General features: G+C 43.7%; 1 protein-coding gene and 2 long non-coding RNA genes across 4 annotated transcripts; 1 reads left to right on the top strand and 2 right to left on the bottom strand.

The window, feature by feature from the left end:
- The first annotated feature begins 1,304 nt into the window (after positions 1–1,304).
- On the top strand, positions 1,305–1,940 carry LOC139062143 (uncharacterized). Its single transcript, XR_011515731.1, has 2 exons — positions 1,305–1,442; positions 1,791–1,940. It is a non-coding gene; the product is annotated as an uncharacterized lncRNA (long non-coding RNA).
- Positions 1,941–2,139: 199 nt separating this feature from the next.
- Positions 2,140–3,135, bottom strand: LOC139062142 (uncharacterized). Its single transcript, XR_011515730.1, has 3 exons — positions 3,020–3,135; positions 2,699–2,879; positions 2,140–2,363 (listed from the first exon to the last, which is right to left on the bottom strand). It is a non-coding gene; the product is annotated as an uncharacterized lncRNA (long non-coding RNA).
- Positions 3,136–19,442: 16,307 nt separating this feature from the next.
- LOC107373744 (alpha-synuclein) lies at positions 19,443–48,855 on the bottom strand. Of its 2 annotated transcripts, none has more exons than XM_054738585.2 (5): positions 48,615–48,854; positions 35,418–35,459; positions 31,154–31,281; positions 21,228–21,284; positions 19,443–19,828 (listed from the first exon to the last, which is right to left on the bottom strand). In XM_054738585.2, exons 1-4 carry the CDS (start codon positions 48,733–48,735, stop codon positions 21,228–21,230), a joined length of 348 nt encoding a protein of 115 aa, XP_054594560.1. In that variant the 5' UTR covers positions 48,736–48,854; the 3' UTR covers positions 19,443–19,828. The 2 variants fall into 2 exon arrangements, with proteins under 2 accessions (XP_054594560.1, XP_015797384.1); XM_015941898.3 differs by having other exon boundaries at positions 19,665–19,828; positions 21,232–21,284; positions 48,615–48,855.
- Between the last annotated feature and the right edge of the window lie 12,093 nt (positions 48,856–60,948).

The raw sequence follows: 60,948 nt of genomic DNA, 5'->3' as shown, positions 1-60,948 counted from the left end.
CGAGCAGCGTTGTATGCGGAAAAATAACAACAAAGGTGATAAATATAGGTGATTAATGTCAAAACCCTCACAGGTGCATAGCAACAAGAGCCCTGCTTACTGCTGCAATTATTAAAGGGGTAGAAGCAAGTTCTGCCCTCACTAGACGATGAAGCTGGGTTCTAGCTTGGCAGATAGCTTAACAGGTCCACGATAAACATCCAGGAGTCAGCAGGGACGTTTTAGATATTTACTGTAGAAGGCACTGTAAAACTGCAATACAGAAAAACAATAAATGAATAATGTTACATTTGTGATGTATTTATATGTATTTTATGTTAATAAACACTTAATAATAAACGTTCATGTACTTTATGTGTATTTCATAAAGATATAATAAAACAATCAAGTTTTTTCCCAAACCTAGCGGTTAGCTCAACGCTAAAAATATATGTAAAATCCCATAGACGTGATAACGCATTAGCATCGCGACCGTTTTTACTGGAGATAAAAACTTCCACACACAAGATTCTCAACTGTTACATAAAACTATGATAAATATGCTCAACGGAACAAACATATAAGACTTACAGGCATGTGCTCTTTCAGGATTAGCAAGAAAAGATGAACCAATATGCAGAAAATATAAGTTAGCTTAACGGTCATCTCCAGTTGAGAATAACTATGGCAAGTCTACCGGTACAAATTACGCACACACACAGAGCTGAATTTACATGTCTGCCTTAAAGAGCAAGTCACCCCCAAATCACATTTTTTTTGCTGATAAACTATATAAAGGAGTGTCTAATCATGCTGCAGACACGTGTAGTCAATAATTTGGCGGTTCAGTGCATCTTGGTTAAAATTCAAATATTCTGCCTAAAACTGTCAGTGTTGCGCCGTCGTCAGGGAAAAATTCTGCACTGTATTTGAATTTAAATCTGCCACCACTATTGGCTAAGAGGTATGCTATGATGTCATCTGGTATATTATGATGTCATAATTCCATTGTGAGCCTGTGTGTGTTTGTATTTGTTAGCGGCTCCGCCCTCTCGGTCTGCCAAGCAACAGCATTTGTTGCATTTTTCAAACATGAAGTGGGAGTGGAGTTAGAATCTGGTAGGGGGTGACTTGCTCTTTAAAGAGCGGGTCAATTGAGCCTCGGAGTCCTTCTCCACCCACGTATCAATTTTAAAAAATGCAACATTAGTAGGCGTTGCCTGGAGGACCGAGAGGGCGGAGCCGCGGCAGTGACGAAGACGATGGCTAACTAGACGAAGCTAGCTCCCTTCACTCTGAGCAGTTGATAGAAGTGGAGGACGTTTCTCCCCCTCCTTACAGACACTCGAGAAGAAAGGGACCAAGTCTATTTGGAGGAGACAAGCGGACCTGAGTCTTATTGTTTTGAGCTTGTGAGTTGCCTGAAACTCCCAGAACCGACCCAACAGAATCACCTCTGAAAGGTAAGTAGCCGTTAGCCATAGCATTGGATTAGCTGCAGGGTTTGTCTCCACGGCCCCAAAAAGCTAGTATTCAGCATGTTTTAGAGGTTTATCTGCTTCAGCACACCTGGTTTTAATCAGCAACAAATAGCTGAGCTGCTTAACAGCTAATCTAACCTGTTAAAGCAGGAAAATCCACTGAAACATGCTGGATAGCTCTCCGGTAGCCCTGGGCTCAAGGTACAGTCTGCTGCATATAAAGTTATGAAAATACCCCATGAGAAAATTATTCTGTAATGTGTTCAGCCCACTAAAACTGCCCTGATTTCTTTATTTATTTACTAATAACAGCTGCTCTCTCGGTTCTAGGTCCTCTGGTGTCTGCAGCTGGTCTCTGGTGTCTGCAGCTGGTCTCCTCTGCTGGTGTCCTCAGGATCAGGAACTTCCAGAAGAATGTGCCTTTCAATGACTCTTTCCCCCTTATTTGTTATATTAATTAAATAAATCTCAATTTATATATTTCCTGTTTTTGTTCATGTCCATAAATACTTAAACATGCTTGAAATTAGAACGAGCTTTTAACAGTGAGGTGCTAGTTTAATTAATCACAATAGCTAGTTAAACATGCAACAAAAATGTGATATTCAATGTAATTTATAAATATCCATTAAAATATCAAAACTGGAATCTAAATGAGATATTTGGCAGCACAAAAAACTTGTCAAACACAATATTTATTATAATAATTGTAGGCAGACAGGAGACAGAGCTGATGGAGGTTCTCAGTCATCGAAGGAAGGCTGAAGGCTTTCCAGGAACAGGAGATGTGGTGTTGTCTCTTCTCTCTCTATTCTGCCAGATGAGCTGATAGGTTACAGGTGTGTGAGGACATCCTCATGCTGTCATAACCAGATGACAGGAGTTATCAGGTGATCAGCCAGGCTAATGAGATGCAGAAAGAAAACAAATTCAGGACAGTGTACAATATGTGGTGTTGCTCACCTTATGTGCTCTTATAGAATATTAATGTGTGCATGCCTCATGGTGTAGAGTCCATATTTTGCTGAATGTCCTGCAATAATGCAGGTTATTAGTTAATTTACTTTTGATAGCAAAAACAAAATATTTAATGTAAAAGTTATTTTCCAGGAGAATCAGCTCACACGTCACCACCAAGTGTCACGGGCAGAATCAGTAGCCTCCGTCATGATGTAATCACATACTTATTTAATTGTTAATATCTTAAAAATTCTGAAATGTTTTAATTTTTTTTTTACCTTGAACAGTTCACTGAGCTTGCACTGTCACTGAGGTGGAAGCTGGAATCAACAGCAGACACCTCACACCTTGGTCTTTTCAGGGGGTCTGGACGCTCTGGGACCTTCTGGAAGATGAATTTTCATCATGGTCCCCGTGGGTCACCAGACACACTGCGGCTGTGAACTCCATTCTGGCTGGCTATGTAAAAACAAAGAAGCAGCACATTTATAAATGTTTAAAAGAGCATAAAATCACGTGTAAAAATAATCTGTAAAACAAATTAAAACTAGAAGGTGATAATAAAATGTTTGCATAGAAGATTATTAAAAATAATTCACCTTTGCTACAGGGAAGGTTTCACATCAGCCTGGACAAGTACATTCATGCAGCTAAATCAGTCTGACAGCCAGTGTCTTGGGTAGATTTAGCCTGAAAAAAAAAAATAGAAGCACATTGTTGTTGGGAGTTTATAAAGTCAGATAATATACAAAAAAATCTCCTATATAGGCGCTTTATAACATTCCTAGTGTGTGATCGTTGTTATAACGTAAAAGTCAGTCACATATGATGTGGAGAGCCTGAAATGCGACCTCCTGAACAGAATTCCTCACAGAACTGGGTCACAAGCTGGATTTCACGCTGTAATGCTGTCAACTAGTGCAGCGTTAGTTATAGACACTGTTGCAGAATTGCCGACTGACTAGCTAAAGGAAGTGAACCACGTCTCTCAGACTTTGCATTTAGGTAGGGAATTGTCTTTAGAAGATGTTAAAACGTTTATTTAGCTGACTCACCTCAGACTGGAGCCCGCAGTGGTGGGGGAGCAGAGTCGGTGGGCTGCATCTAAATCGCGGAAGAGCCATGGTGGGCACAGCCTCCCTCTTCAAACGGAGACGTGCAGAATCGCGGGTAAAATGCCCACAGAGTCACCGCAACCATACTACACTACACCTACTCACCAATACTAAGACGATATGGAACACTAAACCCGAAATACTTTCCCAATTACACTAACAGCCAAACACTAACTAAACTATAATACACAACAGCCAAGCTAACACTAAATAAGTATTTATAACACTAAAAGATATGCTAAAGACTAGGATATGCTAATGCTATATGCTAATGCTGAACTACCGCTGACCTCCTACACTCGCTTGCAAATCCAACTCCCACTCGCCACAGGGCGTGGCCGAGACGCTCGTTGCTTTTATAACTTTGGCACGGAGCTGCTACGTAGTACTCTACTGGTTTACGTAGTACTTTACTCTTTAGCCATTGGCTAAAATTTATTCAAAATGACTCAAATTCTATGTTTTCAGCTGAAGGTGGCGCATTACTGTGGTTTTTAGACAGAATTTTTAATTTTTAAAGAAAATGCACCAAAATGCTAAAATAAAGAATGCACACATTTAAAACACTATTAGACACTCATTTATACAGTTCATCAGCAAAAAAAAGTTAATTTAGACGTTACTTGCTCTTTAAAGAGGCAGCACAGCAAGTGTAATGAATTATAAGTGCAATTAATTAAAGGTATAGCAATCGATCTTTTACTTCTGGGTGGATCACATAAACCAATGGTCCGCACTACTGTCAATCATTCTGGCGAAGCTTTACCGTGAGTTCGTCGTACGTGCCCGCCCCCGGGTCACTTTTCTCCTTGCGCATGCGCACTCTTTTTTCTCAACGGGTTCTTTTGAAAATGGCTGAGAGTCGCAAGAGAAAAGGTGTCTTCAAAGTCTACGAGAAGAGAAAGGCCTCTGAAGTGAGAAATAAGACCAGAGTGTTTTTAGGAGACTCCTTTCAACGTTGGCGTTCGCTGAAAGAGACGGTTGGGCTGTCCACAGATGCTGTGGTTGTCTGTTTTTCTGCTCGACAGGTAAGCTAAAGTTCGGCATGCTATTTGGAGGAATGCATTTGAGATTACTGCTAGAAGAACTGTATGAAAATAAAACCTGTTTTATATTTGTGTGCGCACATCAGCTTCTGAAATATTCTACTGGCCAAACAAAGCGCGTTCTCTGCTGACGTGATTCCAACATGGCAGCGCCCTGTCTGCATGTGAAAAAATAAACAAATGGCGAGAGAGCTGTAAATAGGGGAAATGCTTCTACTTGTTTTATTGTTGATGCGTCGCCGCGATCGTCATTTCAAGTTTCGGAAAGTATGTGTACGTGGCTGCAAAGACGGAGCGGTCTAGGATTTTATGCCTATCTACCCAAAGAGGTGCGCTTTGCTGACACAGAATCCTTCCGACCGTTCCGCCGTCTGTATCCTGAATCCTTCGAGAGTGTAGTGGAAACAGTCGGCTCATCAATCCGCAAAGCACCATTTAGTTTATGTTTTTTTTTACATGCGGACAGGGGGCTGCTGCATCTGAATCTGAACACATCTTTGAGCGGAGACATTACAGACAATGTCCTGATGCATGAATCAAACAATAAAGTAAAACACGTAAGGGAATGTCATATTTAGTATAGCATACATTTATTAGAGGTAGTTTCAAATGTAGAGCTGGAAGACCTTCAGAAGAATATACTTTAAAGAATATCTGTGGACATCCATATGAAATATTTGTTATATTTGGATTTTGTATAAACAAAGAACTAATATGTTTAAAATTCTACATTTGTTACAGCTATGATAACATCACCTCCACACCGCTGACTCACACTCAGTGGTCAAGACCAAAGCCTCCAGATGTATCAACAATTCAGGATTCACTGTCGGATCGGTAAGTTCCCAGCAAACAAACTGAGTTGTGCATATGCGTAAGAATGTTGCATAGAAAAAGGCATACCAATTACCATGTGTTAGCTATGTATTTATTTGTGTGTGTGTGCGTGCGTGCGTGCGTGCGTGTGTGTGTGTGTGTGTGTGTGTGTGTGTGTGTATTACAAAGAAGCTGATAGACACAGCCTGGATATCTGGCACGGTGCAAAGAACCTCTGTAAAAATGGTTCAAGCTATATGTGTGCTGTTCCTGCTCTTCTTTTATTCTGGTAAGATACGGATTATTTCATTCCTATACTCTTTATTTATTCAGGCTGGACAGGAGAAGGACTGTGCCCTGCTTCTGATTTGGAACAGAGACGTTTGCAATCACTTTTGGTACTGCTGTAAGGACGCCACATCTTTTTAAGATTTCATTGTAAGTTTTATTTCTTAGATATAATTTATAAGAAATTGTGGAAATGGTATTTTTCTAATAATTTCATAGTGAACATGATTCACTAACTTTATAAATTGTATTACAGGATCTATGGACTGGAATTCTGCATCATGTGATGGATGAAAGTCAGTGGTACTTCGGGGCCTGTCGACATGGTCCATTGGAGGAAGATAGGGATAAAGAGTGGATTCCAAAGAGCTCTGCAGCACTAACAAGACTCCAGAAGATAGCTTTTGATGAACGCTGGTTGAAAAACATACCAAAGTATCTGTCGTTCAGGTATAAATATATGTATTTGTATTCTAAATCACTGTCTACACCAGCCAAAAGCTCTTTTTATCAGATTCTAGTATATTTGTCCTTTCTACCTTGTTTTTAATAGATTTACCTCAGACCTGGAGTCCTTTCATAACCACATTTTTATGTATGCCTCCAAGCGTTTCTCCTTCACACCACCAGTGTACTCCGCTCGGACCAAGTTGGCAGGGCTGGATTATAACTACCACCTACACCGAGGAGAACTAACCAAAGCAGATGGCTCACATCAGTACGTTTCTTATCACAGTCTACCAGCGATACTAAAGTCATTTTGTTTTCACTGTAAGGAAGATTTTAAACATTACTTGTGGCATAAATGTAGTACAGAATGTGATTCCTCCAGCTACATCTTTTTTTTTTACGTGCTGGAGGTGTTGGTGGAGCCGGGGTTCCTTCCCGGCGCCGTGGACCAACGCCGGGGGAGCACACAACGCCGGGGGAGCACATAGCAGGATCGGTCCGGCTGCGTCTCCCAGTCCAACCTCTCATCTGGCTCTGGGAGGGTGGAGAGGAACGCCGAGGCTCGATGGCGGCGTGGCGGAGTTGGAGGAGGAGAAGCCGGCTGGTGGCTCAGGGTGAGACATCGGAGCAGGTGCTCCAAGGGGAGAACCTCCCCGCTGGATCCTTCGGGAGGTCGGTTCATTCTGTCACGGTGAGTTGAGCGGTTTGTGAGGATCCAAATGCTGGGGAGGAAGCAGGCAGGCAGGCAATCTGGACATGCAAAAGGTCTTTTAATAGTAACTGCACGCAGGACATGGAAACAATGAACCGACAAAACACACAGAACTGAGAGGGTTTAAATACATGAGGGCTGGGAGCTTGGGTGATTGGAAAAGAGAGGCAGGTGGGAGCAATTAACAGCATGACTGAACAGAATGGGGAGACAAGACAGGGTGTGACAAAATGCTGTGGGTGACGAGGAGAGACGACTTGATGTTTACAACTGTACCTACATCTAAAGGGTATGTGCTTCCATTTCAGCTGTACATAATGTGCCATATCAAACATTTTCTGGTGGATGTATGCCTTTCATAAAACATTGATTTTACACGTAAGAGCTAATAAAAAAAATCATAACCGTTTGTTTATATTTCCGCATAAATTATTTTAATACATTTTTGCTGAGGTAAATTGTTTATGTATTTATAAATGTAAATAAAGTTGTGTTTGAATACCTAACAAACCCTGGAAGACTTTTTTATTAAAACCTGGAAATATTACATATTTGAAGTGTCAGAATACAACCGTGTAATTAATCAGGTTATGAGTGTGCAAGTAAAGCTCTGGAGGTCTCTTTTTTTGAGGTAAATTACAAAAATATTTATTAGGCATCTACAAATGTTTTACACTCTTGATGGAAGAAAGCCTACATACTGTCCATTTGGATCTGGGAAACCATCTCTAATTTTCCACACACAACATGAAGGTATAACAATTCTAACACCTGGTCCCAGAAGGCCACACTGCCAGACAATAAAGTTCCTGTATGCTGCATAGCGGAACTGCCTATGGCTTTCTCCTGGATCCCGGATGTCAGCCTCCGCTCTAAGGTCATTCCAGATTCGTCTGGCCAGTCTCCATGCACCTTCATTCAAGATGTACAAGTCCATGTGTGGCAACAGTGATGTAAAGTTCTGTGGTTGTTGTTGACAGCATTTTTGTTCCAGCGGTGTTGCCATATTTCTGCACTGTAGACAGACACACCAGCTGGGTGACTGTGGAGGACAAGGTCCAGGTTGAGGGTGATCAGGGGTGAGAATCATCAGGTCAAAGGTGAGACTAGGTTCCCGTGTGAGACATCTTTGTAGAAGCTGTTGGCACTCTTCTAGCGTCACCAGACTCACACCAGCTGGGATTCAGACTCTGCTAGTCTGAAAGATAAACAATAACTCTCTTTCCCAAGGTCCCATCTGTTTGCCTCCAGAAGAAAGAAGATCCAGCTCGAACCAGTTGCTAAATTCAAGAATGATTTAATAAATCGATAAACTTCTTTGATGACCTATAATCTAGATAATCATTAAATAAACATTTGTTTTTTACTACTTACAATAATCATAGTATAATGAAATGCTTCAATAATCTGTGCACACTGAATGGATGTTAAATTGTGTGTCTAGAGCCTGCATTGTGTTCAACATGTTTTGACGACAAGGTCCTCACACCTGCTCACACAATAACAAGTACGGTTAAGTTAAATCCATGACACATAACTAACCTTTTACCCAGATCAGAGCCTCTGAATCAAAGAAGGCATGTTTCTGAGATTCTTGGTAATATCCTCAAACTTGTCAACTTTTGGTTGGCTACAACAACCGTAATATAAAATCCTGAAAACTAGAGATCACTTTGAGTAATTTGCCAGTTCTAGAGAAAGCTTCAGACCGGCCATCTGTAGCCAAACCTCTTAAACCATCAAAGATTTTGACACGTCAAAACTTTTTTGCACCTACAAAGCTGAGACAGCAAACAGTTCCTACAGAATAAAGCTGATATTGTTTAAACTTCTTAAGAGTCCCAGACGCTCGGTTCCATCCATCTGTCGTGACCCGAGACATCTCTGGACTGAAAGGATCGGTACCACGGTATTCTACAGCCCTCTGGTGCCAGCGGTCATCTGACCCCTCTGACTTTCGGATCCACCAAGAGGGTCTCTGAATACGGGTAATGTAGACACACAAATAGCATCTGATGTGGGGTTTTGATAACCAACCTCATAGTTTAACGCAGACCAAATTATTTTACATCGGGAACTCTGCTCTACGAGATTCGGAAGTTCTGACCAACAACACATCCACACATAGGTTCCAGACATCACCTTTAGCTCCATCCACTCACAGTAAATAATAGTTAACCAATTTGTCATGCTTTAAATTGTTTATAAAATAAATTCTTCCTTTTATAAACCTGACTCTTTTCTGAATCAAGATGAAGTGTGTATAATTACTTAATAAAGCAAAAATCCTAGAATCTTCTGATTAAGCCCTATAATCTTCTGATAATTACAATAAAGATCAAGCAAGGCTATATTGTATATTTATACAGAATATCAAATAATACATTTGCCTCCACTACACACTTGACTTTCTTTGACAATGAATGTGCTACTACTAGTTTACCCGTTTAATTATAGAATCACTAGGATAAATATAATACAATTTATCTCTCACCAAATAGAATATTTACTAAGAAATCACTATGTAACCATAGAAACCCTACAGGGTATATTGGTTTAATGTGTTGGTGTGTCTGCTCTGTCTTCTCGATCCCCAGTGAGTCGTGGAGGATGGCTGCTTATACTGAGCCAGGATCCTCTGGAGGTTTCTTCCTGTTAAAAGGGAATTTTCCTCTCCACTGTCACTAAATGCTTGCTTAGTATGAGGATTGCTGTAAAGTCACTGACACTAGTCAGTGACTTTATGGCAATTTGCTGGGTTCCTTATATAGGAAACTTTTTACTGATTGGCTTAATGAACTGACCTGTATATGAATGTTTACTATGTGAAGTGCCTTGAGGTTTACTAATATTATTGATGTTTTATTTATTGCTGCAATATTTTGTTGTTTACCTGTGATGAGAATTGCGGCATCAACAAGTCATCTACATAAATGTTTTTGTTCTGCTCAGCAACTGAGGTTCATTCACTGTGCTGATTGAAATCACCTGGTTTCGTTGCTGAGCTGAAGAAAAACATGGCATGGAGATGACTTGTTGGTGACACAATTCCCCATCGCTGTTATTTACCAGTATTATCTTTTTATTAGTGGACATCTGATTGTGTAAAAAAGTTAGACGTAGAAAAGCTACCCCCCCCCCCCCCCCCCCCCTTGTATTGCTGTGTTATGTTTTCCTACTTTTAAAATGGGAAACGTATTTCAACAACGAAACCAACAGGAATACTGACGTAACACCGGTGCACAAAGGTGTTTCAGTTAGCAACAGACGGGGATGGGAGGGGGGATGGGCAAACAGCGAGAGAAACATGGAGGGACCAGACTGATGGAAATTTGTGGGTGGTAACCTCTTCATTACAAAATGTGTGTAGGTGTTAAAACACCCACATCCCTCAAGGGTGCGCCGCCCAGTCCACACAGTCACAAAGTCCTCCGACAGCATTTATTGAGCACACACACAAAGTTGAAGCACACACATCACATTCCTGAGACTATTACGTAGACCATCAGACGGGAAGCTGCTAGCATAGGGAGGTCTCAGCTCCAGGTGCACACCGAATCAACAAGCAGTTTCTTGACAGTTTCTCATGGGAGTTTTACTGATAATTCAGACCTGCTTGGTCTGACCAGAACAGCTTGATCTGGAAAGCAAGGTCACTGTCCTCCCTGTGGAGACTCAACAGGATGAAACCTGTGTTTAATCATTCTTAATGAGCACCAGATGTTTTAGCAGTCAGGAAATTAAGCTATAATATCAAATTTTACTTAATTACAACGGCGCCGCCAGTCTGACCAGCCGATCCAGTACCTCGGAGGTCAGTGACATCCAGTGTCTGTGTCGTCTCTGCAGCAGGACCACTTCACCATGTGATGGGAAAAACCCCTACCCTAAGGGGAGCTGACGGTTGCAGTGACACACCACCTGAGTCTCCGCACCCAGCGGTGGGGTCACCACCTGCCATGGGGGGTGGGGGGTTGATGGTGGCGCTGAGACTCCGGCTGAAGCCCAGTATCTTGCGGTGGGGACCCCACCTGCCAAAAAACGGGCTGATGACATCATTGCCCCTACTGCACCACAGCTGGCGCTGGTGACCTCTAGCCCTGAGGTTGGTGACTCACCTACCAAAGGGGAGGTTGAATGATGCCCTGTACCACTACTGGCTTACCCTGATCTCTCTGACTGCACCTGCGCGTCGACCGAGGTTCCTCCAGAGCGCTCACCTGCGCCAAATCCTCGCAAGACCGCGCCTGCGCCAGCCTATAGTCTAAAAACGTTCTTGGTTTCCTTTTCCAGGTCTGACAAAATATGTTTTGTTAGTTGCGTGCATCGGTTTGATGTCGACCGCAGCTGAGATTCATTCTCAGCCTCCTCTAATGCGTCTGTACAAACCTGGGCCCTCTTCGGGTATCACGCTCCGAGACCGCCCAGGTTTGTTAATGACCAACTATCGCCTGTTCACACAAAAGAGTTTTGTTAAATTTGACCTCGCTATGGCGTGTACGGATCCACCAAGAGGGTCTCCCAGAACGGGTGAAGTATACACACAGATAGCGTCTGATGTGCTTTTGATAATAATCAACCATAGCTTAACGCAAACCAAATTCTTTTACATCCAGAACTCAGCTCTCCTAGATACGGAAGTTCTGACTAACATAGCATTTATACATAGGTTCACACATCACATTTAGTTCCATCCATCACAGTAAATGCTTAGTTAACTTGTCATGTTTTAACTGTTGGTAAAATAAATTCTTACTTTTATAAACCTGACTCTTTTCCGAATAAAAACGAAGTGTGTAAAATCCCTTAATAAATAAAGAATCCTAGAATCTTCTGATTAAACCCCTGTAATGTCAACAAATGGTCTGATTTTGAGATCCCACAGTTCATATGCACGGCCAGAGCAAATAACCCTGGCTACACACGTTCTGCTGTATTTTACCCTGACAGGAGATGGAACGTCTGCACGCAGGCTCTTTAATCAGATGACTTCATCAGCTGAACTGAAGCTTCATCAGATAATGAAAGATGACAGTAGCATTCTTTTCCCCAAGGTTCTGCACAGAACTCTGTTAGATAAACTTTTATTCCCAGAAGAAACGAATATTTCATAATATAAGTAATCATTTTATATTTCAGAATAATCCTTGAAGAAAACAAGATCTTACAATTAATAATCACTAAATATTGCCATGTATAATTATAAATGATGAAATTTTTCATGAATCTGTTCAATGATGCTAAGTATGTTTACTGGATTAGATCACTCACGCCAGACAAGAAGTAAGGCTAAATTAAGAAGCACTACACATAAACTAACCTTGTTTCGCAGACTCAGCGGCTCTGCATCACAGAGTGTGAGCCAGCCATTTCTTCTGCTGATTTGCCTCCAGATATGGAGGAAGAGGTGCAACCAGATGAACAGATTGACTCTCACCTGCAGGAAACAGACCAAATATCTGATTAGGATTGAACAGGTCGTGGACCAAGCCAATGCTCTCACCAATGCAGTCGAGCATCGGCTTAAACCTTTGCACCTGCAAAGCCGAGAACAACGAAAGATTTTTCCTGCAGAACAAAGCTGATTTTGCAACACTCCTTCAGAGTGGTTTTGAGACGCTTGGCTTCATCCAGTCCACCTGTGTTACCTGGAGCGATCCTGGACCGACCTGGTCGTACTAGGAGTTAGTCTATGGACTTCTGTACCCGGGGTCTCCAACCCCCCTAACATTTCGGATCCGCAAGGGCGTCTCCACTTGGGTACGTAGAACACAGTGATAGCGTCTGTATGCAGATTGATAAGAACAGCTTACAGCTCAGATACAAACCAAATTCTTTTATTATCCAGAACTCACCTCTCTCTGAGATGCGGAGATTTTGACTCTGAAATACTATATTCACACCTAGTTCCAGACACCCATCCCTTAGTTCACATCCACTCACGGTAAATAACAGTTTGAACCATTTGTCAAGTCTTAAATTGTTTGTAAAATAAATTTTTATCTGTTTGCAAACCTGACTGGTTCTTGAATCATAAACGAAGTGTTTACAGTCCTTCAATAAACAAAGAGTCTTAGAATTTTCTGCCTAATCTTAAAGGCCACTTCCATTCAAATAAAGGAAAAAGAAAAAAACACATTGTCATATCAAAAGACCTGGGTAAAGTGTCAGCAACCCAACAAGCAATCAGTGATTAGGAATTATGACACACCTTACCTGTCCGAGATTTGGAATGTTCAATCAACGCAAGGATTTTAGCTGAGCAATACACCAGACACCAAAGCCTATATGTTATCTTGTGTTTCTTGATTTATTAAGCTAAACTACACCAGTCTTAATCAGGAACCTCCTGCCAGATCTAAATGTCATTTAACATGGAATTAATGATCATTAAACCCGCCATGGACCTAATGCATGAAAAAATGCATGTCGTAAAACACAGAAGATGATTAAAACTCTAAGGTGAGGGGTTGGACACTTGTGAATTTCCATCCCACTCGCACTTGAATCTACTTCACATTCGTCATTTCCTCCTTTGTTGCGAGAGACGGCTCTCTGTCACAGATGATTGGGTCTCCGTGTCAGGGAGGTGTCTGAACTGTGGCTCTTGAAACCATCTGAGAAGGCACTTGTGTTTTTTCTCCAGGGTGTCAACCCCCTTCTGAGTGTTCATGCCTTTCTCCATGAGCTTGTATGGACTCTCCATGAGTTTGTATTAGACACAGAGAGATGTCACATGTCCTGCGGCGTCACTTAGAGGCTGGGTCCCCCCTGACCTTGGTGTCTGATCTCTGCACCTCGTCTCCTGCCCAGGCTTGATGCACCGCAGTGGGTCTCAGTCACAGACAGTGTGCTCAGCTCTTGCGTCTTCCTGCTGGCGTGCCGGCGCAGGATGGAGGAACTTGTTGTTGTGTGATGTTGATGTCATCTGTTGATGTTGTAGTTCTCAATGAGGGCACATTACCTTCGCTTACTTCTGTGCCCCTCAGGTCCGCTCTCCAGGACCAGGAGCAGAGTGTACACCACCACCAGAAACCATAGCAGGTCAACCATGGTCCTGTTGTCTGTGTCAGATGACTTCACCAGGGGCTCAGCAATCTCTACTACAGTGGGAGTTGTCAACAGGACCTGAAAGAGACATTTGCTCCCAACACCGTTTTCCTTGTAATCTGCTAATGTGAGTTCTTTCTTAAGCTAAACTGAGTAAGGTCTGCCATAAATTATTACAAACAGAGTTAACACATTTGTTGCTGTTATGACTAGATCTAAACATCAAACCAGGCCTTTTGCTCCTTCCATGGTTAAGGCCATTTCGAAAATGAAAACAAACAACCAAACAAAATAAACAAGTTAGTCCGACACTGGCAAAGTGGACCTCACATACTAGATCACGTCAGCAGGGGGTAGAGTCGTGCAGCACAGTGTCCATAAAACCAAACCAAATCATCTAAGAAACTAAAAAAAACATAATCCATGCAAAGAAAACTGAAAACAAAGACAACAGTGATCTACATCACCTAGGAGCAACAAGAGAAGCTGTAGTAAAAAGGAAACCAAAAGAAACAGCCCATCAGGGAGAAAGGGAGAAGCTTGTCAGCTTCCCCAACCAACAACAAAACAAAAATATCATAAATCCTACGTGTTCTCTCTCATTAGGCCAGAAACGACCACCTCTAGTTCATAATTTCATCTCCTTGCTTCCAACACTGGAATCAACTAACAACAAAACAAAAACAATATCTCAAGTCCACATAGGTGCAGGATAACCAGACAAAATCATAACTTGTCACCACTAACTATGAAAGCTACATCAATCACAAAATCAAATAAGAGAAAGGGGTAACCCAAGAGAGGTAATCATCACAGTGGACATAAGAGCCAATAGGTTACAAAGCAATTAGCTCAAAACAAAAAACAAAACAAAATGGTAAGCATTAAAACAAGAAAACAGTAAGTTAAGTAATGAACACTCAGATCAGAAGTGAAAGGCTCAGTATAAACACTTTGAGGTAGGAACACAGCATGAGATGCTGCAATCATCTGTAACAAATAAAATAATAATGATGATTCCAAGAAAAATAATAAGTACAAATAAAATAATAAACACAAATAAGGCTAACACAACTGACAAGAACATCTTACAGCAGTTCACAGAGATAGAAAATAGAATCAACACAAAAACAAACTTGATAATACACAGAAAGCATTAGTTTGGTGTATTGAAACATCAGGTGAATTTAGTTTAACGCTCCAAGGTGCAGTAAGGTAAAGTCGTCTCAGGTCACATCAACAATGCAAAATGCCAGACAATAATGCTACTCAAGTAATGTAGAAACTCTGTCAATAAGCAAGAAGGACTGTCAAACTAAACTCCGGTAGTGACATCAAATAAAGCTCATTACAGACAGTAAATGATCGAAACAAAACAGCTGGGGGTGACCGTTTCAGGAAGGGAAAATATTTCCACAACAAAAGAAAAGAACAAATAAAGAAATAACACAAAATTTGCAAAAACGTACTTTGCATTAAAATGGTCATACTACAGGAGATAAGGAAGTGTTTTGAAGAGGAACCCCAATTAGAGTAAAGATTAATCAGAGGAACAACTAAAGCACTTATACAAATGTGAAACTACTAGGTTCATCTGTAACCAGGACATATTAGGGTGTCCAACCACAAAGCAGCTTCCAGGTCATCTCACTACTCACCAAATCTAAGGGACAGGTAGGACAAGTGTCACCTTATAATGCTTGTCTGACAATGAACAAAACAATGATGATGAGTCAAGGGCAGAGGACTGTCTAATGAGAATGAGCTGCCGCTCAGTCCTCGTAATAAGAAAGCAGGAGCTGATCTACTCCAAGGTAGTTTGTAGCACTCATTATAATGTTGTAGAAAATTTCTGGCCAATCCACATGATCGGCATCAGTGATCGGTATCGGTGATCGGCAACAAGAAACCTGATCGGCGCATCCCTAATATCTAGAAATCTCAAATGGGTAATGCTTATGAGGAAATCTGCTCAAGGCAGGCAAACCAGAAAAAACTAAATCACTATTTGTGAAAGGTCAGGACGTCATGCATTTGTCTCTAATTGCCTAAGGATAAGGTGATTTAGGGTCAAAACAAAACATTTATGAATAGGTCAGCGTGGCCTCCAGCAGACACCAGCTGTTTGGATCCAGATAAGAAACAATGAAGTTTGGCTTGACACTGAGAATTCTGCCTCAGTCCACACAGTCACAATAAAGGGAAATAATGTCATAACGTAAAAGATGAAAAAAACCCTATTGTAACTTAAAAATCCATCTAGCTACAATAAATAGTGTGTTTGAAGGTAGCGAGTCAAACCGAGTCGACCGCACGGCAGCCGGCAAAGCAAGGCAGCGACCGAGACCCGAGGAGGAAGCGGCGCCGTGCAGCCCACCGGGCTACGTGGACGGCACCAAAAATGTTGGGTTATTTTTATATTCCTTAACCCTTAAACCTGAAATGAACACACACAGAGAGGAGTTAATTCGTTTTACGCTGTGTTGCCAGAACAGCGGAGGGAAGACGTGGCACAAACCCCTCCGGGTCTCCACCATACCTTCTCTGCTCTTCTCTGTCCCACAGTAAGTTTTATTGAAAGACAGGATGAAGAAGGCGGGGCCTTCTCGAGTTACAGAGTTACAGGCTCATCTCCTAGGATACCGCATTCCAGAGATATCAGCAGGCCTACAGAGGAGCATTTACACAGTCAAAATACTGGAAAGGAAAGAATGTCCTGAGACGTTCTTTGACTCTAAAAGGAACATTAAATACAGAAAATACCTATCACCAAGCAGGTGATATTCTATAATTAATAGATTATCACAGTTATGGGTCACAAGTAATGACAATAAAATTGTCATGATCCTGTTCCTGCCATGAACTGTTGACACAGCAACCTCAGCCTGCACCTCGTCAACTCCATTCATCTCACCTGTTCCTGTAATCAGCTCATCCTCCACACCTATTTCCCCTGCTATTTAACTCCCAGCCTGCTCTCCAGCCATTGCCAGATTATTGAACGCTCTGCTAGTAAATTCTCCAGCCTGTTACTCACCTTGCCATCGTAAGATCCAGAACCCTGCTCCTTCCCCGACCTCGCCTTTTTGGATTACCCTGTCTGCACCGCTGCATCTCTGATCTTCTGGTTCCGATCCTGCTCAGTCTCTGACTTCGCCTTTTGGATTTTCCTATTGGACATTTCCCACCTCAGATCTCCTGCTAACGACCTCCTGTCTCCTGACCTAGCCTTTGCCTCTCCCCTTTTAAAAAACATTCTTAAATATGTCATTCTGTGTTGGGTGTTTTTACGGGTCCGCAGTTAACTCATAAGTAGCTCTTAAGCAAATTTATTTAATCCAATTTACTCTCTATTGACTTCATTACACACCATAAAGACCAAGCAGGTTGATATTCTATATTTAGATAGTGTATCGCAGCTTATTGGTCATAAGTAGAGGTAATATATATATAGAGAGCTCTTAAAGCACTCAATTTACCAAACCCTACAGGTATTCCACCTCCACGGATTGCCCTCAGACATCATCTCTGAGAGTGGGTCCCAGTTTGCCTCTGGCTTCTGGAAAGCATTCTGCTCTCATTTGGGCATACAATTGGGCCTCTTGTCTGGTTTTCACCCTCAGACCGATAGCCAATCTGAAAGAATCAACCAGGAGGTGGAAACCAAGCTCCACCTGCTCTGCCAGGATGATTCAACCTCGTGGGCCCATAACCTGCCTTGGGTGGAACATGCCCCAACTCTCTTCCATCAAGCTCCACAGGTGTATAGCCATTTTACGCCGTCTATGGTTTTCAGCCTCCCGTCTTCTCCCTGCAGGAATGTGAATCCAGGGTCACCTCTGCCAAGGCAGCCACCCTCAGGTGCCATCGTGTGTGGAAGCTTGCCCCATAGGAACGTCATTGGTACTGGGCTTCAGTACCTGGTGGACTGAGAAGGTTTTAGCCCTGAGGAGTGTGCCTGGGTTCCCACCAGGGACATCCTCAATGGGTCGCTTATCCAGGACTTCCACCGAACTCATCCCGAGCAGCCGGGTGGACTGGCTGGTGCTGATCCTGATCCAGCCATGCCCCGTTTCCTCAGCTACCACAGCCTGCTCATCATCAGCCTCATTCATCACACCTGTTCCTGCCTCATCAAGCCCATTCCATATGCCTGCTCCTCCTGCTATAAGTGCCATCCAGTCACCGCTAGACTATCGAATACTCTCGTCAGTAGATTCTCCAGCCCTTATTACTTACCTCGCATCCACAGATCTCAACCTTGTTTTGTCCTTTGATCTCCCTCCTCATCTCGCCCCTTTTGGATTTCCTGTTCCCTTCGGATTCATGGGCTCTGACCTTGCTTCATTCCCTGACCTCGACTTTGGATTCCCCGTCTGGACATTCCTGCTCTGTGATCTCCTGGTAATGTTCCTGCCGGCCTCCTCACTAAATTTTAAGCCTGCTCCCGCCTCATTCCCGACAATATATCACAAGATGATTTGGTTGTGGTAAAAGTGTGAGAACATTTTTAAACTACACTCGAATGCAGATTAAACACAATACTTAGTCTGTATGACGTACGTTCAGTTTAATTTTCATGAATTTTATTTTATATTTTGTGATTCCTAACTTCTTGCTACTCTTCCTGTAGGACTGGTGGGACAGTGCCGTAGCAACCTCTATGGACGAGCCGCCACTGCCTAATAGGCTGAACTGATTGCATTGTGCATGTAATTTCAAGACTGAGTTGAACATTTCTGGAATAATTTAATTCATGTAGAGTCGCCTGTAGATGTTTCTTTTTTCTGGCCAGCCTCTGTAGCCAAGGATCAGACCACAATTTTTTAGCCCGTCCCACAAATGGTAAACATTCCTACCCTCACTTATGGTCACAAGCTTTGGGTAGTGACCAAAAGAATGAAATTGCGGACAAGCGGCCGAAATTAGTTTTCTCTACCGGGTGTCTTCTTCAGAGAAAGAATGAGAAGCTCAGTCATCCGGGAGGGGCTTGAAGGAAACCCGCTGCTCCTGCACATTGAGAGGAGGCAGTTGAGGTGGCTCAGGCATCTAATTAGGATGTCTTCTGGATGCCTCCCTGGTGAGGTTTTCTGGGTACATCCAACTGGGAGGAGACCTAAAGGAAGACCCAGGATATGCTGGAGGGACTATTTCTCTTGGCTGGCCAGGGAACGCCTTGAGGCTCCTCAGAGGAGCTGGTCCAAGTGGTTGGCCAGAGGGAAGTCTGGGCCTTGTTGCTTATGCTGCTGCCTCTGCGACCCGACTGAAAATGGATGGATGAATGGATGGATGTTTCTGTTTTAAGTTGGTCTCTTCTGAAGATTTTTGCCATTAATCAAAAACTAAAATATCAGATTTAAAACTGTTCAAACAGCAGCACTACTTTTAATTGTTTCATCAGTTGTGACAAAAGAACAAAACAGATCATAAGAAAACAGCAAACTCAGACATTAAAAACTCAGTTTGAGCACAGGTTTCAGAAACAACTAAAAACCTCAGAAATAACAAATGTGGTATTTCTGAGTGGATGAAAAAGATGAACAAATTATGGATTGTAAATTATTTTTATTTCGCTCCTGTTTAAAAAAGGTGAAATCAGCTTAGTTTTAGTCGTCAGCAGACAAGAAGTGTGAATATGCCATTATTGTTCAATTCTCTGTGGGTTTCAGTCAAGCTACATGCATTTGAAAGGCTGTGTCAAGGGGCGGGGCCTGTCAGGTGAATGATGGTGGCACACCCACTCTAAGCCAACCTCTCAGTAGACAGCTTGAAAGCATAACTTGATTTATTTTATTAGTTGTATCAGAGCAAGTGGCAGATGCATTCTGTCATCATAGCAACAGCAGAGGACTGAGTAATGAGGTTAATAATAATTGCTGAGCTCATGTTTGAAGTTTCTTCTCTCCTCCATGTCTGCAGGATGCTCAAAGTCTGAGACAGGAAACAAAAGGAAGGAGCGTTAGAACACATTCATGGAGACTTTCACTTTCAAACATTTATTTCACTGTTTGGCAAACAGAACGTGCACGTAAGAAAAAAATGTTGAATTTACTTAACCACATTATATCAACTGGTTCCAGTCACTAAACCCAATCAATTAAATGTAATGAGTGTCTGTGTTAAAGGTAAATGTATATTACTATTTACATTTAATCAACTGGGTTAAGTAGAACCAGTTCACATAACTTGGTTAAAGCTGCTTTCTGGAGTTTTCCCCTTTCAGGAATTCTGTTTTTCAGAAATCAGTATCATATACTTTGATATAATGAAGAAAATAGATCTTTTTTTTTTTTTTTTTTTTGCTAAGCCCACCCCCTGTCCCAGGGAGCTTAATGCAATATGAACTGAACGCCGGTCAGCACTAACCAATAACGTTAGACTACCGCTTGCATCCAGATTATGTGGGTAAACCACAGAGCGTGCTCAAGTGTTTAAAGACGTACTTCAGTTGGCGACATTTCTCGTGGAAAAGTAAAAATACATGAGAATAATTGTAAAACAACGTGTTTCAGCTCTATGTTGACGGCTAGAGGAGCGCATTCATGAACGAAAGGTGCCTTAAATACAGAAATAAAAGTCGGTCACGATGTGATACGCTTGGCCGCTGCTTGACGGTTCCATCAGATAAATATGATATATGAACAGCTATTTTAAGTTAATTCAACATTTCGTGTCCTACAGTGTAGTCGACCAGATCAGATTTGAGCCAATCTTTTACAACACTGAAGCATTGGTCCTTCAAGTGTCTGAGCGTGGATGTTATTTTTCTAGAATATAGCAATGCTATGGCTATAGTCCATGAACATTTATTACAAGATGGGCGTACAAATACTGGTGCCTCACAATGCCCTCTACTGGGTTCAGTTCTGAAAGATTTCAGATAAAATCTGGCCATGCTCCATTGACGGCTCTCGGTTGTGGGGCGGGTTCTACCGTTGTCTTTCAAATGATCTCTGCATTCCACTGGACAATGAATGTGACATCTTGTTTCACTCTGTTGCATCATCCCACCCACCAGGCATATAGAGTGCCCTGATTGGCCCACAAAGCGGATCAAGCTCTGTGATTTGTTCACTAAGCAGATAGAGCACTATGATTGGCCCACCATTATGGACCAATCACAGCTCTTTATGTGTTTGAAACCCCTCTAGAGAGCTGCGATTGGCTAGCCAGAGTCCTGGTAGGAGCTGCTGAGGTTCCAATGGAGCATGCCTAGACCAAACTTTGCAAAGCAAGAATTTGGTCTAGTTCACTAGGCTAATAAAATCCTGGAATTTCAAACATCTCTGATGCTATTTGCTTTGTTTTCCTATTAATCCTAGTTTCCCACCTACTGTGCAGCCTGTTCGGGTTGTTCTCCACCTGCTTCTGTTTTTGAGATGTCAGTCTGCAGATGACACAGAAGAAAAGCCAAGTATGATCAGATCTACCATAGTTCACAAATACACAAAACTGCATTTCTCACAGAACAGGAAGGTAAAGGTTGTTTTAGTTTGGATAAGCCATGTTATTTGTTTACTAGATTGGTTATGTCTCCAGGACTGTCAAAGGGACAAGTATCGATATTTTATACCTATTTTATACCTATTTATTTCTGTATTCTTGTGAATTTTTTGTGGCACTCGTCCCAAATGATCACAGCAAAACAGATCACACTCAGGCATGGTAACATGGAACTCCACAAATATCCATCGCAACATCTTTTCACACATTTCCATATGTGTTTTATAATATTTAGTTCTCCCATCAAAGTCAGAAATAGACTTTACTTTTTTCCTGGATGCTTAGTTGTTCTTTCTGCTTGATGTTTTATATTCACCCAAACTCTAAAGCAGGGCTGCATCCAGCACATTTAGAGGTTTCTCTGCTCAGTGGTTGCATCACCTGCAGCAGCTCATCAGGCTCTGCAGAAGCCTATTAATCACCTGCTGACTGAAATCAGGTGTGTTGAAACAGGATTAAAACTAAAAGGTGCTGGATACCGGCTCTCCAGGCCTGGAATTGAACACCTCTGCTCTAAAGCTTTCAAAACGGCTCTAGGTTTAGATTTTTTTGGGGTCTTTATGTTCAGCTGCAGCACTGATACCTTGTCTGACGGATTTGTTTGTGAGAAAGATGCAGCTTTTTGACAAAATCCTCGTAGATTCAGACAAAAGACAACTGGAGCTCCTTGTTTTTAGGGAGAAGTCTTAACATCCCAGAAACAGAAAAGTCCAGATGTGTTTCTTCTGGAGCCCTGGTCCAGCAGCTGATTTCAGTACAGAAGGGCAAAAAAATGTTCTTAATAAAAAAAAGTGCATTATGAATTGAATGGAAATTATATTTGTACTTTATACTTATGATCACAACACGGTTATCTTTTCTCTTTCATAATTGTCTTCCTTCACATTTTTAATCTAAATAGTTTCTTTTTCTGCATTTTTATTACCACATCCTAATAACCGAGACCGAGAAAGGGTGGCTTGCCAACTCTGGGTCGGGAGAGAGGTCCTACCTCAAGTGGAGGAGTTTAAGTATCTTGGGGTCTTGTTCACGAGTGAGGGTAGGAGGGATCGGGAGATCAACAGGCGGATTGGTTCAGCGTCTGCAGTGTGCGGACGCTGAGCTGATCTGTCGTGGTGAAGAGGGAGCTGAGCCAGAAAGCCAGGCTCTCGATTTACCAGTCGATCTACGTCCCAATCCTCACCTATGGTCATGAGTTTTGGGTAATGACCGAAAGAACGAGATCACGGATACAACCGGCCGAAATGAGTTTCCTCTGTAGGGTGGCCGGGCTCAGCCTTAGAGATAGGGTGAGGAGCTCGGACATTCGGGAGGGACTCGGAGGGGCCGCTGCTCCTCCGGATCGAAAGGAGCCAGTTGAGGTGGTTTGGGCGTCTGGTCAGGCTCCAGGACGCCTCCCTGGGGAGGTGTTTCGGGCATGTCCTGCCAGCAGGAGACCCCCGGGTCGACCCAGGACACGTTGGAGAGGTTACATCTCAAATCTGGTCCGGGAACACCTTGGGGTCCTGCCGGAGGAGCTGGTGGAGAAGGCCGGGAAGAGGACAGTCTGGAGCTCCCTAGTTGGGATGCTGCCCCCGCGACCCGCACCCGGATAAGCGGAGGAAGACAACGACGACATTTTTATTACGATATTTTGAATTGTTTGTTTTACTTTTATTTTTTGTTCTTATGAAGCACCTCATGATTTTTATCTTGAGAGCTGCTATATAAAAAAATAGTTTCTTCTTATCTCTAGTGAACCTTAAATCTGCTTTGTCCTTTGTTGTCTTTCTGAATATTTAATTTCTTGCTTCAGTACACAAACATGTCATCAGCATAAGGGTAAACTTATTATTGCTTTTAGTCAGATGGTTAGTTTTTCAGATTTTTTGTTAGTCGTTTACTAGAAATTCTCATCACATCAGAATTCATGCTTTTCATTTCTGTCAGGCAACGTGAATGTCCATGGAAATGATAAATAACCCGCACTTGTATAGCGCCTCTCAGAGTAAGGACTCCAAAGCGCTTTACCCTACAGTGTATCATTCATCCATTCACACACTGATGGGGATGAGCTACAATGTAGCCACCGCTGCCCTGGGGCGCACTGACAGAGGCGAGGCTGCCGAGCACTGGCACCACCAGTCCCTCCGACCACCACCAGCAGGCAACGTGGGTTAAGTGTCTTGCCCAAGGACACAACAGCTCTGTCCGGAGCCGGGATCGAACCTGCAACCTTCCGATTACTGGACAACCCACTCAACCTGTTGAGCTACTGCTGCTATGTACGAGATGAGCCAGTTCTGTGCAGATTAGATCATCGGTGATCAGCACGCAGTGCATGCCTGTTAGATTCGGGTCTGACTTAACGCCGACTTGCTCTGATGTCAAGCCTACTAGGCAATGATAACCTCGTAAGATCAAGACGGCTGCAGATTTTGGAGCAAGGTGCTGCAGGTGCTCTCTACCGGCTGCAAAACCTGGGGCATGACGGGAAACGTCTGGCTCTCACCTGATCTAAGATCTGATTGGTTTCTGTGGCGAGGGCCGCCTCAGGGACGTCTCCCTGGCTGTCTTTGTATGAACAGGAACTCGCGATGGACAAAGAAAAGACAAGATGTTTGTTGGGACTGGGTGCTGAACCCGAACCTTCCTGCTAGAAGCATGCAAGAGATGCAGAGACTTTAATATGCACAGAACATGCGTCACCCTGCCAACATCTGGAAACCACAGCGGGGGCGACAACATCTAGTTTTAAATGTTTGACATGTTCTGCACCTGCAAAAGCGTGAACTTGACTTCACCTTGATCCAATTTCAGAATGTGATAATACATCTGTGCTAAAGGTGAAAACAACTCCATGCCACACTGCCTAAGAGTCAGGATATGGTTGCAACTTTAGAACTCATAACAGTTCAAGCTGTGGTTACACCTGTGAAGCAAAAGGTTAATGATTTCACTGTCTGATGGAAGAGGTTCTCTCATGAGCCAAAAAACCACAGTGATTTTTGCTATAAAAGTGATCAATAAAGAATGAACGGGGCACTCTCTTGCGATTTGTCCTTCTGTAACTTGTAGGCAGAGAGTCTCGCAGAACCTCAGAGAATGCTCTTCGAACCCGAACCATTCTTTAACTAAATCTATAACGAGTGTGATGAACATGGGCCGCACCGAGATGGGTTAAAGGGCAAGTGCCTCGAAGGCGCTGCATTTATGTTTTTTATATATATTTATTTATATGCATAGCCATATATGCATAAATAAATAGTAGGATAGAGGACAATAAAAAAAGCTCCAGCATTTGAGGGGTGCAGACTAAAACCGGTAGACGAGAAGCTCAGTTGCGCTCGAAGGCTCATTATCCATCAAACTATAGTAGATGTAAATTGCTAAAATTAGTCTAAACTCAATCAATAATTTTACCTAATTATAAAAGAGCTTAGTTACTCTTGATTTTACATACCTCTTACCTGCCAATCTTAATTGCTTAACATTACTTTCATATTAACCTTTAAGTTTAATTTTACTTATGTTTTAATCTTTTGAACTTGGAGCTGTGTAGCATCCAGAAATTGTCAGTTTTTCATCTATATAGTTGACCAACATCATCAGCAAAAACGGTTCAAACTATCTGCTGGATTCGGCTATTCTATCAGCTGAAATCCAGGCCTCTGCAGCTTTGTACACAAGATAATATATCGTCAACAAACCACTCCCATTTCAAGGCCTTCAGCTTTCCTCTTATCGCTTCTACAGGATTCCTCCTGCCTCTGAATAAAAGTGAACATTTTCAGCTCATGTGAGTTAATTAATCATGCAATGAAGGGACAAGGTGTTAAATGAAATGTTTTGAGTAATCTGTGCCTAAGTTAATAAGGTTGAAATGAATATTGTCCTGCAATGATCCATTTGTCTGTTAATCAGTCTACGTGACAAGCTAATCAGCCATCCTCTCATACACATGTGCATATCTCCGTATGACGTAAAGTTAAAGTAATCGCATGCACATAGTGATTTACTTATACACAAATCAGAGCATCTTTTGTATCTGAAAAAGACGTGTGTTCTGAGGTTTGTTTGTTAACACCTCTTAATCTATTTTGTCCTGATTGGCCACGCAATCATAATATGAGAATTATTAAAACAGATCTCACTTCCTGAGTGATTCAGTTTAAGCTCAGTTCGAGTTCGAGTAGACCTTCGGAGTGGCCAATCTGAAATAAACTCTTTGAACCATCAAAGCTTTTGACAAGCTAAAAGCTGCCTGCAGCGACACAGAAACTTGCTCTTTCAGCTATTCAGAAACAGCTGTTCTAGACGCAAACGATTTCCTCTATCGTTGTGACCCGGAGGCATCCCAGGACTGACTTGGGCGCATCGAGGTTTTCCTATGAGCCACGTGCATTGGGGTCACCGACTCTTTGACATCTCGGATCCAAACGGGGGTCTCCATAACGGGTACGTAGGCACAGCATGAATTGCATCTGATGCAGTTTTGATAAATCAGTTCTTTAGCTTATAACAACCACAAATTCTTATACACAGAATTCATAGTTTCTTCCAGATACGAGGGTTCTGATAACCATCACATTACACTACACCATACACTCATCACGTGTCATTGTCTCCTAGTTTTCATGTATATAATTAGTCTAGAAAATAAAGTTTATTTTTAGTTATATCATTGACTGTCTGAATTAATACGAAGTGGACCATGATCACTAAAATAGCAAATAATCCTAATTCTTCTGTTTAAACATTCAAAGATCAGGTTGATATACTATATTTATATAGAATATCACATCTTATTGGTTGTACGTAAAGGTAGTATATTAAGCTTAAAAGCAACGTACAATTCCTCTACAGCAGATAATGCTCAACATTTTGATTGCTTGAATTTACTTGCATTCTAACATTCTTTTAGTTTTAGATTTCTCGATTTAATAATCTCATATTTTGCCTTTTAAACCTTAATTCGTAGATGTTAGCTAATGTTTCACTAGAAGTGTAATGATTTTACTTGTTTTACCTTATTAACCAAAAAATCATAAAATAACAAAACTCACAAAAATATTTTATATGGATTTGCTGTTTTTCATTTTTACCGTGGCCTTTTGGCTGATTTTGCTGTGTTGATTTCTTAATTTATTAAAAGGGTTGCTTTATTAGAACCCAAAACACAGTCTCCTGCGAGTCATTTTATTCATCAAAACTACTTAGATAATTGCATAGCTGACAGCTCCTTTCTCATAAGAGGAACTTCAGCCTAGCACAGGTTTAACCCTTTACTCCTAACCCCAGAAGCCGGCTGGAATCAACAAGGCTCGTGCAGTATCTCTGAATCTGAAGCTGCATGCTCCGCTGCACATCAGAATTCTACGATATCCTTGCCACCAGTTTGGTGGGATTCAGAGAACAGGATTGTGTGGAGAGACTTCTCCTGGCCAGCACAATCCCTGGATCCAAACCAGCAAGAGGTAAGCCAGGAACTAGACCTGGGGTCTGCCCAGTACAATCCCTCGGTGTGAACTATGTGGGCACCCCACAGTGGTATCTGCCCCAAAACTACCCACAGTAACCCTTATGGGTAGTCTAACAGTCTGCCCAGATTAATCTCTCAGAGTAATTTCTATGACCCAAAAGGCTACCCACAGTGTGAGTGATTTTAAGTCAAACTGGGCAGATTGCTGGAATCTTCATATGGGCTGACACCAACAGGACCACAGGGCACATACATCTGTAGGGTGTCCACAAAAATCAACTTGTTCGATTTAACTGGGCTGTCTTGTGGATAAACCATATGGGCTGACACCCATGGAGCCACTGTGGGTAGTTTTTTTTTTAGCACATATCACTGTGGGGTGCCCACATAAAGCCTTCTGTGAGATTAGACTGGGTAGACTGTTGGATTTCCCACATGGGCTGACACCAAAAGGCCACTGTGGGTAGTTCTTGGGCACATAACACTATGGAGTGCCCACAGAAATCTCCATGAGGGATTAATTTTGGCAGACTGCTGTATTCCTGTGAGAATGTAGAGCAGCCAGAAGGTCTTCAAGGTGAAAGAAGTAGAGGCAAACTGCAGCACAGGGACATTTTTCCTTGGGAGCCAAAATGCTTCTCAGGCATTTATTTCATTCCTTTTCTTTTGCAGGTCAAAAAATAAAAAACCTCCCCAAGCCTCCACCTGGCTTCCTTTAAATACCCCAGAAAATCACACCTGCAAACAATCAGCCCTAATCATCAGTGCTCCAACATTAAATCCAAAAGGAAATAAACATCCACATAAATGTACCTAAGGGTTAACATATACAAAAGACAAAACTGTTTCTACAATACAAGAAACATTGTCACACTAAGACCAAAGAAACAAATCCCACTTCCTTTGGTTTGTCCAAATGGAGCGGCCAATCATAGGATGATCCAGGGAGGTAGTACTGGGTGGGGTGGGCCCTCCCCTCACAACCTACTCCCTCACAACCTACTCTGGATACAAAGCAAACATGAAATTCCAAATGGTAACTACATCCACACCAGTGCAATATTCACATTTCAGTCTGGTTAAAATATCCCCCATCACAGTGCCAGCAGGCTACAGAAATAAATTACAGGGGCGAATGGGAAATATTCCATACCACTTCGTCACAATTCCCCATATTGGCTCACACCCATGAGGCCACTGTGGGTAGTTTTTGAGTGGATACTACTGTAGGATGCCCACAGAAATAAATACAGTTAAAACACAAGTGCAAACATCCATTGGGCTGGCAAAGGGCCCCACAATGGCTCGGCATTGAATGGATTTGGGCAGATATATTTGTGGGTTGTACCCTTAATTAAATCCAAAAGGGACCCACGTGGGAAAAGATGTACTGGCTCCATTCAAACACAAGATCCTTGTTCCTGCCCCAGACAGAGCCCACTAAAGCCCATGGTGAAGTGTGTAGTTTTTTTTTTATGTAACATACATGATACGGAATAGATTTTACCAGGGAGGCTGAGGAGTGTGATCCCTCTATAGTTGGAAAACACTCTGCGGTCCCTCTTTTTAAATAGGGGGACCACCACCCCAATCTGCCAATCCAGCGGAACTACTCCCAATGTCCACGCGATGTTGTAGAGCCGCGTCAGCCAACACAACCCTACAAAATCCAGAGTCTGAAGGAACTCTGGGTGGATCTCGTCCACCCCTGGAGCCTTGCCACCAAGGTGCTATATGACCATCTCAGTGACGTCAGCACCAGAGATTGGAGAGCCCAACCCAAAGTCCCCAGACCCTGTTTCCTCACTAGAAGACATACCGGTGGGATTGAGGAGGTCTTCGAAGTACTCCGCCTACTAATCCACAGCGTCCCGAGTTGAGGTCAGCAGCACACCATCCCCACTATAAACCGTGTTTGTAGCGCACTGCTTTTCCCTCATAAGGCCCGGATGGTGGGACAGAATCTCCTCCAAGCCGTAAAGAACTCTTGCTCCATGGTCTCACCAAACTCCTCCCTCACTCATGTTTTTGCCTCTGTGATCACTCGGGCCACATTGAGCTTGGCCTGCCGGTACCCATCAGCTGCCTTTGGAGTCCCACAGGCATCAAATACCTGATAGGACTCTTTCTTCAGCTTGATGGCATCCCTAACCATTGGGGTCCACCAGCGGGTTCGGGAATTGCCACCACGACATGCACTGATGGCCCTGTGGCCGCAGCTCCGATTGGCCACCTCAACAAAAGAGACCATGAACATGGCCCACTCTGACTCAATGTCCCCTGCCTACCCCTGAACATTTTGGAAGTTCTGCCAGAGGTGTGAATTGAAACTTCTTCTGACAGGAGACTCTACCAGATGTTCCCAGCAGGCCCTAACAATATGTTTGGGCCTGCCAGATCTGCTAACATCAAAGCCAATTCACCACCAGGTAGTGGTCAGTAGACAGCTTCACCCTTCTCTTTACCTGAGTGTCCAAGACATGCTGCCGCAGATCAGATGAGATGACATATGGATACCTTTATGTCTGAACATGGTGTTCATTGTGGACATTCCATGATGAACACAGAAGTCCAGTAAGAAAACACAGCTCAAATTCAGATCGGGGGGCCTTTTCTCCCCACCAAACCTCTGCAGGTCTCACTGTCGTTGCCCATGTGAGCATTAAAGTCCACCAGCAGAACGAGGGAGCCACTGGAAGGAGCGCTCTCCTGCAACAAAAGGGGTGGGTAGTCTGAACTGTAGTTTGATGCATAAGCAGCGACCATGGTCAGGACCCATCTCCCCACATGTAGCCAGAAGGAGGCTACCCTCTCATTCACTGGGTTAAACTCCAATGTACAGGCACCAAGATGGGGGGCAACTAATATGCCTACTGTAGTATTCAGATTTAAATGTTAGGAACACCCTTGAGGCGTAAAACAACATTGTGGTTGGTGTTTCGACCATGACAGTCACGTACTTTGAAATTTATTAGCTTGTAAAAGTTTGTACATAGCTTGACTACATCGGCACGTCACATATATGACATCACCACAGAAACTCCTCTCTTCTAGCGTAGCTGCTACTTACCACATAGCCAGATTTATGGTGTTTCTTTCCTCCTGAAGGAAGGATTTGAAGTTCGCTGAACTTACAGCCATTTTCCCTCTTTTTTTCTCCATGTCTGGTTAGATGACATCAGGGGCGGCGTTAGGCCCGGCTACTTGGGCTGAAGCCCCGGATGTTTCATGGAAAGCCCCGGATCTAAATCGCAGAAGTAACATGCAGTACCAAAGTCCAACAGAGAGGGAGCAGCTGGCAGTAGTTTGTATACAGCCTGCCTGAGCCTCCACCACTGAAGAAGAAGCCCTTCAGCAGCCGGCTTCTTCTACACTCTCTGCCTGAAACGCATGAGTGAAGATGGACATAAGGACGTTTTTTAGACCAAAAGTACAGCAACAGAACCCCAGCTTTGATGATACTGGTGTTGACTCAGGTTTGTGAGTCTTATTTGAAAATATTTGTTGTGCTGCTGGTTTGCCTAAAGTTAGCTTGCTATCAGGTAACGTTGTTGGAGAAAGAAAGGGAATATATACTATCATCTCACACTAAACACTAACAGGAACAATACTCTGCCCTGAAAATGCTTAATATGTAGCTTCAGATTAAAAATTATGTGGTACAAGACATACATGATGTTGACTAGTGCGTGTCACGTGTGTGTGTGTGTGTGTGTGTGTGTGTGTGTGCGTGCGTGCGTGCGTGCGCGTGTGTGTGTGTGTGCGTGTGTTAAGCCCCGGATGTTCTTCAGTCCTTAATCCGCCCCTGGATGACATCACTTTTGTGATACTTATTTGTAGTTGTGGACTTATTTTCACACAAAACATAAAATAACGTTTCCCTCGTTAGAAAATAAGAGCTTTCTTGGTATCAAAATGCATATTTAAAATTCACAGACATCATATGTGAAATCCATGGCACAAAACAAGCGGAGTTAGAAAATAGCGTATTTAGCCCCATTGACTTGCATTAATTTTTTCGTTCTTCCGGGGACCCATGGTCTAGAAGTAGATGGGCGTGACTTAGGCTCCCCTTCCAGAACATCTGCAAAGGGGACCTGAGTGTTTAGATGGTCTCTGAGTCTCAGCTGGATTACTGACATACATTTACTTTTGCACCAGATTCTAGATTTTCCAGTTTCACTTGTACAAATATCAATTCAATAGTTAAAATTCACATTCATAGTAAAGACAGAACCCCAGATATTAACTAACACTTTTAATAGAAATGAAACATGTTGAGTGTCACTAACCACTTTCACGAAGCCACTCGCCACTGCTGCACTCTCCACGCTCTCCACTGCTGTCTGAGCGACCTCGTTGGCCCCAGAAACCGCAGAGTCAGCCACGACGTTCGCCTGTTCGGTTGACTTCTGAGCGACTGACAGACAGAAAACATGTCTAACACACTCACCAAAAATCAGTGCAACACCATTATTAAATACAGTGCTCTAAAAGGGGATTAGCCCCTTTACAGGTTTCTCTGCTGTTGCTATTTTGTCACAAATTCAGTATCTCAGAAAATTAGAATATCAGTTAACATTTCTTCCCACTAGTAAGGTGGGTGTGAGCTTTGTTCCTGACCTGGCTGTTCTGTCACCTTACCAGCAGTCAGTTGTTTGTAGTCTGGGGTGAGACTTGACTCGGAACTAAAATTTGATGCTCACATTAACATGGTGGTGAGCTTTAGGCCCTGTCCACACGTAGCCGGGGATCTCCCAAAACGTAGATATTTTTCTACGTTTTGGCCTGTCATCCACACGAAAACAGAGTTTTTTCACACGAAAACGGATCTTTTTAAAAACTCCGGCCAAAGTGAAGATCTGCGTTTTCTCCGTTTTGGGTGTCTGCATGTGGACAGACAAAACCGGAGTTTTAAGGTCCGCAACGTCACTTTCCGCGACAAAAAAAATGCTGACATCACGTGTGCAACCTGTGTTTACACTAGCCGACAGCATGGATGCCCTCAGAGCTGCGCTCGCTTTATCAATTGTCCAAGCGCTTTTTGCTTGTTTGTTTTTGCAAGCGTAATTACTGCTCCTTGCGGAAGACCACAGATGAAGGACGAGGTTAAGAACGGGGAAAGTACTGGCGCCTACAGGTCTGGCATGTCCTTAACAACGTATTTATCCGGGTACGTGTGGACAGAGTTTTTTTTTAAACGAGGTGGTGTGGATGCAAGTTTTTGGAGGGGCAGATATTTATTTAAAAAAAAACGGCTACGTGTGGACTAGGCCTTAGCTTCTTCTACTTGTGACATTTAGCTATGATCAAGCACATGTTCTCACTGGCTTCCTGTGGCCTTTCGGACTAGGTTTAAGATTTTTCTGCATGTTTTCCGGGCTCTAGGATAATGCTCCTCCATATTTAACTACATTATTAAACTGACATTCTCCCTCACAGTCTCTGCGCTCAGCTGAGCAGGAGTTGTTGGATGTTCCACACTCTGGGCACAGGACCTTCTTGGTCCTGGCGTCTACTGTCTGGAATGAGCTGCAGCTCGTTGTTCGGCAGTCACCATCACTGCAGGTTTTTAAGAATCACCTGAAGACACATTTTTATTAAATGACTTTTATGTGATGGGTGTTTATCTTAATTGCTTGTGATATGATCTTTTTATCTATTTGTTTTTATTAATCTTGTTGCTCTTTTGTGATTTTATTGCACCTTGGGCTCCCACAAGGTTTGCGGAAAGCACTATACAAATACAATTTGATTGAATGATTGACTGATAGATTGATAGATAGATAGATAGATTGATAGATAGATAGATAGATAGATAGATAGATAGATAGATAGATAGATAGATAGATAGATAGATAGATAGATAGATAGATAGATAGATAGATAGATTGATTGATTGATTGATTGATTGATTGATTGATTGAGACCAATGCAACTAAAGGAAGTTTAGAAATGCTGGCCAACTGAGAAGTATGAGCATGTACAGCACTCAGTATTTAGTTGGGACTCCTTTAGCCTGTATTACTGCAGCAATGCGGCATGGAGTCCATCAGTTTGTGGCACTGCTCAGGTGTTATGAGAGCCCATGTTGCTCTGATAGCGGCCTTCAGCTCATCTGAATGATTGGGTCTGGTGTATTGCATCTTCTTCTTCACCTCATAACCTTTCTATGGAGTTAAGGTCAGGCGAGCTTGCTAGCCAATCAAGAACAAGGACACCATGGTCCTTAAACCAGGTACTGGTAGCTTTGGTACAATGCAGGTGCCAAGTCCTGTTGGAAAATGAAATCTGCATCTCCATGAATTTGGTCAGCAGCAGGAAGCTTGAAGTGCTCTAAAACTTCCTGGTAGATGGCTGTGTTGACCTTTGACCTCAGAAAACACAATGGACCAACACCAGCAGACGACATGGCACCCCAAACCATCACTGACTGAGGAAACTTTACACTGGACCTCAACCAGCGTGGATCCTGGACCTCTCCTCTCTTCCTCCAGACTCTGGGACCTTGATTTCCAAGGGAGATGAAACGGAGAGCATAACTGTGGACCACTCAGCAGCAGTCCCGTCCTTTCTGTCTTTAGCCCAGGTGAGACGCTTCTGACGCTGTCTCTTGTTCAAGAGTGGCTTGACACAAGGAATGTAACAGCTGAAACCATGTCTTGCATACATCTGTGTGTGGTGGTTCTTTGGGAATCTTCCCCTCATGTATGATTTTATAAAAGATTAGGTGATGGCGGCATAAATGGGGTATGGGGGCTGTCTCTGCGCTGCCGTGGACTTCCGTTTATCTTGGACATAACTTATTGCAAATGAAGCCGTGATCGTTAATTTTTTTTAACAAGCAGCTCCTAAAGGTGTCTGTCCCGATCAGTCCCTGTGCAGTCTCTGGTGATCTGAGCTTTAGCTCTAACAGAGAGGCTCATGGAGTGCTGCAGCACTCCAGTTTGCCATCTCAGCTGATTTTGTTCAAAAAGCAAACCTTATTGCCTGTGTTCACTTTCATTTTCAATAAATTTGCCAGCTGGAGCTCAGCAATAACTCCCCACGTCATCATGACATCTGCCTCTGTTGCGCCAGGGCGCATACGACAGACCATTACCGCAATATTACTACCAAGCGAGGCGGATCGAATGCCGCAAAATTCGTGCAATGCCATGCCGGCATGGCACGTTTATAGACATACCATTGCGGTGATATTACGCTGATTTGCCGGCATGGTGTGTCTTATAAAAGAGGCTTGTGTTGATTTCACGCAGGCCCAGTTAGGGTATCTGCAGTTTTGGAGAGCTTTCTTGATGTGTTTCTCTTCCTTTTTTTCTTTCCTTCCGGCTTTGTGGAAATGTTCTCGGCCCGATGGTGTAAAGTCCTGATACCTGACATTTTGTGCTCCAGTGGGTGGACTTCCTGTAGACTAATGCTGAGACTTCCATCTTGTTCAGTTTGGACAGCACAGTCCAAGAAGGGCAGTTGGTTGTTGTGGGCATCCTCCCTGGTGAACTTGATGTTCTTGTCCATGGCGTTACTGTGCTTGGTGAAACTTTCTACTTGCTGTGTGAAATTTTTGACTCATGTCATTCATGTTCCTGAACCAGTGGCTTGGTGTTGTTCCATTGTAGGAGTGCAATACTCTGTTTTCCACTTCCTCCATGTAGATGTTGGCAACAATAGGTGATACCAGGGTGCTCATGGTGCATCCACATTTCTGCTAGTAAAGTTGTTGTTTTTGAAGAAGCTGGTGGAAAATCCAGGAGGGTACAGATCTGATCTGGAGTCAGTTTTGTGCCCTCTCAATCTTATTCCAAACAGCTTCAGTCTAGGTCGCCCCCTCCTGCATCTAATCAATACGACTCACACAATAGAGGCTAACAAATAATCAGGGGGTAGGAAGAAGGGGTTTTCTTAGGCATTTTCACATCATTAAGCAACAATAAATCACTACAGTTTAAAAGCTTGACCCTCCCATATTCCAGTCAGAATTGACAAAGCTCCTTGGATGAGAAGCAAAATGTCTTCAAGAAACCAGAGAATTCAAGTTGCCTTCATTCAAACCCCTTTGGATTACCAGGACCTGGATGACTGACAATCTTCACCAGCACCAAATAAAATCAGTTACAAAGGTAACAATGAATTTCTTTGTAAAAGTCGTCCACGTTTCCTACCAAGAACTACAACCCCACCCTGAGCAGATGTGGCTACCCAAGCACATTAAGTGCTAATGTAACAGTGGCAATTTGTCAGGACCAACCAAATTCTTCTACGTAAACATGCCCATGTACAGCCAATCATGTGGTGTGAATTAGATCTGGTGCTGACACCAGCTCACATTCACTAAAAATCACCTCCACGTTCCCCAATGATTTTCAGAAAAATATTTATTTCTTGTGAATTTAGTTGTTTGGAGTCATTTGGATGTACAAATGTGAATGTAAATCAATGTAGGTAATTTATGCAGCACAAGTTTACAGCTAATGTTACTTAAAATCTTTAACAATTATTACTGAGATGCAACTGTAAATGCCATATCGAGGAGGACAAAGAAAGCTGTTGGTTTACCTGTGTTTACACCAGTCACCACGCCCTCCATCGTCTTGTTTCCTGAACAAGAGGCAGAAATCAGGTGTGAATCAGAGGTGAGGTGAAAGAACTGGAAATAGTTAAGTTTGCAAGAGAATGTTAGAGATGTCATGGAACCAAAACTGTTGCAAGAACAACCCGCTTCCACTGGTCACCTTGAAAACATGCTTGTAGAGAAAGTAGGACACAACATGTGAAACCCTTCCTCACTTGTCAAGATATCTTTAAGAGTTGGAGAAGGAACCGAAACATCAAGCTTCAATCATAGGGGTCAAGCAGAGCTTTAACAGGAAGGAGATGGGAGCACATTTCACCAATCATGAAAAATTTGAGCTGGCTTTTGGTTCACTGTCAGGTTCTGTCAAGATACACTAGCACAGTGGTTCCCAACCTTTTTCCCAAGGGACCCCGTTTTTTACCAGTAAAATTTTTGACGGCCCCCTTCCATTCTCTCTTCCAGTACAAACATTATTAAGAAATGATAAAATTGTTCAAGCACATTTTAATATGCTTTGATTCAATAGATAACAGTAATAGTAGGCTCCAGTACAGAACAAAGTCATTAACAAAACCAAACAGAGCATAATGTGCTTGACAGTTTGTATTACTTTTCTGAACACATTGTTTCTTGTAAACACTGATAAATCAATCATTCCTTTCAATAAACATTTGACACATAAAAAATACACTGAGCAAAATGTACTTAAATGTGTATATTACTGTTTATACTAGATTATTTACTGTAAAGGTGGCACGGTGTAGGAGGTGGAGATGGTGGACCATGTGTGGATGAGCTGAGCAGGAGGTAAAAATGCAGGCTTCAGTAAAAGTAAAAATGGTTTAATGGCAGGATGGGATGAACAGGAACACCAACAAACAACAACAATGAACTGACAAAGGACAGGGGCAAAACAGGTGGTTTAAATACAGAGGGCTAATTAGGGAAACATGGGTAGGTAAACGATGGACAGGTGAGAACAATAAGGGTAATCATGGCAGGAGAGGAACACAGTCAGGCGGGCAGGGGCAGATCGTGACAGTACCCCCCCCCCCCCCTTAAGGGCGGATACCAGACGCCCATAAGGCCACACGACACAGGAGACGGGGACTCGAAGGCTGGAACAGGGACTTGACTGGAACATGACTGGACTGGAACATGACTGGACCGGAACATGACTGGACCGGAACATGACTGGACCGGAACATGACTGGACCGGAACATGACTGGACTGGAGCATGACTGGACTTGAGCAGGCGTGGGACCCAGGCAGAGAACTGCAGGAGCAGGCGTGGGGCCCAGGCAGAGAACTGCTGGAGCAGGCGTGGGACCCAGGCAGAGAACTGCTGGAGCAGGCGTGGGACCCAGGCAGAGAACTGCTGGAGCAGGCGTGGGACCCAGCAGGGACTGCAGCAGTACAAGACCTGCAGGCATAAGCCCCACAGCGTGGACCAGGAAGTGGACGAACGGCAGGAGCGACGCCAGAAAACCAGGATCGGCGGCAGGCACTCGACAGCCGGTCAGAGCAGGTGCACGGCACGATTCGCTGGATCTCCGGCAGAGGCTTGGGTGCAGGGAAGCAGGAGAAGAGCGGGGAGACCAGCCCTACCACCCCGGTGAACAATGGCGTGCGTAGGGGGTGTAACTCCCTTGTAGCTCCAGGATCCGCGGCTTCCATGTGAAAAACAGGACGGGGACAGAAAGCAGGAGAGGAGAAGGGCTCGACCACCACAGGAAACGGACTGGATGCGCCGAAACCCACCCAGAGGCTTGACCACCCCGGAGAACAGGTAGGATGCGCCAACACCCTGGGCCAGAATCTCCTTCTGCTAAAGGAAAAAAATAAATAAATAAATCCTCCAGGGAGATGTAGAAGTGCTCACCACGGGTCCAGGTTTTGTTCAGTTCATTCTTTCACGGTGTAGGAGGTGGAGACGGCGGACCATGTGTGGATGAGCTGAGCAGGAGGTAAAAATGCAGGCTTCAGTAAAAGTAAAAATGGTTTAATGGCAGGATGGGATGAACAGGAACACCAACAAACAACAACAATGAACTGACAAAGGACAGGGGCAAAACAGGTGGTTTAAATACAGAGGGCTAATTAGGGAAACATGGGCAGGTAAACGAGGGACAGGTGAGAACAATAAGGGTAATCATGGCAGGAGAGGAACACAGTCAGGCGGGCAGGGGCAGATCGTGACAAAAGGCTGTGATTAATCAACCAGTCTTATCTTTAATGAACTTTTGACACTTGAAAATAAAACAGGGAGCTGAGCAAAATGTTCTTAAAAGTGTGTTACTTTTTCTGTACTAATTATTTCCTGTCTTAATATCAGTAAACTTTCCACTCATGAAAAAAAAATGTGAGCAAAATGCAGGCTATAAACAAGTAATAAATGAAGATTTAACCCCTTAAAGTGGAAAGGTCCTGGCGACCCACTGAGAGGCTTTGGCGCCCCCTTGTGGGGGTCGGGACCCCCAAGTTAGGAACCACTGCACTAGCAGATCCAGTAATCGGGCCTGCTGAGTTGGATTTTATGACTGTCAACCAAAACTCCTATCAGTTGCTCTGAAATGCACTGCTGCTGAGTGTCAGAAAAGCTCCATGACTCCAGTCTTTCAAAAGTCGGTTGAAGACACATTTCAATCCCTGACAATGTTTTCAGCACATTCTTATGGGAATGTAGCTTTAATGGTTGTAGACTTAGTTCTGGTTATTGCTTTTTAACTTTCATGTTTTATTTTTTAAATTTTGTTATTATTTTGAATATGTCCTAATTTATATGATGTGATCAGCACTTTGCACCAATGCTTTCAATGGGCCCAAATATTGAACCTGTTGAGGGTCTGCCTTCATGTGAAATTGCTACTCAGTATTTTCTCCAAAAGACTGTGTCATCTGCTCTGAAAAGCTGGAACATATTCCTACGCCAGCATGCCCTCATGAGGAAATTACTATGCAGTAATTACTATGCAGTAATTTCTCCAAAAGACTGTGTCATCTGCGCTCTGAAGAGCATATTTAAACATCAGCGCCAGCTACAACTTCATTTCCCAGGATTCCCTGCTCCCGGAAGCGGCGCCAAATACAGGAAACAAGTTCTGCACATGTGCGGGAGCCACACGGACTCTTCCCGCCGGACCACCAGAGTCTATAAAAGGGAGACAAACGAAACTCATCTTGTCTTTTGTCTAGTTCAACTGGCGTGGAAAGACGCACCCGCTTGCTACGGCTCCGGACAGATTGTGCACGAGGCCTGGCGGCTGAAGTGGACGACGCCGAGACGCGGAAAAGCAGCGGAAAACCATCAAATCAACGGAGAAACCATCTGACCTGCAGCGCGAACACAAAAGGGACGCCTTGGGGGTTCGCTCACGCAAGCTTTTGTTTTTTCCTCTATTTCTCTTTCTTCCGTTTCTCCTATAGTTAACAATAAGCAGTCACACCGCACAATTTGCTTCAAATTACCAGACGGCTTTTCTTCTCCGTACCAAAAACGCCATCGGATCATCTTGAAGAGCCGTTTTGTTTGTCATTGTTTAATATCTTAAATAGTTTATGCTGTGGCCAGGCTGACAAACTATTAGATATTCATTCATGAGTGATCTTTTATGTTGTTTATTAATTTTTTTAAACCTTTGAAGTGTTTAAGTTACTGTGATTGAGTTTAAAGTGTAAGCTAAACCCTTTTGTGTCTGTATCTGAGGAGGAAAGTCATCTCACAGAGGGTCTGAGCTAAACACACCCCCTCACCACACAGGCTGGTCGTATTTGCTCCAGCCATCAGCCATCTTGGACATCATCTCAGCTTACACACACACACACACACACACACACACACACACACACACACACACACGCACGCACACAGGCTGAAATCTGATCTCTGCTCAGACAAAGGGTCAGACATTTTGTGTTCAAAGCCACTCCATTCAGAGATCCTAGCCACTTGAACACCATTTTGATCATCCCATATCAGATTGTCACGTCACATTATTATTATTCATTATTTTAATTGTTTGTTGATAAAATAAGTTGGTTGATATTGATTGGCTAAACGCTTCAGAAGGAGCTGAAGTGATTATTAGTTAATAATGTTCTTTTTTTATGTTCTTTTATGTGCTTAGCAGATGCTTTTACCCAAAGCGACTTACAATTTTTTTTTTTACCTATAGGGCATGTTGTGATCTGTGGGGGAAACCGGAGTACCCGGAGAAAACCCACGCATGCATGGGGAGAACACGCAACTCCACGCAGAAAGGCAAGTTTTGAACCTGCGACCTTTGTGCTGCGAGGCAACAGTGCTAACCACTGCGCCACCATGCAGCCCCTTATTAATTGAATAAATGTTATTCAATTAAGTTTTGTCTTCCAAGTGGATTTGTTTGTGATATAAAATTCAACTGCAGCTCGTTAAGATTCACGGAACGTTCAGACAGAATTGATAAGAGGTTTGGATTCATTTCCCCTGTTAGAGGGGGTGGTGCCCCGTGGATATCTCCGGATATCCTAATTAATTAATAAATCGGTAAATAGTTCCACATTTACGAATTTATTGAAGAATCCAAAAAGTAAGTAAAAGCTTACAAATTATTCGTTGACCTATAACCCCAACAAACCCAAAACCAAAATGACCCAACAGACTTACCCCTACTTCACACTGGATCGATCACTGACACGGAATGGTACAACATGTTGCTGCTTCAAATAGAATCCATCATTGTCTATAGGGGTGATACCTCTATGGCAGGGGTCGGCAACCCGCGGCTCTTTCATCCATCTGATGTGGCTCTCTGCTTGTAAAATAATTAATGAATATTTAATTAAAACATATTTTATTTACTGCATTCATTTTTATCTGTATGCCAATTCTAAATGTAAAGATTGCCTGCATAAACCTGAACAGGTCCAACGGTTGACAGGTCACCTGCTTGTGCATAATCAGATATCTCTATAAGAGCTTTCTGAGCTGAAGAGGATATGAGATTCTGGATTTTTACCTCAGACAGGCTCATGGATACGTCGCCATGCTGGAGACAGGAACAAGCACTGTTCAGCCAAAGTTTCATAATCAGGGAACATTTTCTAAGTGACAAGTCTCTCTGAGAGACAGGGTTTGGAAGACACTCGCTTCAGTGGGAGGAATCTCCCCGCATGGCTCTGGTTCTGCGACGCGCTCCAAGCCTCTCTCCACATCTTCAGCTCGCTGTGCACCTTACGTGCATGCTGACAGCGAGCTGCGCTGAGCTCAGTGTCCAGCTCAGATGTTCTGATGGGAATCTTTTCTTGATTGGTGTAGCTACCTCCGCGATGTGCGTAACGATAAAATTATCAGCGCATCTGCAGGTTTGAGGCTTCTCCGTCAAAATAAACGATCAAATACGGGAAATATCCGGTCATTGTGAACCCTATCATGTAACTGCGTTGCCTTCTTGTGAAGACTGTTGCAAACAGGAACATTAAACTTGATTAACACCAGAGCCATACACACTACACCGTTATGTCCATCTCTGTAAATGAGGAAAAAGAACAAACTGATTGGATCCTTTTCTTACCTTTTCAACATTGTTTAATGTAAAGTTTCGTTCAGTACAAAGTTTAATTACAACAACCCAAAGAGGCAGAGCCTGGATTTGTATTCTGAACAGTTTAAACATGCTTTAAAAGGAGACATGAGTGACGTGTCAAAAAGCGTCACCTGCTCAACATTAAAACCACTAACAGGGTGAAAAATATCTACGTACTGTAGACACAGACGGGCTACAAGTTCTGGGTCAGTTTTATACAAACTGTTTTATTTATTATCTTCTGTTGAAAGATAACTTTAAGGTACATGAGCGAACAGTATTGGTTGCTGTCACCTGTTGTGATTGGTTAAAGCGGCTCTCGGCTGTCTTAGGGTAGGCCCCGCCCACAACACCGCAGCCGCTGCGGCTCCCAGTGTTTTCTTTACAGTGGGAAACGAGTACAAATGGCTCTTTGATGGAAAAAGGTTGCCAACCCCTGCTCTATGTTATACCGTTGCCTCCAGGCAACAAACCATATATCTGCCTCTTTATTTCTTTATTTGCTGTGGGATGAATATAAGTATCTCCAGAAATCTCCCAGTCCAAAGAGAAATGCATGTGCATGTGACCTTTTGTCTGGGCAAGAAGTCCTTTCTTGATGCAGAGTTGCATGATTCCCACTGCCGTTGATTGGTAAATTGAATGTCACTTTTATCATGTTTAAATTCGTGAAAACTTTAAATAAAAATATATTCATTTGCATGAACATGTAAAGAAGCAATTTTGATCACTTTAGGACACTTTTTCTCAGATAATACCTTTTCCTGGCTTCATCTCTTACTCTGATGTGTTTTGTTTTTTCATAATGGGACTATGTAAAATCAGCACTCTTTTTGCTGATGAGCTAAATATAAAAAAAGTCTCATCAATCCAATTTACATTATCTGTCTGTCTGCCTCTAGTGGACATAAGTGGAACTGCAGTGGCAGCATTCAGCCTCTCTTTTGTTATTCTTTGATTCTTATCCAGATTCTTAATTCACTCAGTGGGCGCCAACTGGTCAAACATGTGACTCTTCAAACAGAGCAGACTCTTTGTTTGAGTGAACACAGACAGTGATTCACTGTCTGCTAATCCGAGGCCCAGAAACTGTGAAGAAACTAAGGCTGTTTTCCTGCAGCGACCAGCTGATTCAAATGTTTGATGTGATGCTGAAAGATGATCTGATGCACATAAAATCATTTACAGGAAGAATGGAATTACAGGAAGCCTCTGCTCCGACCTCTTATGATGCATATTTGATGAAGAAGCACTGACTTCTTCGTTAAACTTCAAGTTTTCTTTTCACTAAATTTACAAGCTGAGTTAGTAATGAGTCTCTAGAGATCCATTGTTGGAATTTGAAAGCATTTTCCCCTCTCTGTTGAATAGGAAGAAATGTGGCAAAATAAAGTTCTCCTCACAAAACAAAAGGACACACACAGATCACGATCCCTTTCCAATCTAAAAGACTGATTTTTTTTATCCTAACCGCTCACGGTATTTTATAAAAATGTCATGTACAACAATTTCTTATTAAATCAAAATCCACAATTTAAAGCCAAAAAATCAAAGTTCATAATGTTTTCTGCTCTGTGACGTGTAGGGATGTTTGACTTTTGAATCGATACAGTACCAATTCCCGGTACCTAGGAATCAATACTGGTACTTAACAGTACCAAATTTCAACACTTTTGAGTGTTTAATATCTAATTTGTAATGTCCAGGAATGGTCAGTTTTAAGTACAGTTTGACCCTTCAATATCTGGTCGACATGGAGACAAGAGTCTGCATGTGTTTCCTTTAATCTGCCGGATCCTGCATCCCATCAGCTGGAGTTCAGAGCCTCTCTGCAGCTCTGAACACTTGATAACATATTGTCAACAATCATGCTCCCTCCTCAAGGTCTCAAGCTTCCCTTATCGTTCTACAGGACTCTATATGCCGCTGAATAAAGTGAACACTCTCAGCTCGTAAGGGCTGCTTAATCAAAGAATGAACTCTTAAATATGATGTGAACATTTAAAACTTATAGGTTAATTAGTCAATAAAGAATAATTTGGTTGATGAACAACTGTTATATGAACACTAAATGAAATGTTTTGATTAATCTGTGAAATGAAGTATTACATTAATTTATATATGGATCAGTAATGTTTGATATGGCAAGGCCATCACCATCCACACTCACACAAGGACAAAGTAAAGTCAAACGTGTGACATAGATATTTTCTTACCCACAAATCAGAACCTCTGTATCTGAAGGAAGGTGTGTTTCTGAGATTCTTGGTAATATCCCTTAACATGGCACACTGTGATTTGTTAAGAAATTAATATGAGAATATAAAACAGAATCACTCTGGTGATTCAGCAGTCAGAGTTGTGTTCCAGTTCTACTGAGTTCTAGAGGAAGCTACGGAAACGGCCGTCTGTAGTGAAGTCTCTTTAACCCAGAAGCTGCCTTTGACACGCCGTCAAGGTTGTTGCAAAGCTGACACTGCAAACGGTTCCTGCAGAACAAAGCTGATTTTGTTCCGACTCCTTAAGAGTCTGTCAGACGAAAGATTCCATCCATCTGTCGTGACCCGAGACATCTCTGGACTGAAGAGTCGGGGCTATGGTATTCTACAGCCCTCTGTGCCAGAGGTCATCCGACCTCTCTGACCTTCGGATCCACGAAGAGGGTCTCCGAGAACGGGTGAAGTAGACACGCAGATAGCGTCTGATGCTTTTTGATAATAATCAACTTCATAGCTTAACGCAAACCAAATTCTTTTCCTTTACACCCAGAACTCAGCTCTCCTAGATACAAAAGTTCTGATAACATCACATTCACACATAGGCACCATATACCACATCTCCTCCATCTAGATCCATCCATCACAGTAAATATTAGTTAACCTGTCACGTTTTAAATGTTTTGAAAAAAATTCTTACTTTTACAAACCGGACTCTTTCTTGAATCAAAACAAAGTGTTTACAATCCCTGAATAAACAAGAATCCTAGAATCTTGTGATTAAACACCCAAAGACCAAGCAGGTTGATATTCTATATTTATATAGAGTATCACAGCTTATTGGTCATAAGTAGAGGTAATATATTGAGCTCTTAAAGCACTCAATTTACCAACTCCTACAAATTATATTTCTTCTGTAAATATTTTTTCTCAATATATAACCATATTTGATAAATATCACGATACATAACATACAATTGTATTTTATCATCATAGTGTTGTACAAAATTCTTTAACATGAGAACCTTTAACCACCAAAACTGTTTCTAAATGATGCACAAATTAAAACCCAGCTCATGTACTCCTGTTCCTCTCTTTTCCCCTCTGGACAAACTGTGTGATGGTGGGTCCTTGTAAACTGCAAATTACACTGAACCAGACATCTTTGCTGTGAACTAAATTTAATGTGTATCCATTCCTTTTGATTACTTGATATAATATATAGTGTAGATTAGTATCAGTTTATGCACAGTTTGTATAATTTCTGGTGATGAATTCATTTAAGAAACAAAAAATGTGAGGAATCGTTTGAGAGCCAAAAGAGCTGGTTCATTTTCGTGAGTCGAGTTGTAAGAACTGGTTCTCTTAAAATATGCAGAGTTCCCATCGCTAGTCCCTACGCTCGGCTGAGCTGTAGTTGCTGATTGTCCCACAATCTCGGTACACGTTCCAAAGGTAATTGGGCTTTTTCGGTCTTGGCTCCCACACTCTGGAATGAGCTACCACTTGCTATGAAATGGTCACCATCACAACAGGTCTTGAAGACTAATTTTGATTGTTCGGCTTTTATGTAATATGGTTTCTAGTCAGTAATCCCAGCCCATGAGGTGATCATTTAAATGTGCAATTTTACTGGCGTGGTCTAAAATATCTATTTTAGATTATATAGGCTAAAATATAAAAAAAACTGTAATTATGTTATGATTAAATAAAAAACTAGTTAAAATGTGTTTAAAAGAACCTAGTTAAAATAGAAATAATTACAAGTTCAGTTTTAAAATGTAAAGTGTTCATTAATAGTTAAAATGTTATCCAACCAGAGGATTTTGTCATTTTCCATCCATCCATTTTCATCCGCTTATCCGAAGTCGGGTCGCGGGGGCAGTAGCCTTAGGCGAGAGGCCCAAACTTCCCTCTCCCCAGCCACTTGGGCCAGCTCCTCCGGGGGAATCCCAAGGCGTTACCTGGCCAGGTGAGAGACATAGTCCCTCCACCGTGTCCTGGGTCTACCTTTAGGTCTCCTCCCGGTTGGACATGTCCGGAAAACCTCACTAGGGAGGGGTCCAGGAGGCATCCTGACCAGATGCCCGAGCCACCTCAACTGGCTCCTCTCGATGTGGAGGAGCAGCGGGTCTACTCCGAGCCCCTACCGAATGACCGAGCTTCTCACCCTATCTCTAAGGGAGTGCCCAGCCACTATTCGGAGAAAATTCAATTCGGCTGCTTGCATCTGCGATCTCGCTCTTTCGGTCACTACCCAAAGCTCATGACCATAGTTGAGGGCAGGAACGTAGATCGACCGGTAAATTGAGAGCTTCGCCTTCTGACTCAGCGCTCTCTTCACCACAACAAACCAGTACAATGCCCGCATCACTGCAGATGCAGCACCAATCCACCTATCGATCTCACGCTCCAGTTGTCCCTCACTTGTGAGCAAGACCCCGAGATACTTAAACTCCTCCACTTGGGGCAGGACCTTATCCCTGACCCGGAGAAGGCAATCTACCCTTTTCCGAATCAAGACCATGGTCTCAGATTTAGAGGAGCTGATTCTCATCCCAGCTGCTTCACACTCGGCTGCGAACCGCTCCAGCGAAAGCTGAAGATCACGTTCTGATGAAGCCAACAGGACCACATCATCTGCAAAAAGCAGAGACCTGATCCTCAGGCCACCAAAAACCCTCCACACCTTGGCTGCGCCTAGAAATCCTGTCTATAAAGGTTAGGAACAGAATCGGTGACAAAGGGCAACCTTGGCAGAGTCCAACTCTCACTGGGAACGAGCCTGACTTACTGCTGGCAATTGTAGCGTGAGGAAGTATGGGTTTTTCTGTGCCAAAGGTTGTATTTGCCCGGCTGGGTCAAAGCTGGGTCACCAGCACTTTCACCCACAGATTAAGACCTGAGCCGCCAGCAAGTCTACAAGGAATCAACAACATCTAACACCTGCATCTCCAGAAGAAGGAGTTCTCACAGGAAGTCTAGTCATAATAAAGAGTCTTACGCTTTCTTCATTATTAATGCTAAATAATCATTTTATCATTTTACTCATTATAAATGTATTTTAATCAAATGAATGATTATTATGCTTTGGGTAATCATAATGAAATATATAATGAATATATAATGAATCAATACTTAATTAAATAATGTCTTTGGGAGATGTTTAGCGATGACCTTCACACTCGCTCACACAGGTCTGGATTCACAGTAACTCCAAAACACATTTGCTCTGACGCACAAGTTTGCTTTGGGAAGAGAAGTAGTTTTTGGTAAGTTAGTCAGAAGGAGAGTGACAACGAAAGAGAGCGGACGTGCTGAACAAACGACAACGGGGAACGGAGCCCCGCCGGCTCTTTTCTCCCCCCCACGCTATTCCTGTCAAGCCAGACAGAATAGCGTAATGCAACCAGCTTACGCAGACTCGTCCAGAGTCTTTGATTTCTGAGTTAATTTAAACTTGACCAAGCGCATCTGTTAAACGCTTCATCAACGTGTACCGAGGTCAACTCTGGACTGGACCGTCAGCACACCTTCGTCTTCTCTGCCAGCCAAGGTGTGACCTGGATAACGCCCTCCGAGGTCCGGATCCGAAAGGGAGTCCTACGTACGGTGAGGCAGAACACAATAGATAGCGTTCTGATGCAGTTTTTCTAATAAGACCTAAGTTTAATTCAAACCATCATTTTCACTCAGATTCACCTTTTCTCTCCCTGAAGCAATCTCACATCTACATGCACGCATTCATAATTCCATCATTCTCAAATCTTAGCACATCCAACACAAGGGCTATTTGTGCAAGCTTAAAATATCAACTGTTAAAGATTGTCCAACAAAATCTTCAGTCTGGTTCCTTTTCTGTGTTTACTGAACTGTTTGAGGACTGAGCAGCTACTGAAGCCGATAAGAGAAAAAAAAATCTGTTAATTAGCCAGTGATATCAACTGACTCAAGGACGGGATTCTGTTTTTATTTAATAAAGTGCATTTTATTTAATAGGAATGGGAAAGAGCATAGAACAGAACCTTGAGGAACCTCACAAATGATCACGGTAATCTAGCTGCTTTGGGAAACTAAGAAATTCAACAGAATTTAGTTTTGTTTTTAATATTAGCCAGACTTTAGTTGTTTTAAGTGGTTCTGGATCAACTATCCTCCAGAACATCTGATGGTCTTTGGCTGACTTTTTACTCAGCTTTAGTTCTTTTTCCTGACAGAACACATTCAGCTGAATAAGTTAAACTATGGATCATTCAGACAGGAAAAGGCTCAAGGGATGAGCCGGAGTTGGGTGGACACATAGAACCAGAACCAGTGCTGGTTATCTGTGAACTGTTCTGGTACTGGGAACCCACACCAGACGGCTTGTTCTCCGTTTTGTAGCTGAATTTATGAGAATGAACTCAGTTTGACAGGAAACAGGCTTTTAGCTCCAGCTGATTATTCTCTGTGTTTTCAACAGAAAACTAAAGTTGTTTAAAATATTCCCTGAACAAATTTATTCGCATTGTAGCATCCTTCCCTCTATCTCTCCCTCCTCCTTTATCCCTTCTTCCCTCCCTATGTTTATCCCAGCTTGGTATGAAATTTCACTCGTTCTTGACCACTCCCTACTTCATTATTCATCTACAAACTTTACAGTTAAGAACATAATGAATAATTTAAAAGATCTGTTTTATCCTTCCATCTATCTTTTATTCCTTGTTCCTGGCCTCCTGTTACTCAGCTTTAATGCACAATGTCACCATGACTCTGCTGTTCTTTATCATTTAGTGTTCATCATCCCAGCCTGCTCCTCTCATCCTTAATGACTTTTCTTAAAGGAGTTGAGCAGTCTTGTGATTCTGTCATCTATCTTCCAGTTCTTTTCTCTTTCTTATATACTTTAGTGATAAAACATTCAAATGTGTCTATTTTATTAGATTGCTGTTGATGCCGGCTATTATGTAACATCAACTGTTATTCATTCTCTTTTTCTCCTTCATCCATCATTATTTGGGATTTTCTATCTTTTGCCATCTAATATATATTATAATTAATAAAAGAGATTTCTGGTGAAATTAAAAGAAACAAGTTTGTTTTCTGTAAATATTCTAGGATTTGTCCTTTGGGACCATGTTCCATCCATCTGGTCTTTCTATAAATCCATCCTTTTGGTGTCTAAAGTCACTCATCCTCCACCCATTTCTTCTTCTGTTTCCAGTAACATAAATAATCTTGTTATTCTCTCACTGTCTCACATAGTTTATCGATATCTTTTGTTTTACACTTTATATCATTATTCCCTCTTTTATCCCAGTATTTATTCTTTGTTTTTTTCTTTTGGTTTAGACTTGGAAAACAAATTAAAGCTACAGTTTGACCTTAATACGATCCATCCATCCATACTCTCACCAACATAGATGACACCCTCCTTGGTCTTAGTGGCAGCCTCCTCCACTCCAGCCTTGGTCTTCTCGGCGGCAGCCACCACTCCATCCTTTGCTTTGGAGAATCCCTTCTTGAACACGTCCATGTTTTTTCTCTCTGCTCTTTGCGTCTTCACTCACTTGTCTCTTCTGCCTCTGTCTGCCTCCTCTCTTCACGTCTGCCAGCGATCTGTTCTTCCTGCTAATGGATGAAAGAGGAGAGAAGGGGTGGAGAGAGAGCATGTGAGGAACTGAGGGGTGTATACCAGGAAGGGAGGAAGGGAAAAATGTGTAAGCTACTTGGCACTTTTTTTGTGTGGTGAAGCTTGAAAACAGCGAAAAGTGCTGAAGAAGAGGAGAACTCATGAGAAGTTTAACAAATAGATCAGGCATAGAAGGAGGAGTGAAGGAGGAACAATAGATTATTTAGATGCCTTCATTGTAAGTTCAGCCAAATCCTGCTGAGTTCCCTCAGCGGCTGGAATCACTCTGTTGATGCATTTTAATATGTTCCAAAGAAAAACAGCAGAATGTTTTTCCCTGAGAATAGCTGGACAGTTCTCTTCCAGATGCTCCATCAGCTGACAGGGGGGAGCTTCAGGTATTTACCCTCTACATGAGGTCATTAACACGTCCACTCTCACTGGAGTCACATATGTGGCACCAACCCACCCAGCTGTCGGGTCACAGGGCTCATGACACATGGTGTCACATGACTCAACCTGGAACATCGGGAGGGAAAAGAAATCTGCTGATTTGTCACTGCGTGTGTCCTGTAAGGAACCTTAATGTGACTCAGCAAAACACACACACACACACACACACACACACACACACACACACACACACACACACACACACACACACACACATTAATCTCTGTTTGGCCAGACTATTTGGATGATTATTATTTAACTTGGTCCAGGATGGATGGAGGGTAGATCAGTATTATGGGCTGCCTTTTCTGAGTTACCATGGTGATAAGAGCTGCCTTTCCAACAGTGGATCAATATTGATATCAGAGTCACCTACAGAAATATGATCGTATCTGATCTGTTTTCTCCCAACATCTAAAAATAAAATTGAAACAGTTTTTTTTAACCAGATTCTTCTGCATTATTTTGAATTTCTCAAACGGGCTGCCACCTTATTGTGGTGGAAAGGTTTGAGTGTCCCAATGATCCTGGAAGCTAAGTTGTCTGAGGTCATGCCTCTGGAATGACACTCCATGGTAAACAGGTGAGGGATCAGACAAAGTGCTGCTCAAAAACCCCTTATGATTATTACCTCAAATGGAAACAATGTTCCCTTGCCCAGACACCCCCCCCCCCCCCCCAAAAAAAAAAACATTCCTGGAGGTAGGGCACGTCAGCAAGCACCTGGTGGTCAGACTCTCACCCACAGAGCCTGACTGTGCAGAGCCCAAAGAGGAAACCTGGGTCCTCCTTTCCATGGGCTCACCACTTGTGGGAGGGGCCAAATGGGTTGGGTGCAATGTGTGATCGATGGTGGCCGAAGGCGGGGACCTTGGCGGTGTGATCCTCGGCTACAGAAGCTGGCTCTCGGCATGTGAAATGTCACCTCTCTGGTGGGGAAGGAGCCTGAGTTGGTGTGAGAGGTTCTGACTAGATATATTGGAACTAACCTCGACACATGGCTCTGGCTCTGGAATCAGTTTCCTTGAAAGGGCCTGGACACTACCACTCTGCAGTTCACCCAACTGAGAAGTGCAGAGCAGGGGTGGGCATATTAGTTGTGCCCCATCTTGGTGCCTGCGTATGTGCCTGTATGTGTTCGGGTTTACCCCGGTGAAAGAGAGTGTATTCTCCCTCCGTCTATGTGTGGGGGGATGGGTCCTGACTGTGGTCTGTGCTCATGCACCAAACTACAGTTCAGACTACCCACCATTGTTGTATACCTTGGAGGAGGTGCTGGAAAGCACTCCTTCTGGTGACTCTCTCATTCTGCTGGGGGACTTTAATGCTCATGTGGGCAACGACAGTGAGACCTGGAGAGATGTGATGGGGAGGAACGGTCTCCCGATCTGTATTTGAATGGTAGTATGTTATTGGACTTCTGTGCTCGTCATGGATTGTCCATAATTAACACCATGCTCAGACATAAAGGTGTCCATTTGTGCTCTTTGCACCAGGATGCATTAGGCTGCCAGCTTGATGATTGGCTTTGTTTTTGTCCCATCTAATCTCCAGCCACATGTCTTGGACACTCAGACGGACGGGCGGAGCTGTCAACTAACTGCTACCTGGGGGTTAGTTAGCTTTGATGGTGGGGGAGGATGCCAGTCAGACCTGGCAGGCCCAAATGTATTGTGAGGGTCTGATGGGAACGTCTGGCAGAGTCTCCTGTCAAAAGAAGTTTCAATTCCCAACTCTGACAAAACTTCCAAAATGTTCCGGAGAAGGCAGGGGACATTGAGTCCAATTGGGCCATGTTCCGTGCCTCCATTGTTTATGTTTATGTTTATGTATTTAGCAGACACTTTTGTCCAAAGCGACTTACAAGCGATAATTGGCATGTTGCCCTTGAGGCTAACAACAATAATAACAACAACTTGACATCAGGGTACAAAGGAGTGGACAGTAGAGAGGGGGGCGGGTGCAGGGAGGGTGCTAGTTTAGAAGATGCTCTCTGAAGAGTAGGGTCTTCAGGAGTTTCTTGAAAATTGAAAGGGAAGGTCCTGTTCTGGTAGTGCTAGAAGTGTCATTCCACATTTGTGGAACGATGCATGAGAAGAGTCTGGATTGTCCACTGGTGGTGTAGGCACTGCTAGCCGACGATCCTGTGATGACCGGAGCGGCCGGGCCGAGACGTAAGCCTTTGCAAGAGGATTCAGGTAGATGGGAGCCGTACCATCTCAGACTTTGTATGCTAGTGTTAGCAATTTGCATTTGATGCGTGCTGCTAGCGGTAGCCAGAGGAGCTCAATGAACAGAGGGGTGACGTGTGTTCTTTTTGGCTATTCAAGACCAGACGCGCCCGCTGCGTTCTGGACCATTTGAAGAGGTCTCACAGTACAGCCTGGAAGACCAGTTAGAAGGGCAATGCAGTAATCGAGGCAGGAGATGACAGTAGATTGCACCAGGAGCTGGGTGGCATGTTGTGTTAGGTATGGTCTGATCTTTCATTTATTATACAGCGCAAAGCGGCATGAATGAACAACAGAGGCAACATCAATCAATCAATCAATCAGATTTATTTATAAAGCTCTTTTCAAACAAAGTACTACTCAAAGTGCTTTACGAAATGACCCCAGATTCCCATAACAGGTTAAAAACATTAACAGACATATGCAAGCACACACACACACACACACGCACACATACACACACACACACACACACACACACACACACACACACACACACACAAAGTAAAAATTATATTTGGCTGAGTCCAGATGAGCCAAGTAAGGTAAGGAAAGGAAACACCATCAGAGGAGCCGTCTGCCCTGGCAGCATCAGGTCTTCCACACTAAGTCAGGGCGCTCAGTGGAGGGGGAGCATAGGCCCCCACCTATAGAGCACCCAGAAAGCTACAGTTGACCACCGTTCCTGGGGCAGAGGGCCCCTACAGAGGAAACACTGGATTAAAATCAGTAAAAATATAATAAAAGAGCTGATATAAGGGACAAAAGTTAGAAAATAAGTAATAAATAAAGTCATATAGACAGTAAAATAATAATATTAAACAATGAAAACAATGCTAAAATATCTTCATATAAAAATATGCAAAGCAAGCAACAAAATATAATCATGAAAACGAGAAATAAAACTGTAGTAAACATTTAGATAAAAGCCAACCTAAAAAGATGGGTCTTGAACCTGGACTTAAAAACATGAACGTTCTCTGCGGCCCTGAGGTCCTCTGGCAGCTCGTTCCAGAGGCGAGGGCCATAACACTGGAAGGACGCCTTGCCGTGAGTGTGTGTCCTGACTTTAGGGATACCATACCATACCAATTTTATTTATATAGCACATTTAAACACGGCATGAGAGCCGACCAAAGTGCTGAACAAAACACACATTAAAAACAATCAAAAATAAAAACTAAATCCATTAAAATCAAGTAATCCAACCCTAAAAGGAAAGGTAGGAAGGGAATAAGTTAGACAGAATTAAAAGCCAGAGAATAAAAGTGAGTTTTTAAACGAGACTTAAAAAGGGAAAGAGAGGAAGAGAGTCTGATCGGGAGGGGCAAGTAGTTCCAGAGCTTCGGTGCACAAACTGAAAAGGCGCGCTCCCCGCGGGACTTACAGCGAGAGCTAGGGACATGTAGGAGGTGTTGGTCAGCTGATCGGAGAGATCTTGTAGGGACATATGGGTGAATGAGCTCAGACAAGTAGCCAGGTGCTAAGTTATTTAGGGATTTAAACACAAAAACCAGGATCTTAAACTCTATCCGGAGATGGATGGGGAGCCAATGAAGATTTGCTAAAACCGGTGTGATGTGTTCCCGCTGCCTGGTGCCAGTCAAGAAACGAGCTGCTGCGTTCTGCACAAGCTGAAGTCGAGCAAGAGTGGAGGAGGAGATACCGTATAGCACTGAGTTAGAGTAGTCGAGACGGGAAGTAATAAATGCATGGACAACTGAATGAAGATGACGCCTTTTTAAAATGGGCTTAACTTTAGAGAGACGCCTCAGGTGGTAATAACTGGTCTTAACTACCTGGTTGACATGAATGTCCATTTTTAGTTTAGCGTCCATCACAACCCCTAAGTTTGTGACACGGTTTTTCAACCCACTTGTGATAAATGGAAGGGTCAGTTGGGGACTTTGAGAAGTACCAGGGCTGAAAATGATGGCCTCTGTCTTAGCGTCGTTCAGCAAAAGAAAGTTTTCTGACAGCCAGCTCTTCACATCATTGCAGCATTCAACAAGGGGCAGTAAGGAGTCATTAGGCTTCACAGATGCATATAATTGGCAATCGTCTGCATAAAAATGGTAATCAATGTGGTGTTTTTTAAAAATGTCACCCAGGGGCAAAATATATAAATTAAATAAAAGGGGTCCAAGAATAGAGCCCTGAGGAACACCACAAGTCAAAGCCGCAGAGGGGGAGGCAGCACTACCCATCATAACATTAAAGGTGCGGTCACAGAAGTGGGACCTAAACCAGTCTAAGGCAGTCCCCTGGATGCCGACCAGCTGGTTCAGCCGAGTCAGCAGAATAGCGTGATCAACCGTATCGAAAGCAGCCGACAGATCCAATAAAACCAGCAATACATTAGAACCAGAGTCAAGGGTTAATAAAATGTCATTAAAAACACAAAGATGAGCTGACTCGGTGCTATGGAGGGATCGGAAGCCTGACTGGAAGGGATCCATTAAACCATGATCATCTAGATGAGACATAATTTGGTTAAAAACAGCACGCTCTGTCACGGTCTGGGGTTTTTTCACACACTAATTGGTGTAGAGTCTCATCTCTCCTCTGCAGGTGGGCGTGCCTGGAAGTTGGGAGGCTGCAGGTAATCTGCTGATTAGCTGGCCAGGGATATTTAAGCTCCTGAGAGACGCCTTCACTTTGCTGGATGATTAACTCAACTTGGATATCACCTATCAGTTCACCTCGTTTGCTGCTACCAACCTGGTTTCTTCACTGTCCACTCGTCTCTCAGCGTCCTCCTCTGGTCTTCCCACTCCAGGCTGCCCACCCTCCCTCCTGAATCACCATTACCCTTCATGCTCAGCTCCCTCCTCATTTGGACTCCAAGCTCATCAGCCTCCAGTAAGCCTCCTGCCCTCCCCAGACCGGTCACTCCTCCCTCTCTCACGAGCTCTCACCTCCAACCTGTAAGTTCCATCAGATCCAACATTCAGATTTCCGAGTGCCAGACCTAACTCTCCCTGTTCCTCCAGGATTCTCCACACCCGAACCTCGCTTCTCTGCCGAATACTGCTAGACTTCCTAGCAGCTCCTTCTGTTCTCCTTTTCTAATAAATTATTGTTTGCAATCTTCTTTGACTCTGTGGACTGATTCTGTATGTCGTGGGTTAGGCATCTACCACACAACATGACAGAATCATCCAGCCAGAATCCTAACCTCAGTACCGAATCAGTTCCACCTGTTATCACCGAAACCTTATCACAACACAGTTTAGCCCTTCATTCCCTCACCAAACAACTGTCAGACGCTAACCAGACTCTGTTTCAGTTGGGTGCGATGGTTAAACAATTAAGTGAACAGCTCACCAATCCAGAACCCTCTGCTCCTCCTGCTCTGAGTCCGCCCGGACCCGTTACCTTGGCACCATCCATCCCGGCCAACTTCCGGGTTGCCTTGTCTCCTCCCCCCGAGACGTTCAACGGGGATCGAAACGTTTGTAGAGGTTTCCTCCTCCAGTGTAACTTGGCTTTCCAACGCTCCCCGGAGTCTTTTGCAACCGACGCAGCCAAGATTTCCTACATTGTCGGATTACTGCGCGGCAAGGCCCTCAGGTGGGCAGAAGCCAAGAGCCGCTCTCCGAACTTCCTTGCGGGCCCATTTACTGAGTTTTTATCCGAGTTTAACTTGACATTTGACAAATCCGAGCCCGCCTCAGAGCTAGCAAAACAGCTCTGGAACCTCCGCCAAGGCAAGCAATCAGTGGCTGACTTCGCCATCGAGTTTAGGACCCTGGCATCGGCTTCCACTCTCGACGAGGATTCATTAAAAGGGGCGTTTTCACAAGCCTTAAACGAGCGCCTCCAAGACCAGCTGGCTTTCTGCCAGGAACCCACAAACCTGGAGGACTTGATAATGCTCTGCAACCGGATCGAGAGGAGACTGAATGACCGTCATAAAGGTAACAATTCGTTTTTTCATCTTCAGACCCATACTCAGTCCAGGGCGGCCCAACCAGCACCATCCTCTCTCCCCAGCGAACCCATGCAGTTGGGCCGGGCTAGACTAAGCCAGGAGGAACGAGATAAAAGAATGAGATCTGGTCTTTGTTTGTACTGTGGCCTAGCTGGCCATTTCGTGTCTGACTGTCCCAAGACTTTAAACTCCAGAGCCCACCAGTAGAACCTAGGATACTGGTGGGCGGTTCATCTGCACTCATGAAGTCTCGGTGTGCTTTAGACTGTTCTTTAACCTTCAGTAAAACCTCAATATCCACCCGAGCCCTGATTGACTCTGGATGTGAACAGAACCTATTAGACCAACTACTAGTTGATCGGCTCGGCATAACCACTATTCCACTCGAGGCCCCAACGAGGGTTGTTTCTTTAGATGGCAGCTTCCTAACCTCTATAACCCATAAAACTGTTCCGGTTAACCTCTCGATCTCTGGCAATCATCATGAAACACTGACCTTTTTTGTTTTTCCATGTCACCAGTCAGAAATCGTCTTGGGGCATCCCTGGTTAAGTCTCCACAATCCCCGCATCAACTGGGTGTCTAACAGGGTGGAGGAATGGAGCAACCAATGTCACGTTTCCTGTCTGGGCACAGCTCGAATCCGCTCTGAGTGCAGAACCCCTGAACAACCACCTCCCGATCTCACTGGTGTCCCCAAGGAATATTTCGACCTACTGCAGGTATTTTCAAAGGATAAAGCTTCCTCCTTACCCCCCCATAGGCCTTTTGATTGTGCTATAGACTTGTTTCCTGGAGCTCCTCTTCCATCTAGCCGTCTCTACAACATCTCAAGACCAGAACGTGAGTGTATGGAAAAATACATCTCAGAATCACTCTCAGCTGGCATAATCCGACCGTCTACATCCCCTCTGGGAGCGGGGTTCTTCTTTGTTACAAAGAAGGATGGCACTCTCCGACCATGTATCGACTATCGAGGACTCAACCAGATAACAGTAAGAAACAAATATCCATTACCTTTGTTATCGTCAACCTTTGAGCCTGTACAAGATGCCTCCATCTTCACCAAACTCGACCTGAGGAACGCATACCACCTCGTCCGAATAAAGGAGGGTGATGAATGGAAGACGGCATTTAAGACACCAGTGGGACATTTCGAGTATTTGGTAATGTCGTTTGGGCTCACCAATGCCCCAGCTGTTTTTCAGTCTTTGGTGAACTCGGTTTTGGCTGATTTTGTGAACAAGTTTGTTACTGTGTATCTTGATGATATCTTGATTTTTTCGAGGACACCTGAAGAGCATTCCAAACATGTCCGTGCTGTTCTCCACCGCCTTTTGGAAAATCGCCTCTACGTGAAAGCGGAGAAGTGTGAATTCCATGTCCCGAGTGTGAAGTTCCTGGGTTTTGTTCTGGAGAGTGGGAGACTGGGACCAGATCCTGAGAAGGTCCAAGCGGTACAGAGCTGGCCAACACCCACAACACGTAAGGAGCTGCAAAGATTTCTGGGTTTTGCAAATTTCTACAGATGTTTCATTAAGGGCTACAGCCAGATTGCCAGTCCGCTGACTCAGTTAACCTCCATCAAGAGACCTTTTGTTTGGGATTCCACAGCCGAGAGTGCCTTCTCTGCCCTCAAAGACAAGTTTACTCAAGCACCGGTTCTTACCCGACCAGATCCCTCTCGGCAATTCACACTCGAGGTGGATGCATCGGATACAGGTGTGGGTGCCGTCCTATCCCAGGTTTCTCCCTCAGACCACCGTCTCCACCCCTGTGCTTTTTTTTCCCGGCGCCTCTCCCCAGCCGAGAGAAACTATGATGTGGGGGACCGGGAGCTCCTGGCCATGAAACTCGCCCTGGAGGAGTGGAGGCACTGGTTGGAGGGAGCTGAGCACCCCATCATCATATGGACAGACCACAAAAACCTAGCCTATTTGAAGGAGGCAAAGAGGTTGAATCCCAGACAGTCTAGGTGGTCCTTGTTCTTTTCACGGTTCCATTTTGTCCTCTCTTACAGACCAGGCACTAAGAACATCAAACCGGACGCCCTATCCCGACAGTTTTCGGCTGACTCCAATCCAGAACCAGCATCCATTCTCCCTCCTGACTGTGTCATTGGGTCCGTAACCTGGGAGGTCCGAGACCAAGTACTTGAGGCCCTCAAGACCACTCCGGGCCCAAGCAAGGTACCCCCAAACACATTATTTGTTCCCCCTTCGGTCAGAAGCAAGGTAATCCACTGGGGGCATACAGCTAGGTTTTCTGTCCATCCTGGGGTTAGTCGTACGGTAGCATTGATCAGACGGACCTTTTGGTGGCCAACTATGTTTAAGGACACTAAGGAGTACATTGCCGCCTGCCAGACCTGTGCCCGCAATAAGACCAGTAATCAATCACCCTCTGGCTTACTCAACCCATTACACGTTCCGTCTAGACCATGGTCCCACATCGCCATGGATTTTGTAACTGGCCTGCCTCCTTCTCGTGGCTTCTCAGTAATCATGACAGTAGTTGACCGTTTTTCTAAGGCTTGCCATCTCATCCCCTTAAAGGCCCTCCCTTCAGCTGCAGAATCAGCTGCACTTTTGGTGAAACACGTTTTTAGGTTACATGGCATTCCATTCGAAATACTCTCTGATCGAGGTCCCCAGTTCATTTCTCGAGTCTGGAAGGATTTTGCCGCCTGTCTCGGGGCCAAGGTCGCCCTCACCTCCGGATTTCATCCTCAATCTAATGGCCAGTGTGAGAGGATGAATCAGGAACTAGGTGCCATGCTCCGTTGTTTATGTTCCTCCAACCCCTCCCGCTGGAGTTTAGAACTACCCTGGATCGAATACGCCCATAACTCACATGTCTCCTCTTCTACCGGGTTGTCTCCTTTCGAGGTCTCCCTTGGTTTTCAGCCCTGCCTGTTCCCTTCTGAGTTTCCCTCCTCAGTCGTCTCCATTCCCCAGTTCCTCAGGAGTGCAAAGCGTACCTGGTCAGCCACGCAGAAGGCCCTGCAAAGGACTGCTGACCGTAGCCGACCGTCACCGGAGGCCAGCTCCAGTCTATGTGCCTGGTCAGCGCGTCTGGCTGTCGACCCGGGATATTGCATTGAAGGGCCACTGCAAGAAATTGTCCCCCAAGTTCATCGGCCCCTTCACCATCTCCTCAATCATCAATCCCTCGTCTGTCCGTTTGGAGCTTCCCCCTCATATGAAGGTACATCCGGTTTTTCATGTTTCCCTCCTGAAGCCTGTCTCCTCCAGTCCCCTTTGCCCTCCTCCTGCTCCTCCTCCTCCGGTTCGGTTGGCTGATGGGGGTCTCGGTTTTCGGGTCCGGCGCCTCCTGGACGTTAGGCGTCGTGGCCGAGGTCTCCAGTATCTGGTGGAATGGGAGGGCTATGGGCCCGAGCACAGGCAATGGGTCCCGGGGTCCTGGATTGACGACCCCTCCCTCATTAGGGATTTTGAGGCTGCCCGGTCTGCCTCCTCCTCCGCCTCCTCCTCCTCTGCCAGGACGCCGGGTGGCGTCCCTTGAGGGGGGGGTACTGTCACGGTCTGGGGTTTTTTCACACACTAATTGGTGTAGAGTCTCATCTCTCCTCTGCAGGTGGGCGTGCCTGGAAGTTGGGAGGCTGCAGGTAATCTGCTGATTAGCTGGCCAGGGATATTTAAGCTCCTGAGAGACGCCTTCACTTTGCTGGATGATTAACTCAACTTGGATATCACCTATCAGTTCACCTCGTTTGCTGCTACCAACCTGGTTTCTTCACTGTCCACTCGTCTCTCAGCGTCCTCCTCTGGTCTTCCCACTCCAGGCTGCCCACCCTCCCTCCTGAATCACCATTACCCTTCATGCTCAGCTCCCTCCTCATTTGGACTCCAAGCTCATCAGCCTCCAGTAAGCCTCCTGCCCTCCCCAGACCGGTCACTCCTCCCTCTCTCACGAGCTCTCACCTCCAACCTGTAAGTTCCATCAGATCCAACATTCAGATTTCCGAGTGCCAGACCTAACTCTCCCTGTTCCTCCAGGATTCTCCACACCCGAACCTCGCTTCTCTGCCGAATACTGCTAGACTTCCTAGCAGCTCCTTCTGTTCTCCTTTTCTAATAAATTATTGTTTGCAATCTTCTTTGACTCTGTGGACTGATTCTGTATGTCGTGGGTTAGGCATCTACCACACAACATGACACGCTCTAACAGTTTTGATAAAAATGGAAGCTTGGAGATCGGGCGAAAATTACTCATAACAGAGGTGTCAAGGCCAGGCTTCTTCAGAACGGGTTGAACTACTGCATGTTTAAAAGCACGGGTTACAACACCAGTGGATAAGCTGTTGTTAATAATGCTCAGCATAAGGGGGCCAGTGACAGAATATGTCTCTTTAAGGAGGTGTGGAGGAACAGGGTCAACCGGAGAACCTGACGGCTTCAAGGCAGACAGGAGGTTCTCAAGAGAGGACAAAGAAAGCAAGTCAAAGTTATCCAGAGACCGAAGCCGAATGGGTTCAGGACGACTAGTGACATGGGGAGAACTAATCTGAGCCCGGATACTAGCAATTTTTCCAAGGAAAAATTTCAAAAATTGAGTGCATTGAGCATCCGAGGTAGTAAGAGAGTGGTGGTCACTGGCTGAAAGAACAGCATTGAGGGTCTGATACAGGACACGCTGGTTGCCAAAGGATGCAGTAATAATATTTGAAAAGAATTTATTACGGGCATCTTTAACTACTTTCTGGTAACGAGCCCAGGTATCTATCATTATTTGGTATGAAATCTGAAGCTTATCCTTTTTCCATCTACGCTCGGCTCTTCTGCACTCACGCCTGACAGATCTGGTAGTTGCACTGATCCAGGGATCCGACCGAACTTTAGAGCGTCTAGTTCTCATAGGGGCTATCTGATCTAGCACAGTAAGGCAGGAAGATCGAAAAAAGTGCAACAAATCATCAGTGCTAGAAAACACCGGCAAAGTGGAAACAAGATCAGTGAATAAAGTACAGAATTCTGTTGCAGTAGATGGTGTAAAAGATCGGGCTCTGCGAGCAGGCATTAAATTAATTAAAGAGGCATTGGATCTATGAAGGCGAAACAAAACCGGGAAATGATCTGAAATATGGACAGCATCAACAAACATGTCAGTGATCTTCAAGCCATGAGTGAGAACCAAATCCAAAATATGAGAGCGTTCATGTGTTGGCATATTAACCAACTGGGTCAGGCCAAAAGAGTCAATAACATTTAAAAATTCTCCCACAAGAGGCTTCTCAGGGCAGCAAACATGAATATTAAAATCACCTAAGATAAGAACACATTCATAGTGTGAACAGATATCAGATAAAATATCAGAAAACTGGGTTATAAAGTCTCTGCTGTATTTTGGAGGACGGTACAGCAAGGCACAGAGAACGGGAGGTGAAGAACACAGTTCAAAGGCAGTTAACTCAAAGCTGGTAAAATCAGGGAAGGTGATGGGTTTACAGACAATAGTCCGTTTGAAGATGGTCAAAAG

The sequence above is a fragment of the Nothobranchius furzeri genome, chromosome 12, assembly GCF_043380555.1.
Source record: "Nothobranchius furzeri strain GRZ-AD chromosome 12, NfurGRZ-RIMD1, whole genome shotgun sequence".
NCBI lineage: Eukaryota > Metazoa > Chordata > Actinopteri > Cyprinodontiformes > Nothobranchiidae > Nothobranchius > Nothobranchius furzeri.
The sequence above is the reverse complement of the archived record's forward strand: the minus strand, read 5'-3'. Positions and strand labels throughout refer to the sequence as shown.

Bases quoted from the DNA above. Each gene is read 5' to 3' on its own strand.
- LOC107373744 (XM_015941898.3), bottom strand. From the start codon at position 48,735: ATGGACGTGTTCAAGAAGGGATTCTCCAAAGCAAAGGATGGAGTGGTG. The intron at 31,282-35,417 runs GTAAACCAACAG...TCTGTCTGTCAG, and splicing joins GGTGACTGGTGTAAACACAG to TCGCTCAGAAGTCAACCGAA. The intron at 21,285-31,153 runs GTTAGTGACACT...TGTCATCTGCAG, and splicing joins CGAGTGGCTTCGTGAAAGTG to ACTGACATCTCAAAAACAGA.